This window comes from Eschrichtius robustus, chromosome 16 (genome assembly GCF_028021215.1).
Source record: "Eschrichtius robustus isolate mEscRob2 chromosome 16, mEscRob2.pri, whole genome shotgun sequence".
In the NCBI taxonomy this organism is placed as follows: Eukaryota; Metazoa; Chordata; class Mammalia; order Artiodactyla; family Eschrichtiidae; genus Eschrichtius; species Eschrichtius robustus.
Window position 1 is genome coordinate 1,474,702 of NC_090839.1, and position 69,320 is coordinate 1,544,021.

Below are 69,320 nucleotides of genomic sequence, written 5' to 3' on the forward strand. Positions count from 1 at the left end.
TGGGGCTCTGTGTGCCCTGCCTCCCTCTCGCCTCCTCCTGCATCATCCAAATCTGCCCTTGGGGAAGTAGCTGATGCTAATTCAGACTAAAGGGCAAATGACTGCTAAGGCTTCACGTACCCTCTTTTCCTTTATATCATATCACAGTAGATTTTTTTTTTTAAAGACAAAACGACAAAGATCTGACTACGGTGTGACGGCAGCTGAGGGGGCGTGTGCGGGGTCTGAGCTGCAGGGCTCAGGAGTGGGGCTTGGCTTTCAGGCCGCCGCTCTGTCCCCTCCCTGAGGCTGGTGGGTCAGGCGCCACGCCCCCACCTCCGCCCGCAGAGACGGCAGTTTTCTTCATTCTGCAGCTTCACGACGTTCAGTCACAACCTGGTTGTTAGACGAGCCCACGGTGGTCCTCGGTAACCAGAGGGCGGTGTCCGCTGCAGGGGGAGAAGGCTCGTTAAGCCAGTGCTTGGAGATGACGCGTCCTGGTGAAGAGCTGTTTGGATGTCACCTGTCACCTGAGCCTGGGAGGCTCCTCGCGGGGCCAGATTCCTACTGAGACACTCAGCGCCTTTCCCAAGAAACGGCTCGGCGGGGGAGGCCACTCCGGGGAACATGACCCCTGGGGCAGCCCACCCCCACGCAGCTCTGGTCTGAATTCAGTAGCTCTCGCTCTGGGCAGGTTCTGTCATCAGAGAACAAAGGTGGCCGGGAAGAGAAGACCCAGCTGCTGCATTGACTGGTCCCACCACGGCGGCGTGGAGGAGGGAGGGGGAAGAGGGGGAGGGGCGGGGGGGGCGGGGCTTTCCTGGAGGAAGCTTGAGCTCTGTTACTTCCGTAGAACGCAGCAGGCTTATCCGCAAGTTCGTTGTAAAGCCTTCAGCGTAAGCGATCGCACCTGGGGTTTCCCGGGACGAGAACCCCAGTTTCCTCCACGGAAGGAATTGTCTGCATCTTACTCCTCTGTCTCTGGGCATCAGAAACCAGTGCATTTCCTTCCCAAGGAGAAGGCAAGCAGGCAGTTCACCCTCCAGAGAAAAGCCGGGCGTCGGCCTGGGGATGGGACTTTCCCCGTGGCCTTGGTGAAGCCCCCGCTGGAGGCGAGCGACGCGTAAGGCCCACAATGGGTCTGGCAGCTTCCCGAGTTCACTCCTCCTTAAGACAAAGCAAGACTTCCTGCCCTGCCACGCAGACAGAGAGCAGAAAGGGCTGCGTACAAAGTGGCCCCCGTGGACCATCCCTGGGGAACCAGGCTGGGGAGGCCCCCACCCACCTGCACAGCACCCCTGTTCCCACCCCTCCCCCAGCCACCACGCCCCCCTTCCCCTCCCTCCTCCCCTCCCTCCTTTCCCCCAGCAGCTCCTCCCTCCTCCAACCATCCCATCCTTGCTAAGACAGGAGGGTGGTCACCCGAAACCTGACCTCGTGTTCCGTGCTCTGACCACCTGCTAGCCCTGTCCTGGCCGGTGCTGCAGGGCTGCAGGTGGCTTATGCATGCTGCCCTCAGAGCTTTCCTGGCGAAGGTGGGAGATAAATACTCGAGGAAATTGCCGTTCTTGTGGTGCCTGCCATGAGGACGCAGTCATTAGATGCAAACCAGACCCACGATGGGGCCTTTGGGGTGAGAAACGGAGGCCGTGGGACTAATTAGGCTCCTAAGCAGGGACTCCAGGCATGGTGATGGCCTGGGTAGCCGTGATTAATGGTGGAGGGCTCGGCACTGCTCTCGGGGAAGTGAGTGACTCCCGCGGGTGCTGACAATACGGCCTCCGGGCTTGCCTGCATGCTCGGGGGTTGTGTGGGCGGGGCTCGGGGGTGGACAGAGCAAACACCGGTGGCCTGAACTTGATGACGGCCCCCCCACTGCCTGCGGTGCTCTTTAAATGCTGGGGGCAAAGACCTTCCCCAGCGATTCTAAACCAGCGCACGTGCGGGCAGTGCTTTCTGCCTTTAAAAGTAGGTTCCCACACGGTTCTGGTGGAGGTGGGCTCCCAAAGCCCGAGAAAGGCCGGCACAGTGGACAGGTGTCCTGGGGATACCTGAGTTCCTGGAACAGGCAGCGAGTCCTGGCGGGTGTGTGTGTGATGATTTATGTCCTGTGTCAACCTGACTGGCCACGGGGCGCCCACGTCGTGTGACTGGGGCTCACACCGTCAGCTCCCCTGGTCCCCAGGCCTTCGACTCAGACTGAACTCGACCACCGGTTCTGGCCTCCAGCCTGCAGACGGCGGACGTGGGACTTCGCGGCCTCTGTGGCCGAGAGCCAGCTCCTCGGAACGCCTTCGTATTCGTGCGTTTATACGCACCCTCTGGGCTCCGTTTCTCGGGGGAACCCGGGCTGGTCGGCTCTCCCCGCCTCAGTGTCCCTGCCTGAGCAGCAAGGACGATGATTATTGTGATTATTTAAAAAACACTTTTACTGCATTTACTATAATCTGGGAACTCGAGTCCTCGTGGGCCCCGGTGAAATTGATACCGTGGTCTCATCCCCGTTTCGGAAGTGGGGAAACCGAGGCACGGAAAGGTCAAGTCAAACTCCCAGGACCAACAGAACTGAACCCACAGGTCCGCCCAGGCCCGTTAAACTCGTGCTGAGCGGCCAGCCCCGCCTCGCGGGTGTGGAGGGCGGGGTGAGGTGTGCACACGTCACATGCAGCTACTCAATTAAGTAGGAAATTGTTGACTTCATCATCACCACTCTCCGCCGGCCCCGTCCTGGCCCAGAGTCAAGCCGCCCACTGGGAGCCTCCATGGGAACCAGCGGGACATTGGAGGCCTCGCCTCTTCCCTGCATGGCCAGGGTGGAGGCCGGGCTCCTCCAGCGGCACCTCCGTCGAGCCTATGGCCCAACCCAACGTGACTTGGAATAAATGATCGAGTTCTGAATTAAACACCGCAGAATGTAATTACCGTGGCAGCCAGCTGAGAATAAAATGGATTATACATAGAACAGTCATCAAACAGTTATTGCATGTGCCCGGCTAATGTGCTGCCGATTAAAATAAATCTAAGTGCAAACTATCATTCAGAGCAATTGCTCTCCAGCTCATCGTTGTGCGCCCAGGAGCTGGCATGGGGAGGAAGTGCCTCAAAGTGCCCCCCAGCACGACTGGTCCTTCCGGGACCACCAGCCCCCAGCCTCAGTCCACAAGGGACACAAAGGGTCCTGGACCGACCAGAATGATGGCAGTCGAGCACACTGTGTCCAGGAACGTCCTCGGGGCTCTGCACAGAATTGATCCATCCTCACCTCGCCTTATGAGGTGGGTCCCCGTATGGGCCCCACTTACAGCTGAGAACACTGAGGCAGGGGTTCGCCGTAACTCTCCCAAGGTCAAACCACTTGTACGTGCCAGAGCCCGGGTGCGAACCCAACTCCAGGACCAGGTTTGGAACTCACTTCATGGGACAGCACTTTAGAAGTGAGCGAGTGTCTGTGTGTACATGGTCACGCTTGCACGCGCCCACGTGTGTGCCCGCACACTGTCATTCGATGGGGTGAGGCCCCAGGTTTCAGCAGATGCCCCAGAGCCCTGCAAACCCATGCAGCATCCCACCAGCCCCCTGAGGGGGGATCCGCCCCCAAATTGGAGGTGGGGGATTATGGGAAGGATGGGCTGGGACCTGGGTCTCAGAAGACCCCACCCCACCCCCGGGGGAGGTGTCCTGTGAAAGGTCTCCTTGCCTGGGGGCTCCGGCAACATGGCCACAACCTGCGAGAACATGGCCCCCCAGGCGCCCCCAGGCCTAACCTGGCTGCTCAGCTGGAGGAATCTCTGGGGGAGGGGGAGGGGGCTGCTCCAGCCCCTGGATCCGGGTGTTTCTGGTTCTCCTGGGGCTCGACCCCAGGATGAGACCGCACCCCAACCTGCAATTTGCTCGCTTGTATCTGGGCTAATTTCTGGGTCAATTCACACCTGTACCTTGTAGGTTCAACTGTTGTAGCGATGACTCCCCCACGGTTCCCTGTGGAAGGACACCGGGTGATGTCCACCTTTTCAATGAGTCTTGCTTCTTCCTCTGGTGGCATTTCAGGAACTGGCATCTGATATCTGTGCCGTATCCCTCCTGGGGAGCTGCCACATCTACCTCCTGCACGGGCGGGACTCAGGCCAGCTGGCCGGCCGGTGGGGTGTGCGGTGCCGCCGCCCCATTGGGAGAGCCACCAATGCCGGCCTGTCCCCCTGCAGCTGCTTCTCCAGAGTCCTGGCCATCGGGCAGCGATAGCCACTGCCTCCTGGGTCCCACTCTTTGTCCTACGGACACTGCTGAGCACCGGCTGTATGCAGGCACTGCTGCAGGGGAGCAAACGAGATCCCAGCCTTTAGGGCACTCACATCCTGGCAACAGACGGCACAGCTACTGATGACACCGTGGTTGGAAGGTGTCGGGCACCTTGGAAACTGTTATGGTCGGGGAGCAGGGGTGCCAGAGCGGGGTGTGGGCTGCCATTTCCCCGAGGCCATCAGGTTGGGCCTCATGGCGAAGGAGATGTTTGATCCAAGACTGAGGGGGAGCCGTGGGGATGGCTGGGAAGGTGGAGCTGCCCGTGCAAAGGTGCTGGGGCAGCAATGGGCCTGGCGCGTGTGGAGCTGCAAGGAGCCTGTCTGACGAGGACCAGGAGTTGGGTGTGGCCGGAGGGTGGGGCCTGGACCTCAGCGCCCCCGTCTCTTCTCGGAGGGAGTGTGTGACCTGCCTTTGTCGTAAAAGGATCCTCTGGCTACTGGTTTTCGCTCCAGATGGAGGCGCTGGAGACGTGGATCCTCCTTCCCCCCTGAAAATCCGCCTGTCCCTCCTCGGTGTTCACTTCCTCCTCCCGGCCCTGGCCCACAGGAGGAGGTGGGCTTGGAAAGCCTCCCAGCTGGGCTTCTGTCTCGGGCAGTGGTCTCCCCTTCAGAGAGGTCCCCGCGGAGAGCCGAATCTTTGTTCCCAGAGGCTCTGCGGCTCCGAGGGCCTGGCTCCCTGTCTGCCTGTGCCCCTCCCCCCATCCCCCAGGCTGCATCTCCCCCCAACCCATCCCCCAGGCTGCATCTTCCCCTCCCCACCCATCCCCCAGGCTGCATCTCCCCCCCCGCGCCCATCCCCCAGGCTGCATCTTCCCCTCCCCACCCATCCCCCAGGCTGCATCTCCCCCCCCGCCCATCCCCCAGGCTGCATCTCCCCTCCCTGCCCATCCCCCAGGCTGCATCTCCCTCCCCGCCCATCCCCCAGGCTGCATCTCCCCCCCCTGCGCATCCCCCAGGCTGCATCTCCCCCCCACCCCACCCATTCCCCAGGCTGCATCTCCCTCCCCCACCCATCCCCCAGGCTGCATCTCCCTCCCCCCCCCCCCGCCCATCCCCCAGGCTGCATCTCCCCCTGCCCATCCCCCAGGCTGCATCTCCCCCCCACCCCGCCCATCCCCCAGGCTGCATCTCCCCCCCCCCCCACCTCCCATTCCCCAGGCTGCATCTCCCCCCTCATCCCTGCTCCGCAGCCCACCAGCCTGACATGTGATGCTTAATTACTGCGGGACTCGAGTGAGAGCCCAGAGCTCCCTGGGTGTGTTTGATGTTCTGATGCTTTAATATCTGATTCCGGTTCTTCGGGGTTTCTCTGCCTTTCATTTCAAATTCTGCTTGTTTGTGTCACTTAAACATTGATGCATGCTGTCAACAAGGAGGGGCTGTTTTGTATGCTCTTTGAAACATCCCAACCTGCCCACTAAGCTGTTCACCTCAAATGGGTGAATTACACGCATGTCATTTATATTTCACTAAAGCTGTTTTTTCTTAAATGTCATTTTTAATAAGTTCCCACCCAGCTCAGTGGATGTACACACCACAGACACACCCCTTCCAGGGCAAAGACAGGAGTAAAGGAATCCAGAAGCCTTGGCTCTGCCAGGTGTCCGGGGTCCCGCCCCCCGAGGGGGTGCACCCCAGGCCTGGCTGGTGGGGCTCTCGGGCCTGGTGCAGGGTAGGTGCGTGGGGCAGATGCTCAGTTAATGCTCGCGTGTCATCTGTAAGGCCGCGAGCCTGTCTGTTCCTTGCTTCCTTGCAAATAGAGGGTCAGGATTTGAGGAAGGATTGGTGTCCAGCTCACGTCTCAGAAACGTCTCCCAGAGGAGTGGAAGGGAGAGACCCCCATTTTGTTTCGGCCTGCATTTGCGGGGCAGGGGACGCTGGCTGGGGAAGGGACTGGGGTCCACGTGGGCAGGTGGGCCGGTGGGCCTGGATTCCTGTGCCCAGGATGCGTCTGTGCTGCCCCCAGTGCCTGTGGCCACAACTGCGGATCCTCTAGGTTCCCTGGTACCCATCTGGGCGGCGCGGGGCTGGGGGCCGGCTCGGAGCTCACAGCCAGAGCTGGTGCTGGGGGACCCCCACCCAGATCCAATTAAGCAGCCCATTCCGTCCACACCCCTGGACTCGGGGGACTTCACAGACCCTCCCAGAGTGGGAGGCAGAGGCGCCTGACGCGCCCTGTGCGATGAGGCCCCAGAACGGGGGAGCCACCTTCTGATAGCAGCCACGAGCTAGATCCCTTCTCTTCTGCTTCTTCCAAGAACCGCAATCGCTATCCTCCGGCCCTCAGGAGATGAAGCAGACAGGGTCACGGCCCAGCCGGGTCACGGCTCTGTCACATTTGGACATTTAGGGAAAGAGTAACCCTGTGCCGGGTCTCACCTGCGTGCATACACGTGTTCACACACATGCATGCTGACCGCAGCGCCGGCCACCCTGACCGAATCCCAGCGCTCCATGACGGTGGCGGGAAGTGGGACACTGGCTGAGGACCCAGCCCCCCACCCCCGCCAACCTGGGCGCTGGGCCCTGAAGGGAGGAGACTCTTGGGTCACAACTGCGGAGGGGTCATTTCCAGGGGTGGGGGGTCGCCCACCGGGGGAACCCAGCCAAGTGAGTGCTCACCCCGGGCAGCCCACGGAGAAACAAACTCACAAAAGCCCACTTGGAGGATCTGCAAAACTGCCGAACTTTGCAGATTTGTAGAAATAAAACACACGGGGCAGGAACATATGCTTTAAATATTAAAATATATTTACATACCCACAGTTTTAACTGAGGACACCAACAATAAACGTTCCACGCCAGTCCCGACGCCGTCCGGGTAGAATCCACAAGTGCTTAGCACACCATCAGGTAAAAAACAAATTCTATAAATAAGTGTTTCCTTATGCAAGTTGCTGCCGTCCTGCTGCAGGGCTGTGCGGCCCCAAGGAAAGGAGGTGACAGCAGGTTTAGAACACACGCAGGAGGGGGGTCCACGCGGATGTGCCCCGGGGACGGCAGCCTACTGGCCTCCTCTGCATCAGGAGAAACACAGGAAGTCAGGGCCAGGCGGCGCGCAGGATGGGGTGGACCCGCGCAGAAGCACCGCCAGCGCCAGCTCGCCCGCGGGGGCGGGTGCTTTGTCCCTTCCGTGGAGCAGCTCCAACAGCGCCAGCATCACTGGCCTTAACGTCTCCAGAGAGAAGAGAGTAAACCGCCGGGCGGCCACCGCTCCAAACATCCGCCATTCAAAGGAGAGATGAAGGGATGCCGGAAGTGTCTCCCCAAAGTCCGCAGGTGGTTTCGCACTTCTGGTAACTAGTGACGGAGTTACGTAGGGATCACACAGGATGCTTCGGAAGCACCGCTGTTCGTGTTTCCGAGGGATCCTGAGGCCCCAGGCGATGCTATTTGGCTAAGTCCGTGGGAGAGGGCCAGAGTGTGAGCGGACCAGAGGGAGGCAGCCCTGCGTCCGGCTGGGAAATGGGCCGCTCCTTCCGAGCCAACAGCTGGTCACCCCACTCCCTCCGGCGAGGTCTGGGGGGCTGGGGCAGGGGCGTCCATTCAGACGTCTTGCATTCTTTCTCCTCGGTGCCTTTGAGGCTCAGTCCCCCCAGACCCAGTGGCAGATTTTTGCAGGGTCCTCGGTGCCGGGGATCAACGGGGGAGGGGTCACCCCTTCCGGGGAGACGTCAGATAGTGCTCCTAGGACGTGCCGTGACCCGTGCCCCTGGGCAGGCGGGTGGGCCGTCAGATGTCGCGCTGGATCTGGAGGGCTGAGGGGGCTTCCTGAAGGTCCGTGGGGCTGTCGGAGGCTGAGGACTGGCTGGGCAGAGAAGCCTCCAGGCCGTCTGAAGACCCCGACAGGGGCTTGTACAGGAAGCAGGCAGTGGCGAAGAAGACAAAGCCCAGGACCTGGGGGAGAAGGGAGCCGCTGGACCTCTCCTGAGCCACCCGCCCACAGGCCCTGGGCACTCCCACTCTGAGCCCCCCGCCCAGCCCCGGGTTTCTCACGAGGTCCTGGGGAGCCAACCCTGCTCTGGCCAGAGGGTCCATCCGTTCTGCATAGCCAGTCCCTAGCCTGGACCCCAATATTGCTAGGGGGGAATGAAAAGTATGATTTGACTTAAAAACAGAGGCACTGGATGAAGTGGAGGTGCTTGTCGTGGGCTGAACAGGGTCCCCCCAAAAGACGTGTCCAAGTCCTGAGCCCCGGAACCTGTGAATGGGACCTTGATTTGGAAATAGGGTCTTTGTAGATGTAATTAAGTTAGGGATCTTGAGCTCACTCTGGGTTAGGGTGGACTGCAGATCCAGTGACGGATGTCCAAACGGCGAAAGGGGAGGAAGGTTCAGCACAGTGACACACAGGGGGCAGCCCCGTGATGACAGAGGCAGAGACGGGGTGAAGAGTCTACAAGCCCAGGAGCCGCAAGGATGGAGGAGCCGCCAGGAGCAGGGAGGGGCACGGGACAGAGTCCCCTCAGAGCCCCAGGGGGGGGCGGGCACTGCAGACACCTTGATTTTGGACGTCTGGCTTCCAGCACGAGAAAAAGTGAATTTGTTTGGGCCACCTGGTGTGGGGTCTTTTGTCATGGCCGCCCCAGAACCTAAGTCAGAGGCGGTCACTCCACCGCAGCCGCCACCTTGAGCCCCCTGGGAATCACGGGCAGCCTGGAAGATGACAGTGTGGGCACGCATGCTGGCCTCTGTACACGGGTGTATGCGTTCAGCGTGTGAACCCTGGGTTTCCTGGGGCACCGCCCAGGCCGATGGGCCTGAAGCCACAGGAACGAGAGGCTGTTTCCACTCTGTGGCCCCGTGAGCGAGCGGGATAGCACTTAAGCGGGTGCACCCGGCTGCCCCCGCCCCCTCTAACATCAGCACTGGCTCTGGGAGCCGATCCTACCCCTGTGCCGAGGCCGCGGGGGGACTATCTGGGCAGACAGCCGTCCCGGGGTCCAGCCTGGTGCTCTGGCCGAGGGACCCTACAACACAGGGAGAAAGAAAAGCAAGGGCCGGCTCTCTGCGCGGGGCGCGTCTATTTGAACTGACCCGTTTGTCCAGAGCCGTGCAAATCCCTTCTCACACTTGGCTATTTTTAAGGTAATCTTCGGGGAGATAAACGCAAGGGTCGCTGAGAATCCTCTGTCTCTGAGGCCCCTCCCGAAAAGGCTCTGCCAGTGGGACATTCCCGAGTCCACCCTCCACCCAAAGAACAAATCCGAGACATTCTTATATACCAGCCCTAGGATTTCATTTTATTTGGGAAGTTGTGTGCCTTTTCCTCCAATGGGGGGAAACTCAAAATATAAATACTATGCTTCTCCCCACGTAGCATACGCCAAGAGATACAGCAGGAAGTTTCCATTAACAGCTTGAAAGCAGAGGGTCAGGCTAAGAAGCAGGACGTAACTCAAGACCCACTAAGGATGGAGAAGGAGAAGCGCTGCTTGTGGACCCAGCCAGGCGACCCGGCCCAGAGCAAGCAGGCCTGCCCGGGCTCTTGCAGGGGGAGCAGTTTTGATTTCTCCAAAGCCTTAGCTGACCAGAGCCCAGGGGCAAACCACCAAGCCGGGACGGTGAGGGCCCTGGAGGGCAGGGGGCCTGGAGAGTGAGCCCCTGTGACCTGGGCCTGCTGTCCCACTGTTCCCGCCACTGGCATCACATCATCACGGTCCCCAACAACAACAGCTCGAAATGGGGAAGGACCCCACTTCTGGAAACCGGGCTGTAGGATGACGCCCAGTGGGGGGTTTAAGCTGTTGGAAGATCCCAGTGGCACGCCCGGACGCCCGAGCTAGTTGGAAAAGACCCTTGGTCCTTTGGAGTAGACTCTGGGACTCCCTCCCCCCGCCAGCGCACCTGGGGGCGAGGCCACCCTGCTCACCTTGTACGCCAGCCCTGCGATAAGCAGGTACTGGCTCATGGCCGAGTTCTGGTACACGAAGCAGGAGCCCTGCTGGCCGCACTGGTTCTGCCAGAGCAGGCATGCCTTGTCGATCACCCAGCCGAAGGCGATGGGGCCCGGGATGCCCCCTGTGGAGAGAGGCACACTCAGTACCCGGACACCCCCGGGGGGGCGTCCAGAGACCCAGACCAGGCGGGCTCTAAGGAACGTGACTTCGGCCACTGGTGTTCACGGCGGGTGCAAAGGGGACTTAACGTTCCTTTCTCTGGGGGCTCGCCTCCATGCCGGGAGAGTCCCCACCGTCTTCGACTCTGGTGGAGCCTGCGTGTTAATGAGGAAATGGGGGCCTCTGGGCAAAAACATGGCCATGGGTCCCTCTAGCGGACTGTTAGGGAATGGAGCCCTTCCCCGAGGTGGGCACAGCCTCGTGCTGGGAGGCACAGCAGCCTGGCGCGTGCCCTTGTGCGGTGAACGCACACCACAGCTTTGCATGGCTTCCTCACACAGCACAGTACCTAGAGTTCTAACCACGATCCACTGGATCCCTAGTGCGAAGGATCGCTGCTGGTCACAGACACACCTGCAACGGAAAACCGGCCCATCAGCGCCCGGGAAGCGTGGCCAAGTCACACCCCACGCCAGCGGCCGGGTCCTGGCCGAGCCCCGGGCCGCATCCCCAGGTGGCCAGCACCTCACAGAGGCAGTTAGCTCTCTCCTGCCACAGCTTTCCGGGGGCCCGGCACGTACCCCGCAGGGGTCTGCAGAGCTCCGCCTTGGCTGCAAAGGGAAAGGTTCTGGGCCAGAGTGAACCCAGGCCCGGGCTTACCGTAAAGTTGCCGTTAGTGCAGGAATGCTGCTGAGGAAGGTAAAGATAATTACAACGAATATGAAAACCAGAAGGAGGGGCTTTCTCTGACAAGTTGAAGTGCATTTCCCTGCGGTAGCATGGCCAAAACCAGAGGAAAAATTCTGAGGGACACAGCTACAGTCTTGGTACACCTGGGGAGCGCAACAAGAGCGCTGATTACAGGAGGAAGGGCCGGGGGCCCCCCAGCGTCCGGGCGCCACCGACCGCCTGGGCGGCAGCCCCCCACACTCACCTTCTGGCCACCGGGGCCAGGCGAGGCCGCCTCCGGGCACCCCGCGTGGCAGGGCGAGTAGTACATGAGGCCGTCGGGGCCACACACGGGGCTGTAGTGTTCCGGCTGGCAGCCGCAGGCGGCGTTGCAGGCAGCTGTCAGCCCCAGGTGGCCTTCGGGCAGGAGGCTGCAGGGGGGAGAGAGCGACGGTGGGGTGCAGGCCAGCGTGGGGTCTGGTCCCTGAGGGCCCACGTCTGCAGGTCTCCAAACTCGCTGGGTTTGCTGCACCGAGGACCGGGGCTTCCTGCGTCGCCTTGGCTCCTAGAATCGCTGGATGTGCTCAGAGCAAAGCAAAGCAACCCTGCGCAGCGCACTGCCTGCCTGGCTTGCTTTTGGGTCGGCAGTGCGTCCACAGGGCTCGAAATGCGAAAACTGTTTGAGTGCCAGGTACGAGGCGCCCCACGGCACCGGTCCCTGCTCTGCAGCGCAGGCGGGCGGACGTTCCACAGATCATTCGTCCGCGCCCGCACAGACACACACTCTCCCCCTCTGCGCTCAAGCGGAGCACGCTGTACACGCCGTTCTGCTCCCTCCTTTTCCCGCTCGACACTACCTTGGAGGCGCCCAAGGACTAGACTCCTCCCCCTCCCACGGTACTAAGCCCTCCGCTCGGCACCAACTCTTGGCTAGTTTGGCTGTTTCCGACCCGGCTGTCCCGACAGTGGTACGATGGCATCCTTGCCCTCGGCGCTCACACTGTCATCTCTGCGGGGAATTCCCGGCCAGCAGTCGCTAGCCTGCGTCTACTTCAGTTATTCCCAAATCACCCCCAGCGGGCTGTTCCCCTCACGTCCCCAACGCGGTGACGCACGGGAGCCGAGGCTGGGCCACTTGCCAAGACAACACGCAGAGAGGAGATGGGGCCGGGACTGTCCCGTTTTACAGACAGGACTGGGGCTCAGGTGCCGCGTGTGAGTGACTGGCCATTGGTCCCCGCTGAGGACACCATCCTTACTGTTATGACCGTCTCCAATGACCTCACCCCAAGCGCCCGACCCCCTCCTCCTCCCCAGGGACCACTGGTGCCCCCAACAGGTGTGCAGAGGTCTCCCCTCGCCCAGATGCCACCTGGCCCTTACCTCCCGTTGTAGCTGGCGGTCACGCCCGCCATGGGCACGTTGGGGCAGTGCATGAAGAAGACGAAGAAGGCCAGCATGCTGACCAGGGTGCAGAGCAGGCAGAACTTGATGATGTCTGAGCCTCGGAGCTTGCACTTGTTCACAAAGAAGCCGCCCAGGAACGTGCCTCCGCCACCTGCCGGCACCACCAGGTACCCTGTGGAGAGGGAGGGGCTCGGTGCCGTCCCCGGAGCCACGGGGGTGGGGCCAGAAACCCCCTGGGCCTCGTCTCCGCTTTAGAGATGGGAGACAGAGGCCCACAGCCATCAGCCCCAATCTGCGTGGCAGCACCGGGCTCTGCACTCAATGTGAGGACCCTGACCGGTGCTCACAGGGGGCCTCGGGGCCTGGGGACGCCACCCGGCCAGCTGCTCAGAGGCCCAGGGGTGCAGGGGCGGAGCAGGAGAGGGAAGAGGAGAGGTCCCTGGGCCCTGCCCCTCCCACTGGGGAGACCCAAGGACAATCGCGCTCCCCTGGCCCACACGGCCTCTGCGGAGTCTGACCACAAGGGGGTGTTTGGAGAAGCTGGTGGCCGCCGTTTGGTAGGAAGTTGGGCTTCATCGGCACGTGGCTTCCAGGCCCGCCCTGGGATGGGGTGCTGATGGGAGGGGGGGCTCTCCAAGGGTGGAGGAGACCTCAAAGACCCTGGGTGCGGTGAGCCCGTCTCCCCAGATGGAGACCGGCTCTGGGGGCAGAGGGGGGGACCCAGAGGACACGGCTGTCCCAGGAGGGGTGTTGGCCGCTGTGGGGCAGGGAAGCAGCTGGCGGGGGTGGGGCTCTGGCAGGTGGGGTCACAGCCAAGAGGCCGGCAAGGAGGGGAGTCTGGGGCACTAGTCACTGGGGACCCCCAGTCTGACACCGTCCTCCCTCGGGGGAGGCGCCCGGCCAGGATCGACCCACACACACCTCCTGCCCGGCAGGTTCTCGGTGAGGCTGTGGCTGTCCCCCCCAAGCCCAGCGCTACCCGTGGACAGGGCCAGAAGGAGGGGTCTGAGGAGGACCTTCACTCTGGCCACAGACGCCTCCGGTCGGGCAGGCCCAGGGCTCCAGCCTCAGGGAGACCCCAGGACACCCACCGCCTGGCTCACGGGGACCGCCAGGCCTGAGGGAGCGCGGTGGGATCTGCCACCCAAACCCTCTCCGCCACAAGCCAGGGACGACGCAAAGGCCCAGGCTCTGGGTGGCAAGGGGGGCGGCAGGGAGAACGGGTCAGCAGGCTGTGTTCAGCACTTCCCAAACTGCCCTCAGGAAGGACCATCCTGCCCATCGTGGCGGCAGCCTGTGTAAGTGTGATTAGAGCTGTTGTGTAAAAGCCCAGACACCTGCTCCAGGGTCCCTGCCTGGGGGGACCACACGTCCAGGACGTGCGCCCCGTGTGGGGAGCACTTGCTGCCTGGGGTTTTCTAGAAGAGACTCTCAAAGGCCCCTCAGTCTCTGAGAACCAGTGAAAAAACGGAGGACCCCCACCACCACAAGATTCAGGGAGCGTTCTCACCAAACAAGGTGGCAGCTTCCGAGGCACTGAGGCTGAACTGGGACTCGAGGAACTTGGGGCCAAACGTGGACATGCCAGCGATGAGCGTGGCCTCTGTGGCCCCGGCCAGGCAGAGCAGGATGAACGTGGGGTTCTTCAGGAGGAGCCAGATGGAGCTGGATGTGGGAGGGGAATGGAGACCAGAGAGAAGAGACAGAGGGTCAGAGTGGGCCAGAGCTCTGGCCCTTCCCAACCGAGCACAAAGAGCCTGGTTCTGAGAGGTGGGTGGAGCGGGGTGTGGGAGGGCCGGGGCACCCCGATTTACTCCAGAGAAACCGAGAGTGCGTGTGGGGCTGGGCTGGGGCAGGGGAAGAGCTGGCGCCAGGATCTGGAGCCTGTGGCTTGTTGTGAAAGCCGCTGTCACAGAGGTCGGCTGCAGTGGGGAAAGAGACCCTGAGTGACCGTGACACTGTTGAATCTGCCCCAGGGGCAGCCGGGGGGACCAGCAGAGGGGTCTGAGCCAGGAGCGGGAGGCTGGGGGGGAGGCGGCTGTCACCAAGTCCAGGACTGGGTGGCCCCCAGGAGAGGGGAACGGGGCCTGAGGGGTGGGACCACTTCTCAATCGCCAGCTGGTGAAAAGGAGGGACAGAAATCCCTGAGGGTTTGGACCGAGAGGCCCCTCCAAGGAGACCCTGCGTGGGCTTGGCTGGCTCTCCGACTTCTCTTGGTGTGCACCTGGGGGGCAGTGGCCGGTGTAGTGATGCCAGGGGCCTGAGAAATGGCCCTTGGACCTGGCCTGAGAGTTCCCCCTCGAACCCAGTGCACACGGCTCTACACCCCGCCTGCCTTTCCCGGGCCTGGCCCCTCTCAGCCACTGGATGGCAGGTCCAGGACTCGTGAGTGATGTGGGCTGGGGACAGTTTCCCCTGGAGCCCTGGGTCCATCTCGGGCACCCAAGAGCAGGCAAAGCCTGGTGACAAACGACTGTGGTCCGACCCCTATCACAGCGGCTCCGACAACGGCTGCCTTTGCTCACATTCTCTGTGTCTGCAGCTAAGGCCTCCCACCCAGAGAACCAGCTCCCACCGACCCTAGGGGTCATCTTCCACCAGGAGGGATACGCCCACCCGGCCCAGCCTTCAATGCCGACGCCTCCCTGCGCGTGTCAAAGCAGCACAGACACCTTGACGCTCCAGTGTTCTTCGCTTTGAGGACACAGGCCAACAGTAAATTGGATTCTGCCAAGTAGGAGCATGCAGGGTGGCCCCAGTTAGCCTTTGCGCCCTGGGAGGGAACTGATGCTAATGGAGTCGCCCCCCACCCCCCGCCCCTGCGGCTTCTCAGGGTAACCGCAGAGCGGCCTCCTTCCCCATCCTGCTTCAGACAGGGACCCAAGTCCTTTGAAACTGACTTTCAAACTCAAGGACTGAAAAGGTTTCTTTCTGGTCAACAGCCCAAGTCCCACATCCATGAAGGAAACAAGATGCGGAGGAAATGCCATCCTGGTGGGGCTCTCCGGGACCAGAGAGAGAGAGAGAGAGAGAGAGAGAGAGAGAGAGAGAGAGAGAGAGAGAGAGAGTGTGTGTGTGTGTGTGTGTGTGTGTGTGTGTGTGTGTGTGTGTGTGTGTGTGTGTGTGTGTGTGTGTGTGTGTGTGTGTGTGTGTGTTGGGGGGGAAGCCCAGGGTGTGGCCAGTCCCTTCCCGGTCCTGCCCAGACGTGCCAGGCTTCGGAGATGCTCGCCTGGGCTCAGGGGCAGGTGATTCTCCGCAGAAGTATGTGAACTTCCTTATTTCTTAATCTCAGCCTGCAGGTTTCTTGGCTGAAACTCCCATGTTGAATTTGCTCAGAGCTAGTCATGACCTTGACAGAGGGCCCATGTTCCGGTATTTATTTTACTATCAGCAGCCGGTTTGGGGAACCAAGCCTGGGCATAAACCTCCTTATCTCGGGCTTTGTCCCCGGGTCCACTGGGGACCAAGCTGTTGACGCCCTCGGTGCCAGTGCGGCTCAGAGGGCGCAGGTGGCCCTGCCCCGGCTGGACGGGGCGAGCCCGCCCTTGCCTGGATGATCCCGCCTCCCCGGCCAGCGTGGCCCTGGGCCCGCTCTGCCGGCCTTGGTGGCAGCCTCCTGGGTGGGCGGCTCTTCTGGGGGGTCTAAGCAGGCAACAGGTAGCCGGGGGGGGGGTTCCCTGACCCCACGTCACCCTCCCTGTGTTGAAGACAGACGGCGGGGGCTCATTCCCGCCACTAACAGCCTCCACCTGCCACGTGGACGTTCGTGGGCTCAGGAAGCTGCGGGGCAGGCGGGCGCTCAGTGAGGCCGAGGACTCGGGCGGGTGACCATCCGAGGGCCGCCTCCCCCTACCCAGGAGAGCCCCCCGTGGAATGCCCTGATGAGGGGCGCTGGCCGGCCAGGAGCCCCAGCCCCACGCTGTCCCTCTGAGGCCCCGGCAGCCCAGGCTCTGTTTGTCCCAACAGTGTGTGAAGACAGCAAAGTAAGACCAGGTCAAGTACAAGATAAACAAGCGGTCGCTGCCCGAGAGGAGTGGCGGCCGCAGGGCAGAGGACGGGGAGCTGGATGGTCCCCTCCTTGGAGCCCTGTGGGCACGTGCAGGTGACTCCCCATGAAATGGTCAGAGAACGGGGTGGAGGGGTGACTCCTGGGGAATGATCTTGTGGGAGGCGGTCAGTTGCTTCCCTGGGGACCGTGGACAAGCTCGCTGTGGGGCAACTCGCCGAGCGTCAGGGATTCACTCCGTGACCATGAGGCGTCAGGCACAGCCCCCAGAGCCTGCCGTGTGGGAGCGCAGACGGGTCCCTGCGTGCATGTCCCTGGGTCCCCGCAGGCCCGGGAATTGGGGGGTGGGCACCATGAGGCTGAGGCCCCGGCCCTTCCGTCGGAACCGGCCCTTGGTGCCTCCAAGACAGCAGGCTCTGTCCGCTGCTCCTTAATCTCTTAGCCCAAGTTTTGGAGCTAAGCCCCGAAGATTGTTGGGTCAGAAGGAGGTTTAGGGGCTGTGGGCTCCCCATGTGGCCCTGGAGGGGTCACAGGACTCTCCTAGCTTAGGGTCAAGACCCAGCATGTGTAGGACCCTAAAGGGTCTTCGGGACACACAGACACAGACGAGAGGCCCCCCAAGGTCCTTACAGAGGCAGGTCTCTGATGGTTTTCCCGAAGTCAGGGTTGCTGGTCACCCTGTGGCTGCTGTCCTTTAACTGGTGTGTTTCAGATGCTCTCATGACCACGTAGCGCTGGGAGCCTGGAAGGATGTGAACATCTGTGAGGGGCAGAGACCAAAGGCCCCTATGCCCCTGCTCCTGGGTGTGGGACCAGCTGGTGGATGAGGGCGCCCAGACAGACATCTCGTACGGATGCACCACGGTGACGGGTGGCAGGGATGGGGAGGTGGGAGAGAGCCCACGGGCCCAATCTGGGACCAGAGGGAGACGGAAGGTATTGAAAGGAGTGCCCATCCCCCGTTGAAACAAGCCTCTTCCGTGGTCCCCCAGCGGGCAGAGGCCGCAGGGGTGGAGGCAGCACACAGGCCGGGCCGCCCTGCCGGATGGCAGCACCCACCCAGAGGATGACGATCCCGGCCCCACCGCTCCTGGCGGGGAGGAGGAGCAGGGCATGGGGTATCCTTCTGCGGGAAGCACCCACCTGGCAGCTGCCGCGGGTAGCCGAGGATGGGCACGGCGATGAGGAAGGCGGCAGCTCCAGTGCCCAGGAAGCCCACCCACCAGGCGCCGACCCACAGCGGGCTCTCGGTGGTCAGCTCCGTCCTGCGGGAAGAGGCACGTAGGGTCAGTGTTGTGCTCACAGCATCTAGGGGACACACGCTGGGCGACCTCCTGCTTGCTGGTCAGTGAGAGGCGGAGACCAAAGGCTCTGCTTGAGTCCCCCGCCCTGATGCCCCACCACCCCCGGTCTGGGACCAGCGGTGGACGGAGGGCATCGGGACGGACAGGAGGTGGGCATGCACCAGGGGACCCTGCCCAGGTCCACCCCTTCCTCTGGGGCCTGCTAGCCTGCCTCCCGACGAGGCCACAGGGGTTGGGGGCCCAGGAGGGGCAGGGCAGAGGGTGGGTGGCTGGTGCCCTGGCCTCGTGAAGCTCAGGGGGCTTGCCTGCGACCCCCATCTGCACACAAGTGCACCTTTAAATTCAAAGGTACATGGGAAAGAACCCTGGGCTGGGCAGCCAGGTGGACAGGAGACAAGGGGCTGGCAGAGGCCAGCCGGCTGCCCCCGAGTTGTATTCTGGGGAAAAAACTGGTGACTGAGCCAGTGCTGTGCTTTCCTGAGTTCTGTGAGCCATTCTAGCAAATTACTAGAAGGAGGGGTCCTGGGACCCTCCGATTTGCAGCCAAGTTGGACAGAAGCGTGGGTAACCGGGAGCCACCACCGTGGCTGGCGTCTGAAGGGTGGGTGCTCTCGCTCACCTGTGGGGTCTGAGCTGACTCCGGGAAGTCAGTGTCAGATTGAGGTGAACTGGGGACACCCAGCTGGTGTCCGGAGAGCACTGGAGAATTGTTTGGTGTAGACCACCCCCCCCCCAAAAAAAGAACCTCCCGGTGGCGGCAGGAAATCCCCTCTTGGTTCCGCAAAGGGTATTGGAGCAATTGCGGCCTGGTCCCTTCCAGCTTCGGGAGGCCGTCCATCCATGCTGTCCCCTCCCTCAGGCCACACTCTCCAAGCTGCCCAGACTCCCAGGTCCACCAGAGCAAGGTCGGCCTGGACCTCCCCCACCTGGGCCACCATCCTCCTGCACCAAGAGTGGGCGTCTTCTCTGTGGGCCCAGGTCACTCACCGGTGGCCTATTTCGGTGTAAATATTCAGCAGGGCACCTCCGACCAGGTAGCCGGCTGCGGGGCCGAGGATGGCCGCGGTGTAGAAGACGGCTGGAAGGGAAGCAGAGCCGTCGGGGACCTGATGCACCCTCTGCGCCACCCCTCCGGCCCACCTAAGACAAGCCCCCCTTGCATTTCTGCACCTCCACCCCTACCCCCAGGCATGAACTCCTTTAAACTGGGGGTTTCGTTGCACAGTCTCCACTGTGTCTGGTATCGGCTGGTGTCAACCTTTCTAGATGTTTTTAAAATATTTCCCTCAAAGCCCCTATAGACACCATTTGGACTCTTTCCCCCTCGAAAAAGCAAAGATCCTAAGACTCATTTTGCAGGATGACGGCGGCACCCATGCAGCGCTGCAGGCTCACCCGGGTCCCAAATGCCCCCCGTCCCCGGAATGGCAACCGCTACGTGACTCGGATGAGCAGAGCCCAAGGTGGACGTAATGAAGCAGAGCAGCGAGCAAACCTGGCTGGGCCGGGGCGTCGGCCGCGGGCTCTCCACTGACCCCGACCCCTTCCCTGGGAGAGCTGACCTCGCAGGAGGGACTCGGAGAGGCGGCTGGCCTGAGGCTGGGAACGCGGAAATCTCACCCCAGATGAACGAGAGGGTCTCGGGGGCAGCTCGAGCCTCGGGCCCGGCCCCCGGGGGCGGCGTGGCAGCACCCAGCTCTGCAGCCCAGCCACCATCCGAGCCCGGCTCACGGGATCTGAGTTCCCCGACCAGGGATCAAACCTGGGCCCCCTGCAGCGGAAGCGCAGAGTCCTAACCACGGGACCACGAGGGTCCGCGCGCTCCAGACCCTGTGGGACGTGCCAGGGATCGGGCTGAGGCCGGCGAGCACCACCTCCATCACCTGCGGTGTCAGGTGAGACGCAGGCCCGTGCTGACCTGCCACCTCACCTAGGAGCACCTGGGGCCATTTGGAGCCACGTGTGGCCAACAGGGACATGCATGTAGGGGGCTTGGACGGGGCAGGGCTCCGAGCAGACGGCCGGCTGGCGTCACCACCATCACACCCGCCCCACTCACCGATGTAGACAGGCGAGTAGCTGGACTTGACATTCTCGTCCAGGTAGGTGACGCCCAGCGTGTAGAGCGGGGTGGCGCCCATGCCGTGCAGGAACTGGCCCAGCATGAAGACCAGCTGGTAGCTGGACAGGCCAGAGGCGCGGCCCCCGCAGGTCGCGCTGCGGTTGGCCCGGCATGTTCCGACGGCCTCGTCCACCTGCACCTCGTAGGGGCCGGTGGTGAAGTGGGGCAGTGAGAAGACCAGCGAGCCGGCGCCCATGACCAGCACGCCCCAGCCCAGCCAGCGAGGCTTGTGGCCGTGGCCTCCGAAGTAGCTAACGAAGGTGAGGCAGAGGCAGGCGGCCACGTCGTAGGAGCTGGCGATGAGGCCACTCTGGTAGCTGTGCAGGTCGTAGCGCCGCTCGATGGATGTGACGACAGTGTTGATGAAGCCGTTCACCGTCATGCCCTGCAGGAAGGAGGCCGCGCACAGGAACAGCAGGAAGCCCCGGGGCGTGTTGAAGGCCTGCAGGCACGTGGGCGCGAAGGCCCGCCAGCCGCAGGCCTGGTCCGGCCGCCCCGTGGCCACGTAGCGCACCTCCCGGGCCGCCCGGGGCCCGCGCTTCTCAGGCAGCGGCTGGCACAGCGGCTGGCTCAGGGGCGAGCCCAGGGACGCCCGCCTGCTGGGGGGCGTGCAGTCACACTCGCTGTTGGTGGCCCGCGGGGGGCCGGGGAAGACCAGCTGCGGCATCGAGACGAAGTGCTTGTCCCCCATCGAGTGCTGCGGCATCTCCGAGGGCGTGACAGCGACGGCAGCGGGAGTGGGTGCGGAATTCCAGCGGCGGTCCGATCTGTGGGAAGAATCCATCTCCAGGAGAACCCTCCCCCCGCCTGTCCCCGGGGGCACCGACGGCTCTGCCTGTCTGCTACCCAGCCTGGTGAGGGCAGCCTTTCTGACCAGCCCCCTCCCCGAATCCAGACCCGCACCCTCAGGGCAGCCCCCGGCCTGAATGAGGCCACAGAGCTGAGAGTGGAGCTGAGACACAGCAGGACTGAGTCAGACGCCATGTGAGCCCCTGGACCACCCCGACCCGCACCTGCCCCACGGCCTTGGCTCGCCGGCCTGAGCTGTGCGCTCCGCCAGGGGCAGCTGACCGCTCCCGCCCTCAACTCCAAGCCCAGCCTCCATTCTTCCCTGAGCTCACACCCGGCCGGCCTTGTGCTCTTTAGCATGAAAGGGAAATCCAACTTCGTCCAGCGTGTGGAGAGTGTGGGAAATGAGGAAGGGGGTACAGGCAGGCCCACCCGGGTCCCCGGGATGGCACCGGGCGGGAGGGTCGGCTGGTGCTGGGCCTCGCCCGTGGCTGGTCTCTCGAGATGCTGAAACCGCTGCAGGTCGCAGCCCCGCAGACAGGTTCAAGGGCCACTGTGCCAGCACTCTACCTTTCTGCAAACTCCCAGCCTGGCCTGTTCCCGTTGCCCTCTCTGGGCCCTCACTTTGACTCCCAGCCCACGGACCAAACGGAGCTCAGTCGGGCCTGAGAAATGGCTGCATCTCGAGGTTCCCGGGGCTCCCACACACCCCCAACACCCCCAAGCTTTGAGAAAAGGCGGGACCTATTGCCAGGTAAACAGATCCTTCTGGACCCCCCAGGCGGCGACAACCACTCTGCATCTTAAGAGGAAAAATGCTGATTTTCCCAACAGAAGTAAACCGGTCAGCACAGGTACAGTCGCTGTGATAGGAAACACCTGATCTTGGTTGTACCCACAGCCCCTGGGCCCCTGTGCGAGGGTCTTCTGCCGAACTCAACACACTTCCATCGGGTTACCTCTCGCTACGGGCTGAACCGTGTCCCCAAAAGCAGATACGCTGGAACCCTAAGCCCCAGCTCCCTGGAATGTGAGTGATTTGGAGGGGGGGGCCCCTAAGGAGGTGACAGGTAAAATGAGATCATGGGGGCGGGGGGAACCTGGTCCACTACGACTACTGTCCTTTAAAGGAAGGACTCTGGACCCAGATAGGCACACAGGGAGAACCCGCTGTCGGCCACTCAGGGCCCCGAGGCGGCCTCAGACCCCCCGCTGCGCACGGTGTCAGTGATGTCGGGAGAGGCCGCTGCCCAGAGGGCTGACGCTTCCCCCAGACGTGTCTCAGATTAGACTTGGTGGACCGAGTCCTTCAGGCAGCTAGTCACAGAGCCCCACTCTGCTGGGTCCCGAGCTGGGGACGCGGAGGGGCAGGATGGTGGTTCCCCACCCCCGGCCCGAAAAGATACATCCTCCCGACCCTGAGCATGACCTTATTTGGAAAAAGTGTCTTTGCAGATGTGATCGGTGATTTGAGATGAGGTCCTCCCGGCTTGGGGAGGCCCCAAATCCAGCGACAGTGTCCTTATTAGAGAAGCCACGCGATGGCGGAAGCAGAAACTACAGTGATGAGGCCACAAGCCAAGGACGCCTGGGGGAAGCTGGAAGGGGTGGGAAGGACCCTCCCCCGGAGCCTCCAGAGGGAGGGCAGCCCTGCCCCCACCCTGACTTCAGACTCTTGGCCTCCAGAACTGGGCGGGGAATAGAGTTCTGTTCTTTTAAGCCCCCGGTTTGTGGTCCTTCGTTACAGGACACTCACGCAGCCCCCGAGGAGGCCCGGTTTTCAGGAGACCGCAGGCCTGGAGGGAGGTGGAGTCTCACAGACACTCAGAACAGGACGTGAGCCCAGCGGTGAGCGCAGAGGGCGGTACCACCGAGTCTCCTGGGCGGCGGGGCGGGGCGGGGCGGGAACATCGGGAGTGCCTCTGGGGGAGCTGCGCCTGGCATGGGCCCTGCTGGCAGAGAGCAAAGAGGACTTTTCAGCCATCCTGGCCACAGACAGAGCCTTCAGCCCTTGCGACGGCAGGTTTTTGGCTTCTGAGGGCTGGTTTTCATTTGTTTGCTTGTTTTGTTTTGTCTTGTTTTTTGTTTTTTGGCCGCGCCACGTGGCATGCGGGATCTTAGTTCCTGACCAAGGATCGAACCTGTGCCCCCTGCAAGGGAGCTCAGAGTCCTAACCACTGGACCGCCAGGTTAGGACTGTTTTTAAACAAAAGATTGGCTTTATCTTGTGTTAACCTTGCAAACTGGGAAGCAGTCCAGGGTGAGGGGAGTGGGCCGTGGTGGGACCACACCTGGGTCTGGGAGGCAGTTTTGCGTTGGGGGGTCTGGGAGCACCGCCTCTCCCGGTCCCCTCGCACTCTGTGCGTTGAGGCTGGGGCGCCAGGTCTTTCTGCCAGACCTCTGCCTGCTCCTCAGCCGTGCCGTCTTACCTAATTGTAGCCTCACCCCGCCTCCTCTCCGGCCTTCCCTGGGGCCAGGCCGTGGGCGCAAATGCCGTAAGACACTGCAGCATCCCACTTCCCGGCGGAGTCTGAGCTCCACGCACAGCCCATCTTACAGGAAAGGGAAGTGGGCCCAGAGGAGTCAGCAGTTTCCCCAAGGTCACACAGCCAACCAGGGCCAGTTAGGACGAGACCACGTGGCCCGGCTTCAGAGCCCACGAGTGCGTTGGCTGTCCTCGCCAACGTCTTATTCAAAGAACCACGACCAACTGTGTGGCATTGACACACGGGGCCAGCTCTTTGCTCTGGAAATTGGCACTGCCAGGTGATCAGCAGCCAGATCTCGAGGCCGAGTGTGGGCAGGAGTCACTCCCCAGGGCCCGCGACCACGCCCAGGGCTGTACCTACAGAGCCACCGCCTCCTCCGTGCACCCTGGCACGCCAGGCTCGCTCACGCGGGCTAGGAGGGTGCCCACGGAAGGAGCAAAGTTCCCGCCACGTGAAGGATCGCCAAGCCTCCTGGAGGGACAGAAAGCCACGCACCTGCTCCCAAAGCAGGTACTGTAGGCACTTGGGCCGCCGTGGAACAGCGTAGACGGTGACAAGCGTGAGCCCCGAGACGGCACAGCGCTGCTTCCCACCAGCCCCGCGGCTCAGACGGGCTCCCGAAACAGAAACGCGGAAAAAGCTCGGCCTTGCCCAGAGGCGGCTGCGTGTTTGTGCTGTGGGGGTGCATTCCTCCACAATGTGCACACACACACACACCCATCTGTGCACACACCTTCCACACGGAAACACATGAACGCACGCACATAACCAGCAGGGCCCTGGACCCCTTCCCAGCTGGGATGGACCCGAAGGGAAGGCGTCCAAGCGGGCCGAGGGGCAGCGGCTGCTCTGAGAGGTCGGTCCGGCGGCCTGTGGGGGTGGACGGTCAGCACTGGGCTGGGGAATTATTATTGGTGGGTGGGCCTTCCTAGGAGGGACCTGCAGAACCGCCTCCCCCCAGCTCTGAGCTTGTTCAACCGTCCCGCCGATCCCCCGCAGGGAGGAATGCAGGGGCCTGAACGGGAAGGATCGGGCCCCCAGCAGGGCTCAGGAGGCGGCCAGATCGCGGAGCTATCGCGACTAGGAACGGTCATGAAGAAACAGAGTCCTTTCTATTTGAAAATAAAGCCCTTAACAAGACTCCAATGCCAGTGGTGTGTGGCCCAGACAGCTCCACGTCAGCGTAAAGTTTCCCTGAGCTAAGAGCTCTGATCTCTGACATAAACACGTAAAGTCAACCTGCAATCATGCACATCGCTAGCTTGTTGAGTCACAGACTGAAAATTCCATTTTAGACATCAGCCAGGCGACCGGCGGTGGTCACCACCCGCACGGGATGGGAAGTAAACAGCGCCACTCGGGTGGGCAGCCCCGGGGTCTCCTCCCCGGGTCCGTCAAGAGCGGCTGTGGTGGCCAGGACACAGCAGGCTGAGTGCAGACCGCGCGCCCCCGCCCCCCTTCGAGGCAGCGCGATGACGGCGTCTACCCAATCTCTGACTAAGCCCAGACTCTGCTCCCCCTGAAGGCGTTCACCCTTATCAGCAGCGTCTTGATCAGAAAGGAGGCCGGGCCCTCCCATGACGCAGGCGTTGAGGTGTGAGGTGCGGGGGCGGGGAGGGCAGACAGAAACACCTGCGACGTGGAGCCAGCGCGTCTGGAATGTCCCCTCCGTCGGCAGGCAGCGCCGGATCCTGGGTCCGGGGCTGTGTGACACCTGGAATCTCACAGCCACGAGGACGGTCCCACGTTCTCGGGTCTTCAGGGGGAGATTCCTGAGTTCGTACCCAGATCTCATGCGGCTGTGTCCGGGCGACACATGCTGGGCGTGCACGGCGTCAGGAGACAGCTCCAGAAATGGACACAGACGGTCATGTTGACGCCTGCCCCGGACTTAAAGGACACTTTGCTGTGTGTGCAGCTCGAGGACTGAATCTCACGGCAAAGGTCTGCTGCATAAACGGGCCTGCAGGAGCCGCCAGCTCCAGCACGAGGGCGTCTCAGCCAGCGTGGTTGAGCCCAGGACGCAGACTCAGCTGTGGGCTGTGTGGGCACGGCCAGCTGCTCCGTCTCGGTCTCCCGCTCATCAGCGCCCTCACGACAGCGCTGCTGGGGCCTGGGGGTGCGACCCAGGCCACTCAGGGTGATTTCTTTCCTGGACATGCTTGTGAGATGGCCAGAGTTGACCCCCCGCGGGGCTCAGCCAGGAGAAGGTGACTTCACGGCTGGTGACTCCCTGCAGGTGGCCAACCCCCATTAAGGCCAGGCTGGTGGCCCCGAGGCCGTTGCCTTTTGTTTCTCTGTCTCAGGTCCCTGTGGTCAAGCTGGTGGGAGGGTGACAGGGGCTGCAGAGTCCAGTGGCAGCACCACTTACAGGCCAGCTGGCTCCCCCAAGGAGTGGACACCACAGCTGGGCTTGGGGAGGAAGTCAGGCCTCCCCACCGATTCCTCTTCTGGGCACTGTGAGTGTGTGCACGTGGCCTACGGTTTCTCTCCGCTTGGATATCGTCTTAGCAAAAAAGTGTATCTGCTTCCCACCTGCTGCTGAGGCCTGATCCAAGGTGTGGCGCCTCTTCCGGGACCTGAATTCTCAGGCTTGGCTGATGGTTGAGCGGGGCCCTGGTGACTGCAGCCAAGCTGGGTGGAGACTGCACCACAGGAAGGACGGGCCAGCTCCCACCAGCACCCCAGGTCCAGTGCACAGGTATCCTCACCTGAGAGACCCCGACGCCACCTAAATGCCGGCCTCTCCTCCCTCCCCTCCGCGGAGCCCATGCCTCAGAGTCTGGAGCCCGGTCCATGATCTCAGAGCCAAGAACAGAATGATTGTAGATTCTACCTGTCAGTTTGGTGGGTCCCAGGGTGCCCAGACATTGGGTAAACATTCCAGGTGCAGCTGTGAGGGCATTTCTGGAATCAATTAGCATTTTTTTAAAAAATTAATTTTATTTATTTTTGTCTGCGTTGCATCTTCGTTGCTGCGCGCGGGATTTTCTCTAGTTGTGAGCGGGGGCTACTCTTGGTTACGGTGCGCAGGCTTCTCATTGCCGTGGCTTCTCTCGTTGCGGAGCACGGGCTCTAGGTGCACAGGCTTCAGTAGTTGTGGCACGTGGGCTCAGTAGTTGTGGCTCACGGGCTCTGAGCGCAGGCTCAGTAGTTGTGGGCTTAGTTGCTCCGCGGCATGTGGGATCTTCCCAGACCAGGGCTCAAACCAGTGTCCCCTGCATTGGCAGGCGGATTCTTAACCACTGCGCCACCAGGGAAGCCCTCAATTAGCATTTGAATCGGTATATTTAGAGCCCGTGGGCCTCATCCAATCAGTTGAAGGACTGAATAGAACGGAAAGGCTGATCCTTCCCTGAATTGCCCTGCAGGGCTGCCTTTGAACTGGGACACGGCTTTTCCCTGCCTTCACTCACACGGAAACATCAATGGCTCTTTCCGGGTCTTGAGGCTGCTGACTTTCAGACGCCAAACACGACTTCATCTCTGCTGGGTCTGCAGCTTGCCGACCACGTATCTTACAAAGTCACGTGGGCTGAGTTCCTATAATTAGTCTCTTTTTATAGCGACCTATCTGCTATTGGCTGGGTTTCTCCGGAGACCCCTGACTCATGCAGCAGGTAGTCCTGTGCCGACACCTGCTTGTGCGAGGCCTGTGCTGGGCGGCGGGTTTGGGGACCGCGGGACACCGTCCTGTCCACAGGAGCTCACAGCCACCACACCCAAGGCTGTCCCGAGCCAGCAGCAAACTGTCCCAGCTGCAAATCCAAACAGCACAAGCTGCCGAGAGCCGGTGGCAGCAAGACACACACAGCTTGGAGCCGACAAAGGCCCAGGAGCCGGGCTGCAGGGCAGGGCATCTGACAGGACGCTGCCACCATCACATCGACACCCGTCCCATGGGCCTGGCTCAGCTGAGCCCCCTCCTGCGCACGGCAGACCCGTGAAATCCCCCACCACGGGCGCACCCACGTTAGGGATGTAACTTTCACCCCCAAGCCGGGCACCCTCCCCCCGGCCCTGTGCTGGACCGCTGCCCTAGGACAAAGTCTCCGGGGTGCTCCAGCCATGTGACCCCCAAACTGGGGCAGCAGGGGGCTGGCGGCCCTGGAGCACCCGCTCAACCCTGAGGCAGGCCCTCCCTGCTGTTCTGCTGCCTTCACTCTCATGGAAAGACGTCTGAGGCCGGGAACAGCTCTGATGAAGCCTTTGACAGCTCTCCTGGCCTTGGAGACTCCCCTCCTTTTACAGGGAAGAGGCTGTCCTCCTCGGCTACGCAGGAGGCGCGCAGCTCTCCCCAGGGAGCCCCCTCTCAAGGGGGAATCTTGTCCCACCCTCCCGGCCTGTCCCTGGCCAGGCGGCAGCAGGCCAGATGCAGGTGGAGGGGACCGTGGGAGTATGCCCCACTGCCAGAGGCCTTCCTTCCCTGTCCCCTGGGGCGAGTCAGAGCCTGCGGGATTAGGCAGGCTGATCGGCAGGGAGAATAATGTGTACCCGGGGGCCTCAGGCCAGCAGCTCTGCACCTGGGGCTTCAGCTGGGAGAGTGAGGGTGTGTACGCGTGTGCACACATGTGAGCGTACTTTTGTGTGTGTGCACGGCGATCTTAGCAGGAAACCACAGGTTTCTTCCGACTCCCAAGCTGGCCTGGCCCATCAGCTGAGCCCAGAGGTGTCTGTGCCGAGGAACTCCAGGCCCCCTCCCCCACTTTGCCTCCCCCTCCTCCTCGCAGCCTCACGAGCCCCCCCGACAGCTGTACTGTAGGAGGTCAGTGGCGCCCACTTGGGTGGCTCGCCGTAGCTCCATCTGTGAGAACTGAGATCCTGGTGTCAGTCAAGGACTGAGATGGTTTTCATATTCACATGCTTGGCTCTGCCTGCTTCTTTCCTCGGGTCTGATGCAGCCATTTACTTCTCTCCTAGTCGAAGGCTGTCCGCAAAGCGTAGCGGGTGGGAAGGGCGCAGGATTACCCAGAGTAACATGTTAAGCCTCAGGTGGCGGCCCCTGGGCCCCTGGGCCTCCTCGGCCTGGGTTCTCGCGGGACAGTCTGGCTGCAGCTGGAGCAAATGCCCCAGGGGGGCCTGAGGCTGAGGGTGAGCCAGGTGGGGCCCGTCCCCACGCCAGGGGTGCTCCCGGGCTCTGTCCTGGCCACGCTGGGAGCTTGGCAGCCAGGGAAGAGCCACAGGTTTCATTTCTCCTCTGCCTCGCGCTCCAGCCAGCAGATGCCTCGACCTGATCGCCCCGAGGCCGTCAGCCGCAGTCACACGGCCCCCTCGGCCGTGCTCCTGCCTCCCCGCCTCCCATCCCTGCACCTTCAGTACCCCACGACCCCTGGGACCCTGCAGGCAGCTGTCTCCCTCGCCTCCCAAACTCAACCTGCTCTCTCGTCCTCCGAGTGGGTGAGTGGAGGGGGTCTTCAATTCCTGAAGATGAGACTCAAAGCTATTTATGGAGCAAGCACCGGGTGGCAGGACCTGGGCGGCCACCGCAGGGCTGGCGCACCCTAATTTGCATACCTGATGGCCACACACAGGTGAGTGGGCAGGAAGCTGGCTGCTTTGCATGGAGGCCACAATGCAGGACTGTCTGAGGGAGACCAGGAAAGACCCGTCCCTCAGGGAGTGTCCTGCTGTCTCAGCGTGGGTGTCCCTACTTCCACCCTGCCTCCACGGCCTGAGCCCGGCGTGTGGGAGCGTGGGGTGAGCAGACCTGCAGAGGCCCTCACGGGTTTGGGGGTGCCGGGGAAGGTTCCGTCCACATGAGGGGCCTGCCCTGGCGCAGGCTGGACTCTGCCACTCCCAGGTGGCCTCTTAGGCCCTTGGGTCCAAGTACCAGGCCCACGGCATCTGCCAAGAGGCAGGGCCCCGAGCAAGCTGGGGTGGGAAGGGGGCGTTGCCCTCAGCCCAGCGATCCTGAGCCTTCTGTGTTTTGGGTGGAGGGGCAATGCCTCCGGTACTCCCAAGGCTTGCTGGATAAAAAAGCCACGGAGGAAAGGCGGCCCCCGTGGTGAGGGTGCTTGTGTGGTGCCCGGCAGCGTGGGCGGAGAGGGCCTGCTGCAAACCCCCAGCCTGGGAGCCCGCGACTCTGAACCCAGATAAGCGGACCCAGCCGGCCTGGTGCTTGGACCTCAGTGGCCGCACCGGCCGCACCGTGAGTGAGCAGCTCTCGTAAGGGACACGTGGTTTGTGAATGCACCTCCCCACCCCTGGAAATGTGGTCCAAGAGGCTAATTCTGGGTAATGCTGCGGGAAGGGGGCTGCGCCGTGGCCAAGGGCAACAGGGATGTCTGAGGACAGCGGGCTGAAGGCTGAGCCGGGGCAGCGGCAGGAAGAGTCCCCATAAGCAGCCGCAGGAGACACAGCCCGGGCCCCGCGGGCGGCACTCAGGCTGGTCTCCGTCCCCCGCGGCAGGGCCTGGCTAGCCCTGAGGCCTGAGCTGGGGCCCCCCTCCCGCTGCTAGGGCAGGATCCCGGCAGGCCTGTCCGATTACCTGCCGTGGTGAAGACGGGGGTCCTGCCCTGATGTGGACGCCCATGCCCACCACGACCACACCGAGGCCACACAGCAGCTGAATGTCCAGGAACAAAAGCGGCCAAGAGTCCTGAGGATTATTGCATATGTCCCCCCATAAGCGGGCAGTGGGCTCTTTGCCACGCCCGAGGACGGGAGGCTCGGGAGGGAATATCGGCGTGGTCTCTGTCCACTCCCCAGTTGGAGGAGACAACGGAGGAAGCGGGAGTGTGGCCAGGGTGAGCCCTCCGGGTCCCCTGCCGGGCCCTCTGCATCGGCACAGCTCCATCCAGACCGAGAGTACCAGGCTCTGTCCCACTACCTGCTGGCTCTCCAAGTCGAGGTGCTCGGAATCGGGCACTCAAACAGGACCAGATGCCAGCCCCAAGACCTCATTCACGCGGCCCTCATCCTCGTTCACACGGCCCTCATCCTCGTTCACACGGCCCTCATCCTGACCTCCAGGCTCCCAGCCACCTCACCACGGCTGCGGGAAGGGCGTGGTTGGGATCTGCCCAGCACCTGCTGCAGGGACTACACCCAAGGAACCAGGATTAGGTCATAGCCACCCGGGAGGGAAGCAGCCCTGCGAAGAATTTCCAGGCAATATCTGCCAGCCCTGCCCAGCAGGACGGGTCCTGATTCAGGGCAGTCAGGGGTGCGGGGGTCCAACCAAGAGGCCTCTCCCTTCCCTCCCTCCAGCAGCACGTGGGAAAGCTGGGCTGTGGAGGCCCAGAGGCATCCTCCCTGCATCCCACAGGCCTGGACTATCCTGGCCAAATGCTCTTGTCCCCTTAGGTGCCGTCCATCTTTTGGTGGGCAGCAAAAGACACCCTGCTCTGTGTCAGGACCGGCCCTCCTGGGCTTCCTTCTCCCCCAGGAACAGAGCTGTAAAACCTCTGGAATCACACAAATGTGATTCAAACCTCTCCACCACGTTCTGCCTGTGTGACTTTGGACAAGTGCCTCAGTTTACTCATCTGTGGAATGGGAGCGATAGTAGCTCCCTCGTGGGTGGTGGTAAGGATTCAATGAGCTGATGCTCAAAGCACGCAGCACAGGGCCTGCACATTCTAAGTGACCAACAAAGACGCCTGAGGTCATTGTGATTACTGCCGGTGTTAGAGTCACCCTCCAACCCGGCTAAAACCAAGTGCTTTCTCTCCTCTGAAGTCCATCTGCCCCAGGCTGCACAGAGAAAACCTCACAGCACCACCATGCTCACGGTTCACCGCCCCACCAGCTCCCTGGAGCCAGTTTCTGATTAGACAGAGGAAACCCAAGTTCCCCAAAGCACCGCGAAAAGCGGCCACTAGGAAGCTGGTTCCTTCACTGTGGAAAACTACTGCAGCTCCTAGCGGCTCCAGACAGAAACAGGCCCCATCACCAAGTCTGACCTTGGCAGCAGGAGCCTCCAGGCACCCACATGGGGGATGGGGCCTGGACCCCACTGCCTGATGGGCTTCTCCCCACCGGATTCCACACCGCCCAGGCTTGCTCCTCCGGTTTGGAAATCTCAGCATCTGCCTAGGTTTTCCCGTCCGGAGCCAAGCGTGCCCACTGGGTGCGGAGGGTGGGCCCCTCGTTTCCATCCTCCCTCAGCCTCGGCCTGCACCCAGGGGCGCCCGGTCTTCCAGTGCCGGCTCTGCGCCGGACGCGGGGACCTCGCGTAGCGGGGCGGGGACAGGGGCGTGGCCCGTATCGCCCAGGCTGGGACCAGTCCCTCGCGCCCACCCAGTAGCTCGGCCCGCGGGGCCGGCTCCGCCCGCGCTCCCCTCCCCGAGGTGTCTGGAGCGCGGCTGGCGCGAACAAAGCCCTGCCGCCCGCGAGAAACTTCTGTTCAAGACGATTTCCTCCTTGACTCAGCGGCAGCGGCACCCGCCGCAGGTGGGGGCCCCGCCGCAAGCCTGCAGCTCCGGGAGGCTCATCTGTCCCTGGTGCGACTCTCGTGGCCTGCGCCCGCGTGCGCGCCCGGCCACCTGCCCCGGCCACTAGCCCTGGCCGCTCCCTCCATCCCCGCCTGACCCCAACCACCATCCATCCCCTCCCCCTCGGCCCGCCTCCTCGGAAGCTGCCCGCCTGGGGAGCCGGCAGCTAGAGGGGGCGCATTGTGCAGCCGATTCCCTGGAGGCAGGCGGGCTGTGGGGTGCGGGTCCGCGCTCGGTCCCGCCCTCCCGGCCGCGGAGGGGCTTGGGGCGCACTGCCGGCGCCCCGAGTCCCGCCCCGCGCGGCCTCCCCGATCCCCTGGTCCCCACCCAACGTCTGAGGGCACCTGCCGCGCTCCTGACATCAGCAGGTCTGGGCCCGGCGCACCTGGGCGGCGCGCCCACGAAGGTGCCCTGACCCTCCGCGGCCCACGCTGCCGCAAGCACTCACCGTCCCGAGGGCCCAGCCGCCGCGCTGCGAACCAAGCTCTGGCTGCCGCTCAGCGCCCACTCCGGCTTCATTCATCCCCTCCCGGGCCCGCCCCGCCGCGGGGAGGAGGCTGCCCGGCCTCACCTACTCCGGCCAATGGCTGTGCCGAGCGGGCTGGGGCCGCCCCCACCCCCGCACCGCGCCCCCGGGCCCGCCCACCGAGAGGTGACAGAGGCCTGAGTGCGCGGCTGGGGAGGGAGCTGGCGAGGGGCGGGGCCCGGCCCGGGGCTGGAGCAGGGAGGAGGGGACGCGAGACCCGACGGGGCGAAGGGAGGAGGGGCGGGCGCTGGGACGCCCCTCCATCCCCCAGGTCGCCGCCGCACGGGCGCCGGCGCGCGCCTTCGCTGACTAATCCCTCCCAACCCCAAGAGACCCCGATCTCCGAGCTACAGGCTGGGAAACCGAGAGCCGAGCGGTGAAGTGTGCTCCCCAGGCCGCGCGACTACTCAGTTTCGAACTGACTCGGAATTGAAGCAGGGCGTGTAGGGCCGAGACCTTGGGAGAGGACGTGGGAGGGAGAGAGTTTCCCGCACTACCCCTTCGGCAAGGCCGCCTGTGGCCAGGTGGGGGCCGGGGCAGAGGCGCAGGAGTGGTCTGGACCCAGGTCCGGGCTGGGACGCCCACCTGGGAGCGGCCCCTCTGGTGGGCCCCGGCGCCCGTGGGGGTTGGGAATGCGGGTTTGGGGACGTGCCCTGGGCGCATGGTGAGGCCAGCACGTTTCCCCGGGGAATCCACTGTTTTCCGTCTGTTGCCTTTTCAGTAAAACGATCCTCTTTTGACGTCAGCGCTGATGTCAGGAGAGGGGGAGGCACCAGACACACTGCCCTCAACAGGGGGGCCTGTTTGAATCCTCCCAATATTCCTGCTGTGTGACCTTGAACACAGTGCTTAATTCCTCTGAGCCTCAGTTTCCTCATCTGTGAAAGAGGAGTGATGATGGGAGCTTCCTTAAAGGGCTGTTGAAAACATTGAATGAAATAAAACAGGGCCAGAGGTTGGCCCATGTAAGGGCTCATAAGAACTGCCAAGAAGTGAAATATTAATAGCTGACCACAATAACACTCCACAATTTTTCCTTTTTATTTTCCTTAAAATCAATTTATTTTAAAAAGCCTACAAAAGTCAACCGTGTGTGTGTGTGTGTGTGTGTGTGTGTGTGTATTTGAATCCTGAGATAAGTTGGGTAAGGGAGTAATGACCAGTGTGACCTTAGCCTGGTTAAAGCCCATGGAACCACAAAGGAGATGCAAGAGGCTGGCCTCTTCCTGTGCGGGGGTGGGGAGCCAGAGCCAGAGAAGGAGGTGCTGGGGCTTATGGGAGAATGTCCCGTTCACACAGTTATTTGTGAAATGCTCTTCCTTCGGTGCTGGGCTTTTGCCCACTCACATCTGGTCCTGGGAGTCCCTGGTGATGTCTGCAGGGCTCCCGGCCGCCTCCATGCCTCCACTCCTGGAAGCTGGGGCGAGGTCCAGTTACTCCTAGAAGACTGGTCTCCGCTCCTGGCACTACCCTTTAAGAGTAGAAAACCAGCAACTGTTGTTCCTGGTTGGAGAAGTTCCCTCCAAGAGGATGAGGAACTGCTGGGGAGTCGGCCGTTCTGCCTGGCAGAGGAGGCTGCTGGGAGTGGACGGGTGCCCGCTCCATGAAGATTTCCCCATGAGGACAGGGAATTGAGCTGCCCTGCAGACCTGGGCTCAGTGTGGAAACTGCTGGGAGCAGCATTTCCCAGGAGAGCCGAATGGAGATGCCTTTTGTAGGTAGTGAGCTCCCCATCACGGGAGGTGTGTGAGCAGAACTAGCCGATCTTCTGATGGTGATGCTGTGAAAGCATTTCAAATGTCAGAAGCAGGATCAGACTTGGTGTTTCCAAACTTCATTTTGGATTTTATTCCTTGAAATCATTATTTACAGATTTTGTTCCTCTGAACAATTTATGTATTTTACTAAAAGAGTGAGTTTAGTTTTTAAAAGGTAAATCTGTGTCATTACCATGGAGAGGTTACCATAAAAAATAGGTAAAAGAGAAAGTGGTATTTGATTTTAGCCAAATACTGCTGCCTGCGAAGGGCCCCTGAGCCTTAGACCTGCTCTTTCCTTGTTTGTAAAGGGACACTGGCAAGTGTCAGACAGGTGCTGGAGATGGGCTGTCACTAAGAAGACGTTTTCTTGGATGTGACCGGCACAGAGGAACGAGAGGGTGGAAGGAGCCAGCTCCCTTTGGGGCATTGCCTCCATTGCCCACAGGCCACAGAGGCCCTCATCCGCCGTGGGGGGAAACACCGGCCCCGAGGCCCCCAAGGAATCTTGTCTTGTTGGACCGTGTCTGCACCAGGGATCCTCCCACAGGACTCTGCTACAGGCACAATCTGAAAGGTAAATCGGGAACAAACATTTCAGGTGTATTAATGCAAAACGCAGATCTCTGGTGCTCAAGGCTAACCCTGAGCTCAGGCACCTTGAGGGGCGCCGGCAACACCTGTGCGCCCTGGGACCACGTGCTGTGCAGCCTGCCACGGGGGCAGCCCCGGATGTCAAGGGGTCCAAGATCTAGCTCAGACCCTGGCCACCAGCACTGTGGGGTCGGGAGACTCTCTCCTCGCCTTGGAGGAGCTAGGAGGCGTGGGAGGAGGCCCAAGAGGTCACCCGCAGAGCGCAGCAGCCTTTGAGAACCAGGGCAGCCTGATAAAGTGTCCTGGAACATTCTGAACTCGGTAAGTTCTATCCCGGTGGGGTTTTGTCTGCAGAGGAAGTCATTAAAAGGGAAGGAAAGCACGAACCCAGGTCCCTCTGGCTCCCCTCTGCTGCCTGTCCCGGTAGCTCGAGGGGGCTCAGAACAGGTGCTTCACGTTTTTATGGTCAATCGTTGTCGCCTGGCATAGTGTTTGGCGCCCCTCCCGCCAAGAACTGAAATGGAGGAGCTGGTGCAGACACACCCCCGCTCTCCATGGACTTCAGCAGGCTCTGTGGACATCTCACTTTGGGGAAAGTGTGTCTCCTCCTGAGATCAGAAGAGAAGTGAAGAGAGAGAGACAGAATCTTTCTCCATGTCGTTGGAAACAGGAAGCTCCCCCGCTGCCACACGAGACTTGACACCCCAGTCTGGTGGTCTGGCCTGGAAAAGGGACCATCAGACATGGTATCCGAAAACAACATAGCTTAGCTAGCGTGCTTTATTTGAAGAACACTTAAAATCCTACGTTCACTTCTATTTTGGTGAATTTTGCATATGTATCAGTTGTATCATTTGAAACTGCCAATGTTCTTCCTTTTTGACTTCCCAAGATGTCCATTTCCACCTAATGACAATAGACACCACATCTCAGAAATGATGAAAACATGTTGCAACAAAGTAGGCTGATTTCACTGTTTCGCATGAGAAAGAGGATTTTGCTGAAGGTTAAGGAGGTCAGGCTTGGTTACAGACAGTGGCTGTGTGAGCTGTTGTGACCTGTTAGACGCTATGGCCAGGTGAGGATGATTATTCAGTGTGGTCCAGGTGTGGGCTGACAGCTGGCTTACCAAAGAAGAGAATCCTGACGTCAGAGTGGTCCCAGGAAGAGACTCAGCCCAGAGACGTCCAAACTTCCTGGAAGGCAGGGCTTCATGGGGGATTAAGCTTGTCAAGTGAGAGGAGGGCATGGGCCACTGGGAGGGTCTTTGGTAGCAAGAATCTACGGACGGTCAAACCGTTTTCTGTCCTCAAGGTTGTAATTCCACCCTAGGCGGGGAGAGCCCCTTTGGAGCAGAGCTGATGGCTCTGGACTCTGCATGGCTGCCTGCTGACCTTTCCCTGGGTCACTTTGTCAGCCTCCCGCCCCTCTCACAGTGCTCAGTGCCGCGTTGGGGGCGTGCAGGCCCTCCACTCAAGCTGCCACCGTCATGGCAGGATCTCCGTGTTCCAACCGCACTGCTTTGCTAACCTCTGATGTGAACTGAGATGTCGGCCTCGCTGGGCCGGGACACCGTCCAGCTCGGTGCAAACGCCTGCTGGCTGGTCCAGGCAAACGGTGAAGGGCTGACTCGGGGCCATGAACCTCCCCACTGTTCCTCACTCTTTGTGTCTCCCCAGCAAGGTGACTCTCGGGAGTTTCAGTTCCATCTTTGCCTTTTTTAGAGTGTCTGCGGCCTTTGAAGGCAGCTGCTGGGGAATCTGATTCCCCTGCACAGGTCCCGGGCATTCTCCCAAAATGCTGGTGGACGGGGAAGGCTCTCCCTGGGGTTACAGATTCACAGATAAATCACATGGAGTAACACGCGTTTACCGTCCCAGCCCAGGCTGCCCTTCTGGCAGAGGTGATGGGAGCTTTGGGCCCAGGAGAACAGAGGCCCTCGTTCACAAGCACTTACTTGGATGTGGCTTATTCTGCCGGTGATAACTCAGCGTCTGGGCAGGCAGATGTGGGTGGTGTCATGTTCTCTGTAGAAGCCACCAGCTGGAAATTGCTCAGAGAGCCTGGAGTTAGACATTAGGTTTTGAGTAGAAAAAGATGGAGTCTGGACTTCCCTGCCCTCCCTTAGAGCCCTGAGCCCTAAGGACACCATCTGAGGACACCCGGGGCACCCTAAGTTCCAGGAAAGGCAGACAGCAGAGTGGGGAGAAGCCCCCCTCCGTGCTGGGGGCACCACGGCACACGCGTTGCCGAAACTGCGGGAAGGGATGTGCCAGGCCCCCCGGCGCCCGCAGAGCCCAACACTGTCCAGACCCAGGGCCTTGGCTGCCTAGCATTTCCCTATAAAAATCATTTGAATTTCACTGTGGACCCACTTGTGCGGTCTTTCTGCATCCGCTTCCATAAAGAGGCAAGTGTCTTTGCCAGGCGGAGGGCATGGGAACTACCCAGGCCTTCCCAGCGCCCGCCCTGCCAGTATGAGGGTGGAGGTGGGGTCAGAAGGTCCACCTGGTGGAGAGTTCACATTCCGGAAGGACCCCACTTCAGGTGAGTTGCTACATTAGCTTCAAACACAGCTATATATGCATCGCGGGGTCCATCATGGCAGAGAGACGCCCACCAAGCCTCCCACCTGTAATGCACAATGTTATTCATCAATCCTATAATTGCCTTGTGACTAGGAAGATTATATTGCATCGAGGGTGTTTTTGTGTTAAAGACAATAAACGCAGACCTTCAAATTATCAACAACTATTTGCAGCGCTGCTTGGGCCTTTCTTCATGTTTTATCTGGGTGGGAATCTCAGCAAACCGTGCTACTGAGACCCCGCCCTTGGCATCTTCACCCCCAAGCTGCTACCTCCCCAGGAGCAAATGCCCTGCTACTCATGACAACCAGCAGAAAAGAACGTCAGACCGTGGAAGGGAGGGACAGACCCAGGCCGCCGAGAGGCAGGGGCCTCTGCTTCTCCAGTGGAGCCGGGGTGGACCGTCCTGCTCTCGGCCTCCGGATTCCCCTGCGCCCCTCCTGCCCCATCCTTCCCTCGTTCAGTGGCCTTGTCCCGTGTCCCCCACTGGCCTGGTGCTGGAGCTCACACCCCCCTGCCTGGCTCCTGGCTCCCTGCCCGGCCTGCCCCACCGCCCCCCCCTAACCCTGACCCTAACCCTAACCCTAACCCTGACCCTAACCCTGACCCTAACCCTAACCCTGACCCTAACCCTCACCCTCCCAGTGCTCCGCTTGCCGTGTCCATTCCAGCTAGGATCTTCCTCTCGCCACGGCACCCTGCAGGTCGTCCCCCACCCCCGTGCCTTGGCACTTACAGTGTTCTTGAAAGCTTCCTCCTTTGTTGACTATGCAAATCTCTACCCCGCCTCCTCCAGGAAGTCCTCCAGAACCACTTGTCCTCTCTTCCCTCTTCTTCGCTCCTGGAAGCCAATGTATTGCTGGGCTCTGTAGTTCTGTATAGAGGCCCCCAGTGTCCCCTCTGCTCAGGATGGCTTTATCAGGGTCCCAGAACTGTGACCTGGGATGGCCCCTTCCTGCCGACCACACTCACTGAGTCACCAGGACTGGCCGAGCCAGGGCGGAGTGGCCTGAGCCCTTGACCCACCTTCCTCCCCCACCCAGGACCTTTCTGACCTCCAGAGGGGCAGCCACGGCCAGATATCCTGGTCGGCCCTGCCCCATCCGGCTGACAGGTGCCCAGGCCTGAGAGCCCCTCCCTGGAAAATGAGAGACAAATTCCCATCTGAGAAGCCGAGCTCCAGGGGCTGCAACGACGAGGCTGTAGCTGCTGCTGCCCTGGGGCAGTTCCCGGGGTGAGGTGGGGGGCTGGGAGTTTGCTGGGAGGGAGATGCCACCTCTGGGGGCGCTGCCACCCAGGTCCTGACAAGTGCGTGTGTTGTGGCCTTGATGCTGGTGTTGACATGGCTCTGGGGCAGCTGGAAAGGAGGGCCAAGTGTGGCTCCAGGCCGGCAGGGGTGGCAAGGCTGCAGGCGGAGCTGGGAGAGCCAGGCGGGCGCTGTGGACGCAGGCAGGGGCGCTGCCAGCCCCGGGCGGGAGGGGTCTGACTCCTCAGAGGGCCCCGGGGTATGCGAGGAGACAGAGCCGCTGCGTCTGGACGAGAGATGGGGCTGGTCAGGCCTGCGGCCGGGAGAAGATCCTCGGGCCGGGCTGACCCTCCTGGGGACCAGCTGAGGCTCTGGGGCTTTGCCTGAGGGTGTGTGGGTCCCCGACTGGCCCTCTCCAAGCCCCTGGGGCCTGGCCAAGGCCACTGGAAGGGCTACCGGGGGCGTCAGGAGAGAGCGCCCAGGGGCATAAAAGACGGGTGGCTCCTGGTCCCCGAGATTCCTTCCGGGGAGGTGTCTGCTGTCTTTGGGGCCCCGGAAGCCTGGCGGCCACCCGGACCCCATCCAGTTTGTACCGGCTTGCTCTGACCTGAACAGGCCAGTCAGTGGGCGAGGCGGGTTCAAGTGAGTTCTCAGCGAGGGTGAACGACATCTAAACCCACTTAGTGGTGAGGAAATCTTTCCAAAACTCTCCATGATTGTGTGGCCCGTGGCCAGCGCCCTGCAGAGGAACTGGGCCCTTTCCCACTTGGGAGAATTCTCATTTTCTCATTCCAGGGTAGAAATGCGATTTTCTGGCTCACTGAGAGGCCTGAATGTTCTATTAAACCCCAGGAACACACAGACCCAGAGGGGATTTGAAGAGCCGGCTCAATTTCCGGATCGCAGATGACTTGATCACCGCAGGAAGTGGGGTGGCTCGTGGCTCTGCAGGGCCCGAGGGTGCCCGTGTGTGCAGGCCCCGCCAGGCGCCTCTGGGGCTCTGCGAGGCCTGCACAGGCACCCCTGCGTCCCGTCCGTCTTCCCCGCCCTGTGGCTCCTCCCTCGCCCGGGCTGGGGCCGGGCCTGTCGGATGCCCTCTGCAGCCACACCTCTCATTCCCCCGGAAATGCTTCCCACAGACCCTTCCAGACGCCCCTGGCTGGGCCAGCAGCCCCCCTGAGGTCACCTCTGAACCTGGGCACCTTGGTGACCGTGGCCGGGTCCCCACGTCCTCCTCCTGTGCAGACCCCACCCCCATGCTGCCCCTGCTGCCCTCGGCTCCGTCCAGCCCCGAAGCCCCCGACAGGCCCCGCCCATCAGCCGCCATCCCCCAAACCACTCAGGTAGTTTCCCCTGGAGGCCCCCCTCCAGCGGCACCTCCTGGGAACTCATCCCCCCGCCCTCCAAGGCCTCACAAGCCTGGTGTCCTTTGTCACTGCCTCTCTGTGCCCTTGGCCTCAGAGCTGGCGCTGCTGTGGCTCAGGCCAGCGTTTTTCCTCTGTCCATGTGCCCCAAACCCGTGTCCCCACCAGGTGGCCTCCCACTTCTCCTTGCGGAGGCCTGTGGTCCTGGGAGGTGTCCACATGGGTCTCTTCAGTGGTCCCCCAGACGTGGTCATGGCCCAGGACACCCCTCCTCGGACCCCGACTGGCTCAGTGAATCTGCTCAAGAGAGAGCCCGAGTCCCCTCTGCCCACACCCAGGCTTCGTTCGCTTTTCTTGTTCCCCATTCTGCACCTGGCCCATCACCTCTGCTTGCCGCTGTCCCCGTGGGTCCCCTGGCCAGATCTGTGTGCCTTTGTGCGGCGCTTGCATCCGGGATTCCAGCTCAGGGGCTGTGCTGGCCACCAGTGCAGACAGGTCCCTGCATTTCATCAAGAATATCGACCAGCCTCTCTTCTGCCCGCTGTCTGCACCCCGTGCATTGTCCCAGCCCTGCCCTCCCCAGTGTCCAACTGCCAAGGCTCCCCAGAGACCCCAGACCCCTGGGCCAGGACGTCCCACACCCCTCATCAGGCCAGTTCCATTTGCTCCCTCCCCGGCCCTGCTGATCTTCCGCCCCCACCAGGCTTTATTCTCCCCTTGGCTCTCTGTGTGTCTCTCTGTCTCTATCCCTCTTATTTGTCTCGCTCTCTGCCTCCTGTTTGTCCCAGGCATCTTATTTATTGCAAGATCGACATTATAACAATGTTAAAGGATATTTTTAAAGGAGAACAATTCGCTCATGGTTCCGCACGCACACAGCGGCTGCGTTCCTGTGTCCACGTTCTCTCCAGTCCTGGCTGGTGACGGCCACTTTCGCATCACACAGCTTGAGAGACACCCTCTCCTAACACTGTGTCCACATTTCCCCACTGCTCCATCCCTGTCACCAGTGTGGTCCCGTCCTCGTGCTGATGGCCACGCCCTGGCGTGGACACGGGGCTGGGGCCCTTCTCCCTGCTTGGCCGCCATGGGGGCCACTTGTGCTCTGTGTTTTGCTTTGTTCCTCGTCTCGGGGACATCTCTGAGGTCCCTGAGGAGCTGGCACAGGTGACTCCAGAGAGGACTGGTGGTTGTGGTTACCTGACTCCACCTTGGGGGGAATGACCCGGCAGAGCTGCTAAAACACAGACTGCATGTGACGCCGCCAAGCTCGTGCAGACAGCCCAGTGCCCGTCGGCAGGGGCGCACAGGGTGCGTGATGGGAGAGCAAGGTCCTTGCTACTGCAGGACATCCGTGCTGCACTGATGCCTCAGAGCGAGGTACCCGGGAGCTGCACCCCTGCGGCCTGGCACCTGTTTTAGCAAAAGGTGGGGGAGGGCAGCCACTCTCCACCCTGGGGGTGTGGGCGGGGGTGCTGACTTCCTAGACACCCCTAACCTGGTCCACTGGGGGTGCAGGGCTGGGTCCTCAGTGGGCTCCAGGCACCCCCAGCCCAGCGCACGGGAAGCAGCGAGAGAAGGGACCTTGGTGGAGAGCCGGGCCCAGGACACCACATTCTCGAGGCCAGGGCTATTTCCCCACCGCAGCACCGGCTTCCTGGGTGGCCTCCTGCACCCAGCAGTTACCACTCAGCACCTCCCACTGAGCCGGTCCTGCAGCAGGCGGCTGGGCATCTCCCAGCGGGTCCCCCGTCCACACACCACCCACCGAGGGAGGGGGCTGGGCTCCCACCTTCGAGCCCTTGGTCCTCAAACCTGCAGCTCCTCTCCCCCTCCTCCCTCCTCCCTCCCTTGCCCAGCGGTGTCACCGTCCAGCACATCACTAGGCTCTGCCCAGGTGTGATCTTGCCCCTTTGCTTCCCTCTTTCCCACCCCTACCTTGTTCCTGTTGCGGCCGCTGCATCTCCTGCAGCCAGTACGCGTCCTGCCGTCTCTCCGGCTGCGATCCAGGCTCCACTGGTGCCCCTTTAAATCCCCTTCCAGAATCCCAGGCCTGGAATCTGCAGAGAAGGTGCCCCCAGCCCACTCTACCCCCTGTGGGGGACCCTCACTGCTTTTGGGTGGGTGGCGGTGCAACTCCCAGGAGAGGGGGCTGTCCCGGCAGCCTGGCAGCCCAGACCAAGTAACCCAGAGAATGGTTTTGGGGAGAAGATCAAGCTGATGGGCTGGGAGCTGCAGCTTTCAGGGTCAAAGACCAGAAAGGCTGGCCGCCTGCCCCCAGGTGTGCTGGGCCCGGGCTGGACACCCTCCTGGGCTCAGCCGTTCATGGGGAAGGTCCCTCCTCCTGGCTGCTCCCCATGTGCTGGGCTGGGGGTGCCTGGCCCCACTGAGGACCCAGCCCTGAGGAGGACCCGCCCCTCCCTGGCCAAGCCATTCTCTTCCCCTGGAAGCCCCCTCTGCCGCCCGCACCAGCCTTGCACCTCCTCAGAGTTGTAGCTGCTCTGATTCAATCTTTGTTTCCTGCTCTCATCCCTTCCGTGTTTGCAAGTGACACGGGAGTCCGGCTCCTGCGTGGGCTGGGGCCACTGGGGGAGGCCAGGGGTAGCTAGGACCTCAATTTCCAGGGAATTTATGTCAGCATTTCTCAAGAGCACACCCACCCCATCCTCTACCCACTGGGGGCTTTTCAAAAAGTCCGCCTGCATGCATTGCTGGTGGGAACGTAAAATGGTGCAGCCGCTGTGGAAAACAGTCTGGCAATTCTGCAAAAAAAACCCCTAAAAACAGAATTACCGTATGATCCTGCAATTCTACGTCTGGGTATATTATCCCCAAGAGAACTGAAAGCAGGGACTTGAAAAGATGTTTGCACACCCATGTTCAAAGCAGCATTATTCACAACTGCCAAGAGATGGAAGCGAACTAAGTGCCCATTGATGGGTGAAGGATAAACAAAATGTGCCTATCCGCACAATGGAATAGAATTCAGGCTTCAGGAGCCTGTGTGGGGCAGTGGTGCTGGGTGGGGTTCCAGATGGCACGCTCCACACTTGGCTGAGTGAGGTGGGGGCTGCCCAGCCTGCTTAACTCAGCTGCGAGTGACAAGTGACTCATAGCCGGTTGCCTCAGGTCAGGGAAGTGGAAAAACCCAGAGTGTTTAATAAATATTTTCCTCATCACCTTCATTAATTATGTCTCTACATGGCCTGGGAGGTGTTAATTTCCTTCTGTCCAGGCCTCGCTCACAGTGACAGAAGCACTGTCTGGGGGTGTCCTTGCCTCCTGGGTTCCACTTCTAGGGAGAGTCTCCCTTGCTTTGTAGGCAAACTATGGTGATGACAATGGTGGTGATGATGATGGTGATGATGGTGGTGATGATGATGATGGTGATGATGAAGATGGTGATGATGGTGATGGTGGTGGTGATGGTGGTGATGGTGATGATGATGGTGATGGTGATGGTGATGATGATGGTGATGATGGTGATGATGAAGATGGTGATGATGGTGATGATGGTGGTGGTGAGGACAGTGATGTATGGAGGTCCTCCTATGCCAGCCCTCCCCCCAGCACATGGTAAAGAGCTTGGACTTTATCTGGAGAATGATGGTGAGCCATTGAGATGTTTTCACTGCTTTGTGACATGATTCTAAGTGTGTTCTTGGGGGATGTCACGGTATGGAGTCAGACTAGTGGGTGCAGGGGACCAGAAGGAACACAAGGAGGTCAGGCAAGAGGTGAGGGGGCAGGAGGGGCGACGAGAAGGCAGCAGATTCGAGAGATGTATTGGAGGTAGAGCCCAGGACTAGCTCTTGGAGCAGATGTGACGGGTAAGGGAGAGAGTCAACCATGAGATGTGGAGGTGGGGAGAGCAGATCTGGACCAAAGTTTCTGAATTCAGCCGCTCAGAGATGCCTGTTGGACACCCAGGGTCAGCAGCTGGACACACTGCTCTGGGTTTCAGGGACAGTCAGGCCTGGATGCAAGAAATGGGACGTCATCTGCGGAAATTAGGTGGTACTTATGTGGGGCTTGGGGCCCCCGGGGTGGAGGTTGGCAGGGAGGAGCCTGGGGAGGAGCCTGGGAAGGAGCCGCCAACAGAGGAGAGGGGCCTGGAGAGGAGGAGGGGGCATCAGCGCCTCCCCCGTGACCCTGACAGCTGCCAGCAGCGCCCAAGAAGCCCAAGTGAAGGCTGCTGACCTCTCCCCAGGTGTCCTTCTACCCGGAGATCCCTGCTCCCCGGTCTGAGGTCTCGGTGAGCCCGAGTTATCTGGAGCAAGGAGGGGAGGGCACACAGCAAAGGCCAGGCTGCAGGGAGGAGGGCGGCCTCCTGCTCACAGAGTCACCTGTCACCCCATCCTCCCCTGGGCTCCTCTCCCTGGGCCCCTTGCCCTGGACTCAGGTCTGAGCAGCCCCCCCACCCCGGCACATCCCAAACTGGGCTCAGCTGTTTCATTGTGCAAAGCCCTGGGGGCATGGGGCATGGGGACCGGGCCTGGGGGCAGCAAGGGTCCTGTCCGCAAAGCTCCGCCCACCTCCCGCAGGTGAGTTCGTGCTGGGGCCTGTGGTCGCTCCCATTTCATGGAGACCCACCTGTCTGCCTTCTGATTTCTGGGGTCTCCTGCCTGGATAGCCCACGGCTGCGCCCTTCCCGTCCTTGGCACTGCTTTCCCGGGCCGACCACACCCTTGGCAGGATAGGCCCAACAAGGAAATTGATCCTGGCAGCTGTCGTCCTGGCGCCGCGGGGGCAGGAAGGCGGCCACAGGGAGGGCTTTTCCGCGTGCTGCTTTGTTCTGTCTTATTCGGAGCAACATTAAGTTACAAACCAAAGGGTGGAAAATAGTGGGAATTTCACTGTGCTTGGCAGCGGAGCGGACTTCTTATGAGGGTGACGGTCAAGGAGAGTGCTCTCGGGGCCCAGTTGTTGCCACAGACGAGGCTCTCAGTGGCCACCCTGATGGTGCCCCACTCTGCCTGCTGCATGGGGCTGCGGGTTCCAACCCTTACAGTGCTTTCTCGGCTTCTGTTCTACTTCACAGGCAGTTGCCTGGAAGTGGGGAGACGGTTTATAATGAAAAGCGAACTCATAAAACGGGGATTTGCATTTAAGTTTTCTTTGCCCTCATTTCTGGGGAGGAAAGCAAAGGCGGGGGTTCTCCACACAGGTGATTCCGGAAGCACGTGCCAGGGCTCCAGCAACCTGTGTGGACTCCATGGGATTCTATTCAGACCGACCTGTAACTTTCAGTGGCCAACAGGGACTCGGGGACGTGGGGACACAGTCTGTGCCATCCCCACTTGTCCCTGGCAGACACTCGAGGGTGGAGAGAGTGTGGCCCCTCTGGAAGCAAGAGGATGTGATGCCCGCTTCCTCTGTCTGGATGAAGGCCTCGCTCTGTCCCTTCATGCAAGTTCCGGCTTTATCTGGTCTTTCTGGTGAAACTGGCAGAAGTGCGGTTTGGACAGGCATGTCCCTTTGTTTTTTCTCCCCCCCTTTCTTGATAGTGACATATTTAGAGAATAATAAATAACTTCCCTTAAAGATATCCAAGTACAGAATTGCAGAAGTTGCTTAGTAGAGGGGGCTCTGTTAGTGGCACTTCTGGGGCTGAGCCCGGTTCAGAGGTGCATCAGTCAACAGACCCTGTTCTGCCGCCGTAACGAGCAGGCCCAAGGTCCAGGGGCTCCGTCCCAGGTGGCCCCAGAGGGGCCAGTGCAGGGACCCAGGTTGTCAGGGGAGGAGGGGCAGGTGAGCCTCACACCTGCTGAGTCCTGAGGGCTCCCACCTGAACCTCACTTTCCACGGGGGCCTCCACCCCTGGTGCGGGGAGGTGACCTCCTGCCACGTGCCCTGAGGCCAGAGAAGGACTTCTGGACAGAGGCGCGGCCTGACACTTGACTTCTTTTCTGTTTGGGTCTGATCCAGGGGTCATCTCGGGGGAGCTGGCAGAGCTCAGGCACACGGGCCCACCATCTGCACCGTGAGGGGGAGGAACCTGAGTCCGCGGACCCTCCCTTCTCCCCCAGGTGCTCCCACCAAACGGGAACAGGAGCCAGGTACTTCCGTGGCCTCTCTCCCACCTTCGGCCCAGTCCTGAAGCTCCTCCCCCGGACCGATCTGTACCCATCAAGGCTGCTCACGTGAGGCCAGAGATGCACGTGATTTGAAAAGCGGGGGGGTGGCCAGACCATCCCGCCCGCACCCCACACGGCAGTCCCCAGGCTGCCTCCGCCACCCACCCTGCCCCGCCCCTTTCCCTGCTGAGTCACGTCCCGCTCCCGCTCAGGGCGGTTGTGACTTCTGGTCGGTCAGAAATGTTTCTGGTTGAGCTGTCAGTGGCTGAATGTCCTTCCTGCCCCTTGAGAGGAAAGTTTCAGCTCTGGAAAATTACCAGGCCAGGAAGCTAGGGAGGTTTCTGCCCTGGGGCAGTTTGAGAGAGAAATTTCCCGACTGGTCTCAGACTGCGAGAAGAGACACTGGCTCCTGGCAACCTTTATTAGAACCACTTTCCTGATCCTCTGGCAGCAGGAAAGCTGTGTCCCAGACTGTCCTCGTGGACACAAGCCAGTTTGTGTCAGAGAAGCGGCTCAGCCGTTTGGAACAGGTGCAAACCCTAAGTTGTGAGTTCAGACACATGGACTCCTTCTGGAAAGCATGGCAAACCACAGCGACTGCCTGAAATGATTCCTATGTGCAAAGGAGTCCGGGCCCTCCCCCACCCTCCCTGGGCAAACTCCTTTTCAAAGCACCTAGAGGTCAGGTAAATATGGAAAGTGGGTTAAGTACCAGCTAAATCATTAGAGCAGAAAACATAATTGCCAACCAGCCTACTTAAGGCTGGAAGTCCTGGGGTGGGGGGCAGGTCTAGAGCCCACAGAGCTCCCCAACCTGCACAGGTGATGCCGTTCAGGTCTGTAGATGCCACTGATCTGAATATTTGTGTCACCCCTCTCCCTCCTCTCTGATCGAGGAGGGAACGTGACCCCCTCTGATCTCCCTCTGTCCCTGGTTGGGGCACCTGTCCCCCCTGTGTGGGTGTCACACCAGCACACACAGGTAAACCCCGTCAGTCCCAGGGAAGGTTCCTAAACGCTCCAGGGGAGAAGCCACTGGGAAGTTACACACAGCTCCGCTCGGGTCCATCTGGGGCCACATAAAACTTGACGGATGGAAACAAGGGCAAACCTGAGCAGCCGACCCTAACCCTAGGCACATGATATGCCCGCAAGACGACATCAACCCTTCCGGGTTCCTCCGCGATCCTGTGCCCACGAGGCCGGCGCACAGGCGGCATTGCAGGCCTCAGTCTGTCCGTCTGTGCAGTGGGGGAGCCAGCAGGGCTGTAGGAGCTCCGGAGACAAGGCCACAAGCTGCCCAGAGCGGTGTGAGCATCGATCGGGCTGGCCCTGGGGTGGCCAACCCATCACGAGCCCATATTTCAGAAGCACAGAGTAGACTGTCCCTTTCCTGCCTAAAGCGTCCACGGCTCCCGGCACCCAGCTCCTCCCCGGGAGGTGGTGAGTCTCGGCTGCTGTGACAGATCACCGAGCTGGACTGGAGCAGCACGCAGACAGCACCTTGCAGCTCTGGGGCCAGAGTCCCGGGTCCCCCGGGTGCGGTGTCCGCGGGATGGAGCTCCTGGAGGCTTTCTCTCCCGTTCCAGCCCTCAGAGGCGCCATGCCCTGTGGCTCGTGGCCCTTTCCTCGCATCACCCCAACCTCTGCTTCTATCGCTGCGTCTCCTCTGGCTCTGACCCTCCGGCCTCCCTCCTCTTGGGACGCTGGAGACCAGTGGGCCACCCAGACCACCAGGCTCATCTTCCATCTCACGGTTCATACCCCTTTGCCAGGTAAGGTAACATATTCGCAGATTCGGGGGTTAGGACGCGGGTGCTGTTGGGGCCAAGAGGCACCCTCCCTCCACTGGTCACCTTGCTGTCCTTCCTCCCTCTTTGAGCCTGCTCCCAGGGGCTTTCAAGCCCTCAGCCTGGCCGTCCTTCTCACTCCGGGGTCTCGGCTGGTGTCCCTTCTGCCAGGGTGGGGCTGGCCCCCCAGGGTCACCCTGCTAGTGCCTGGTCCCTGTGCTTTTTCTGCTGTCGGTGCTGTGCTGGCAGGGGACGCGTCTGCTACCATGCCACCTTGTTCGTTCCTCAGAACACCGATAACATCATCTCACGGCTGCTAACCCAGGTGGGCTGCCTGAAGGTGGGGGCTGGAGACACGGTCTCTGAAACACACGCAGCAGCCACGGAGCACTTTATTCTGATTTTAAGTTAAATTTAAAAATTTAAACTGATACCCATGCAGTTTCTGAAAACTTTTATGTTTGAAACAACTTAAGTAAATGAGTGTCCTTTTCTAACCATAAATTTTATGAAATTTAAGTATAAGCAACGATTTCTGATAAAGATTTAGGTTCTGAATTTAGATGTACTGTAAACATAAAACATACACGGGATTTTGAAGACTCACCAGAAAAAAGGGAAAGTAAAATATCTCATTAATAATTCCTTATGTTGATTATATGTTGAAATGATAATTTGGGGGCTATTTAGGGTTAAATTAAAAGATATTATTAAAATTAATTTTACCTGTTTCCTGGAAAATTACATATATGGCTCTATTATATTTTTATTGAACTGTGATGGTCTAGATGCACAAAAGTTTAAAAAACAAAACCTGAAAGTTTAATGCACCACCTAGTGGCAACTTTGAAAGGGCAGCTGGGGGCTGTGAGCATCTCTGCAGGGTGGTGGGAACGTGTGTTTGTGTGTGTGTGTGTGCCTCCGTGTGTGCCTGTGTCTCTGTGTGTCTGTGTCTGTGTCTCTGTGTGTCTGTGTGGTGCAGGGCACAGTGCCGGCCACACAGGGATGTGAAGCCTGTGGTCTCTGCCTCCAGAGGGCCAGTCTGGGCCACAGTCCCCAGCACAGTGGGCAGAGTGGACGCCCCACTGACCCCTCCTTTGCGGAGCGTGGCCCAGCTCACCGGCTGGGGCCCAGGGGAGCGGTTGGTCTCCCTCCAGAAACAGGGCTCAGCACTGGACTCCCGGGAGGGTGGTCCAGGCTGGAAGCTTCCTCTTCTGAGAGCCGCACAGCTGGATCACACAGAGGCTCCTGGGGCCCGAGGGGCGTCCCAGCCCCCAGCCCCTGCGTGTCAGGGGAGGCAGGTCCCTGGGGGGGGGGTTGTCAGGAGGGCAAATCTGGGTGACAGGTGGTTCCCCTGCAAGGTGGCAGACCTCGCATGGGGTGTTTCCAGGGAGGGGCTGGGCTTTGCTGGTTGCTAGCTGCTCCAGGGCTGCGGTCTTGTCACCCTCCCATCAAGGCCACTTCCTGGGGCTCTGCGGTCCCAGAATTGCTCAGCGCCTGCTCCCCTGCACCCCCACCCCCATGCTCAGGAAGTGGAGGTCACTTGCAATCGGCAGCCGCAGTGGAGACGTTGACAAGTCGGAACTCTTTCTGTGGGAAACTCTCCAGTCTCCCGCAGGACCACGAGTTCCCCGGGCGGGCCTGGGGGAGGTGTCAGTGGGGAGCTGACCTGAGCCCGGACCGGGAAGGGGGCCACCAACCCCTCGGGCTCCAGGGTGGCTCCAGGCTGGACCCCAGGTCGGGGGAGGGGCCTGGCAGCCCTGGCCGTGAAGGGGGTGGGGGTCGGATGGGGAGGGGGGCGCGGTGGCCTGACCCATCGGGCTCCAGCAGGGAGTCTGCCTAGCCCAGGCCCTGTTTTCTCAGTGTCCCCGCCAGGGCTGGTGGCAAAGCCAGGCTGAGGCAAGAAGCAGAGGAGCTCGGTGGCGAGCGGGCTGGGGCCGTGGGACCCCCCCCTAGAGCCGGGCCGTGGTGAGGGCGGGGCCACACCCACTGCGGGACGTCCATCCTCCTGGCCTGGGTCTGCCGGGGTGGCCGTGGCCTTTTTCCTGGGATGCTCAGCCCGCTGTCCTGTGTCCCCCTCGAGGTCACCTGCCTTGCAAAAGTCGGGAGGTGCCTGTCGGCCTTTCCCACGGCCACTGAGGGTGAGTGGTGGTGCCAGGAGGCAGATAAGAAGGAAGGCTCTCTGACACCCGCTTCTCCTGGTGCCTCCCTGGGGTGGCAGGCACGATGAAAGCCCGGTGGGCCTGGACGGTAGCTGCTTACGAGGCCGCAGATAGCTGGACGCCGCCCAGCTGGCCCCCCGCACCTGTGTTTCCTACCTGTGTCCTTCCTTCGTGTTTCGATCTTGTCCCTCAGGCAGTGCCTCCCTGGGACGCGGGTCTGAGAAGGCCGATGGTGCAGGAAGGTGATAAGTCAGCCGGCTGCCGTCGGGGGACCCTGGAGCCACCGAGAACACAGGCAGGCCAGCCGGGCATGTCTTGTCACCACCCCCTCCTCCCCTCCTTCCTGGCCCTGAGAGGGGTACAGCCACGAGGAAGCCTGCCCTTGGAGGAAGGGGCTCTGTGAGGAAGGAACAGGTGAACGTGAGGGATGGCAGCCGGCTTCTCCGCACTCACGGCTCAGAGCACACCGGCCGCCCCGGGCCTCGGAGCCAGGTGAGAAAGACCGCCCAGGCCCCCCGGTCCCGCCCCGGCCTCCCTGGCTGCGGCAGCCACAGGACAGGGGGTGTCTTTGCTGGTGTCTGTGGGCTGGAGGGGAGGGGCGGCCGCTGGTCCTGCTGAGTGAGAACCTGGGGCTGCCGTCCCAGGAGGGGAGCAAATCGGCATCACCTGGGAAGGTGACCTTGCTGGGTGACCTTGGGAGCACCGGTGCCTGAGCCGGATTCCCGCCCGTGGCCGTGTGTCCAGCAGGCATGGCTCTTCCGTGCCCAACGGTCCCTGTCTTTGCTGCAGCAGGAAAGGAAGCTACAAAATCCCCCAGGAGGCTTCGTTCTCCCGTTCCCACATCTGCCCGGCACCCGCAGGGCCTCCGGTGTCCACTTGGATCCCCTCAGGAGGGGGCATCCTTGACCGGGTCCTCTGGACTCAGATACTGAGTGAACTGATCTGAGCCTCGTCTTGAATCATCAAGGCCACGGCTCCTCCAGGGCAGGCCTGGGCTCGACGTTCCCCCAAACAGGAGAAGCAGGGTGACAGGAAGGTGGGTGTGGGGGGCCTAGGGGACTCCACCTCTTCCAGAGCCCTCCCTGGTGCTCACACCTGGCTGCCATCGGACGCGACGCGCAGGGGGCTGTCTGGAGGTGGGGTCTGTCGAGGAAGGCCCTGTGCACGGGTGAGGGGAGGGCGCACCGTGCACAGGTGGGGATTCACCTGCAGGAAGTGCTTGTGTCTGGTCCTCAGCTGGGCGATGGGGGGCAGGGTGTCTGCTGGTCCTTTGGCCTCTGCCTCTTTGTTCTGTCTGCCCAGGTGATGAGAGCCCAGCGGGCTCTGCTTGAATGGAGTCCACTTTCAACTCTTCTTTTGCGAGCGGCTTCTCCTTGGCATTTTCCCTGAGATTTGAATCCACAGAGAGTAGATTCAGGAAAACAAAACCTCCACACTCTTACCAGCTGGCCAGGAGGGAGGCCACCCCACCCAGAGCCCTGCCTGTCTAGGCGTTGGGCAGGACCATGGAAAATAACAGTAACAGCCATACGTGGGAGCCACGGGCCAGGCACTGAGCATGGCCTTTCACATCAAGCCTATGGAACACAGACTGTCTTATCCCCACTTTATAGATGGGATAACTGAGTCTCCCAGGTAAGAAATTTGGTCCAGAGCCCACCACCAGCTAGTGGCAGAGAGAGCTGGCTTTGAACCAGGCCCTGTAGGCTCCAGGGCTCAGGTCCTGAGCCCCTTCCAGCCTGGGGGAAGGCATCTTCAGGATACGCTCTGCCCTTGGGTCCACGACCAGGGGCTGGACTATCCTCACCTCCAGCTCCGTGTGTCCTGCAGGTCCCTCTAACCCTTGGGCCCAGCTCTGGGGTTCTGCTTCTCGACCTTGACCTGTGGCTGTGGTGTCCTTCACATCCCCAGATTGGTCTCCCCTTTGTCTGTAACCCGTGCAATCGCATTTTCTGATTCTTCCAGAAGGGGCAGCCCTGGTAGGAGCCTCCCTTTTCCCTCCAGCGGGCTTCCCTGCCGTCTGTGTCTGCATCACAAAGCATCCCACTGAGGGACCTGTCCAGCCAGCACGGGAGCTGCATGCCTTGGTGTCAGCCCTGGGCCTGGCATCCCTGGGGGCTCTGCCCTCCCTCCCTCAGCTCCGCCCTCCCTCCCTCCTCTCCACCTCTCCATGGCTGCTTCCCAGAGTTTTCTTCACCTTTGGTTTTTGGCAGTTTGATTATGATGTGTCTGGGCGTGGTGTTGTTTGAATTGATCCTGGTTGGGGTCCACTGAACTTCTTGAATCTGCAAAGTTATGTCTTTCACCAAATTGGGGGAGTTTTCAGCCACTACTTCTTTAAATGTTTTTTCCTCTCGACACTCTTTCTCCTCTCCTCTGGGGTCTCCAAGGATGTGACTGTCAGGACTGTTCCTCCCTCCCCCCACTTCTCTGCCTCCCTCCCTGAAGGATTCCTGAATGTTCTCTCCTCTGCGCTGGTCTCCCGGCCACACAGCAGAGATGGAGGCGGAGCTTGGCTTTCTGCACTTGGGGGCTGCTCTTTGGGGAGGGCAGAGGCCGGTCTCCCAAATCCTTGTGCTGGATCAGACGTCAGGGTGCTGGGTGCAAAGCAGAGATTGCTTTCCTTCCTTCCGGCCTGGAGAAAAGGAGAAATGCCCTCTGGTGCTGTGGAGCCAGCCAGCCCGGCCTCTGCGTTGCTGGGATGGAGACTGACTACACGCTAAACACCAACCCCTCCCTCCCCCCTGCCCCAGCCCCTGGCACCCATCATTGTACTTTCTGTCTATGGATTCGACTCCTCTGGGGACCTCCTATAAGTGGCTTATTTCACTTAGCATCATGCCCTCAAGGTTCATCCGTGTTGAAGCTGGTGTCAGAATTCCCTTCCTTTTTAAGGATGAATAATATTCCATTGCATGGACCACATTTTGTTTGTCCATTCATCCATCAATGGACATCCAGGTTGTTTCTGTCTTTTGGTGATTGTGAATAATGCTGTTACGAAGATGGGTGTGCAAATATCTTTTCAAGACCCTGCTTTCATTCCTTCAGGTAAATACCCAGAAGCAGAGTTGCTGGATAAGATGGTAATTCTTTTTTGTTTATTTGTTTGTTCGGTTGGTTGGTTGGTTGCGCCAGCTCCTTAGTTGCAGCTCGCCGGCTCCCCAGTTGTGGAATGTGAACTCTTAGCATGCATGTGGGATCTAGTTCCCTGACCAGGGATCGAACCCGGGCCCCCTGCACTGGGAGCTCGGAGTCCTAACCACTGCGCCACCAGGGAAGTCCCATCAGACAGTAATTCTATGCTTACTTTTTTGAGGAACTACCATCCTGTTTTCCAGCTTTCCTGTCTTTTACCTTAAGACCTTAAGTGGAATCGTTCAGTACATGTGTGTGTATAGCTTCTTTCATGTGACATTATATTCATAAGATTCATCCTGGTTGTCACATACAGTGGCAGACTGTTTCTTTGCACTGCTTTATTGTGTGCCATTGTACAAACACACAACAATTTATCCATTAAATGGCTCATGGACACTAGGCTGTCTCCAGTTTGGGGCTGTTATGAATGGCACCGCCTGCACATCATAGCGCGTGCATGGGGAGACCTGTGCAGAGCTGATGGGTCCAGGGTATGCATGTGCCTTAACTGGATTTTTTTTAAATAAATTTATTTATTTTATTTATTTATTTTTGGCTGCGTGGGATCTTTGTTGCTGCGCGCGGGCTTTTCTCTAGTTGCGGCGAGCGGGGGCTACTCTTCGTCGCGGTGCGTGGGCTTCTCATTGCAGTGGCTTCCCTTGTTGGGGAGCACGGGCTCTAGGCATGTGGGCTTCAGTAGTTGCAGCATGTGGGCTCAGTAGTTGCAGTACTTGGGCCCTAAAGCGTGCGGGCTTCTGTAGTTGCAGTGCGTGGGCTCAATAGTTGCGGCGCACGGGCTTCAGTAGTTGTGGCACGGGGGCTCAGCAGTTGTGGCGCACGGGCTCAGCTGCTCCGCGGCACGTGGGATCTTCCCGGGCCGGGGCTCGAACCCGTGTCCCCTGCATTGGCAGGCGGATTCTCAACCCCTGAGCCACCAGGGAAGCCCTTAACTGGCTTTTCACAAGCCTTATCCATGCAAAATTCCCTGGAAAGGAGTTGTGTCGTGCTTAAATACAGTAACATACCAAGGTTGACAGTCGCCACACGTAATTCTCAAATGCTTCCGAAGAGGATTCTAATCCTGTGACAGCCCCTCTGTGGGGCAGACGCGATGGTTCCCCAGTGTCTCGGGTCAGGATAAACCCTGAGGTGAGGTGGCTTGCCCAGATCCCCCTGCGGGTGAGCGGGGAGCTGGAACGCAGATCCGGCGGCACCGGTCCCCACGGCTCACACGGCCTTTATTCACCTCTGAAAGGCAGGCGCTCCTTTTCCTCTCCACCACTCACGTTACCTTTTAGAAATTCAGTTTTAATTGCAAGGGAAATATTATGACAGTAGGCCTGCCCCGGCCGCCTGCTGCTTCCCCCTCTGTTATTACAGTAATTGACTTGCTGGATCCGGCTGACCGGAAGGTGCCCGTCTTCCTTGTCTGTGTTTGCCGGTCTCGGGCAAGTGCGTGCCTCTTGGCATTATGATTCCAGATAACTCAATTGGAAGTGATTTCTAGAACAAAATCACTGGGAACAGAAAGATGATTAGTCAGCAGGGTAGCTAGGAAACTAATCCACTTGTCTTGTAATTTCTTCTGATTTGTAGCAAGAAAGTTTATGAAGGTCCCGTGGTCACGTGAGAGCAATGACCAGTATCCACATGCCCTTGACCATCTATTTATTTACTCACTCCTTTCTTATAAAATAGCACACACGTGATGGCTGCCGTTTTTTGTAATCCTCTTTACTCCACTTAGCAGTATATAATGGATAACATTCTGTGCCCATAAATATTCTTCTACAGCTTTCTCGGGGGCTACATCCTGTTCTACCGTAATTTATCTAACTTATGTAGATTGTTTCCAGCTTTGGGGATTATGTGTAATGACTATTCTTGCCTGCGAATCTTCAGGCAGGAACTTATTTCCTTAGGACATAGTTCCACGAATTTTACTGGGATTTTAGTCCATCTCTGCACCCTCCAAAAACGACATGCCAGTTTATACTTCTACTGGCAGGGCATGAGGATGTCCTTCCTCTGTTCTTTGGCCAGCGTCAGTTTTAAAATTTAAACCATTATTTGCCAGTTTGACAGAAGGCAAATAGACTATCATCAGTGCTTTCATTGCATTTCTTTGATTCAGGCAAAGTCAAGTATTTGCCATGAGCTGATCAGAGCAGTTTGTGAGATGCCTGTTCAGGTCTTTTGCCCATTTTCTGTGCATGTGCTTGTCCTTCGGAAACGTACTGCTTTTTCAGAACATTATTAACCATTTGTCTGTAACATGGATTGAAACGCTTACTCCTGGTTTGCCATTTGCTTTTAATTTTGGTTTATGGTATCTTTAACCATACAGACATTTTAAATTTTCACGTAGTCAAATATATCACTCTTTTCCTTTGTGGTGCTTGGAAGGGCCTCACCACCCCAGAATAATAAAATGATTCATCTCTATGCCCACTCTTTTATCTGTCTGGTGGGCTGGGGTATGTGGTGACGTAAAGCTTCTAAACTATGCTTCAGATGCTTTACTTAAAAATTAGCTGAGGATCTTGCATTAGTGACCGGAGATTGCAGATGGAATATGATTATACAGTTTTTAAATGGGTAGAAGCTGATATTGTCTATAGATCTTCATCAACCCCTCTGAATACAAAGTTTTCCCAGGTCAGTGGACTTGGAGAGAATTGTTTTCCCTTAATCGGTCATCTTCCATCTTCCATCTACTGGACCCTGAAGTCAGGGTCAGTTTCAGAGCCACTGCTGACCCCAGCGAGCACACACAAATTCTCAGAGAGGAGAGCCCATGAACGCCACAAAAGCACAGAAACAGGGTCCCCCAGATACGGCCAGCGTGGGTGTGGCCGGGTTCCCGCGGGAGACGTGAACGCTTGGGTTGCTTCCGCTGTGTTTGGAGTCAGCATGCAAGGCACTGGGCCCGGTGGGAGCCCGGGAGGGCCATGGATGTGCCTGTCTGAGGCCCCCCCCCAACCCCTGCGCCCGATGGGGCTGCCTGGGAGGGCGTCCCTGCTTCTAACGCCGGGCGATGCAGAAAAGAACCGACTTGTGGAACTTCATAAATCAGGACTAGTTTTGTTCCAAGGATTGAAAATTGATTACGGGTCGTGCGGATCCAGGGGGCCTGACGGCCTCAAGCTCTCTCTTTGCCAGAGTCCTTCGCGTCAGCAGTTTTCCCGGAAAGCAATCCTTTTATGTTTAGCATCCTTGCGACCGATGACTGTACCGCTGCTGCCTGGCCAGACGGGGGATGCAGAAGGCGGGCGCGCTGCTCCCAAAACTCCTGGTCCTTTGCTGACCCCTCGGGGGGAGAGCTGAGACCTCTGGGCTGGACGCCGCTCAGCCTTCCTGCTCCTCCACGTGAACAGCCTGGGAGGGTGGCCCCCCCCGCTCCGCATTTCTTTGTTCATTTGACCCAGGTTTGCATCGGACATACCCCGGGGGAGTGGCCTTTCAAAACAGTTTACGCGCCTAGTGAACATTGCCCCGTAAAATGACTTGATGCCAGTACCTCCCCCTTTGTGAAGCTTTTCCTCTGACCTGCGATGAAGGTTGCTGGTCACTGCCCCTTGAGTCCTCTGAGATGACCAGGGACGGGAGCGCTGTCCGGGCCAGAGGCCCTTGTTCCCAGGGGCAGTCCTGGGACCCCACACCCCGTAGGAACCCTGTGTACGACCAGCAAAGCCTTGCTCTGCGCATTGGTGGGTGGGCTGTGCTCTGCTTCGGTGTCTCCATGGGAAGGACTGGCCCTGGCAGCCTGCTGCTTCCAGAAGAACAAGAAACACAGTGGGTAGAGCTTGTGGTTCCACAGCCGCGACCCAGCTGGGTCAGGCCACCCCCAACCAACCCACAGACCCGGGAGTGAGGGGGACATGCCTGGCGCACCTGCCAAGGGATGCTGGTTACACGGTGACAGCTGACCGATGTGGGAAGGGCCTTGGCTGAGCGTGGCTGGGACTCATCCCTCTGACTTTGCCCCTGAGTGTCCTTGGTGTCTGTGGGCGTCTCTCCTCCCCCCACCCCCCACCCCGTACAAACCGTCATCTTCTGTCACCTGACACATAACACATCCCCCCGCCACCCCGTCATCCCTCACCCTGCCCCCTCCAATCCAGTCACAAGAGCAGTGATCTTTGAAAGACACAAGCTGCTGAATCATATCACGCCCCCCTCCCCATCGCCCCAGTTTAAAAGCCCATTAGTGGTGCTCTATTGCGTTAGAAACAGACCAAACCCCTCCCAGTGGCCTGGCCCAGCTTCCCTTCAGCCTCTGACCACACTGACTCCCTGGACTGGGCCGTGCTCCTCCCTCCCAGTTAATCACCACCCATCCTGCCATTCGCAACTAAAATGCTCCCAGGCCCGCCGGCACGGGCCCCTCGCCCACGTGGACCTGTCCTCAGGGGCTCGGGGACACGCCCACCTGGGGTGTGCGCGCTGGCCCAGCTCCCACATGCCTGCAGGGGGCTCCCAGTGTCACCTGGCCCAGGCGGTGGGGGGCAGGGCCCTCCCCCCGGTGTTCCAGGGGCCCCCTGGGCGTTTCCAGTGACCTCTTCCCTCTCCTCCCCACTCCACACGCTCCTCTGGGTCCCCTGACAGGGCGGCCACCAGCCGGGACATGGCTTTGGGGGGTGGGGGTCACCCGCCACTGCGGGGAGCCCCTCGGCCCTCGGTGTCTTCTCCCACCCTCCCTGTCCCTGCCGCCCCAGTCTGGCCAACGGTGGGGGGACCCCGACTTCACCCTTTTCCTCCCAGGCTGTTCTCTGCACAGCACCTGATTCATTTAAACATTTCACCTTTATCATGGCCAACAGGGCCTTAAATCAGTGATTCTCGGGCCCCACTGCACATTCATGAACACGAGATCCACCGTACCCACACTGCTCTGCCCTTGCAGGCCCATCTTGCCAAAATGGAAGCAGCCCCAGAAAAGACAGAGGCTGCTCCCCTCATCACTCCTCGTAGAACTGAGTCTCCTTGACATCACCAAGGTCACGGGCCAGCCCTGGACCATGGCCAGCCAGCCAGACCTGGGACCCGTGGGCTGGGATGGGGCAGGGATGGATCCCCCAGGAGAAACCAGGTCCCCCCACCTCAAGAACGGGGTCCTCCTGCAAATGTCCTCTGCAGCGGGAAAGGAAGTCCCAGACGACCCCATCTCCCTGTGGCCTCGGAGCTGCAGAACTCCGCTGTAAGTGGCCACAGAGCAGGGGGTCAGGGGAGCGTTGTTTTTAGGTTTACGAGACATTTTATTGGCCCATCTCAGATCACCACAGAGTGTGAGATGCTGTGTTTGCACCCCTGCAATAATTTCCAGGCAACAGACAATAAAGCAGAGTGGATTTTAAAATGTGGGCATTGTCGCCTTGGTTTGAAGGTAGGCCCTATATATACATATAAAATTATATATATATATATATATATATATATATATATATATATATAAAATTATATATATATAATATTTTTAATTGAAGTGTAGTTGATTTACAATGTTGTATTAATTACTGCTGTACAGCAAAATGATTCAATTATACATATATATAGCGTCTCATTTATTTAAATACTCTTTTCCATTATGGTTTATCACAGGATATTGAATACAGTTCCCTGTGCTCTACAGTAGGACCTTGTTGTTTATCCACTCTCTATATAAAAGCTCACAGCTGCTGGCGCCAACCTTCCACTCCATCCCTCCCGCACTCCCCCTCCCCCTGGCAACCACCAGTCTGTTCTCTATGTCCATGATTCTGTCTCTGTTTCATAGATATGTTCATTTGTGCCGTATTTTAGATTCCACATATGAGTGATGTCATATGGTGTTTGTCTTTCTCTGTCTGACGTACTTCACTTAGTATGATCATCTCTAGTCACATCCACGTTGCTGCAAACGGCATTATGTCGTTCCTTTTTAGGCCTGAGTCATGCTGAGCACAGGAAGGGTTTAGCTGCAGTCCGGGCGAGCATCGTTTGGGAGCATGCCGCATACGACGCCCTTTAATCCGTCGGGAACTTGGTTGGGGGGTGAGTTTGCTAGTCCCCTTGAATGCTATTTAAAGAGGAAACCAAATTACCTAAAATGAGCGCGCCCACAGCGGACACACAGCGGGCCCTCGTACTCCTCAGCGGGTGAATATTGAGCTGAAATGAGCTGGAATTCTGGCTGGACCACAGCTCGGAGGATCCGCTCGTGACAGGCATGCAGTCGAGGGGTTCCCCAGGCCAGGGCCTCAGTCACCCACAGAAAGTGAGAGCTGGCAGCCAGCTTCCTTGGGCAGGGCCTGGGGACGGGTGGTGAGCTCTGGGGGTACGGGTCTTCCGGGACACACCCCCAGAACGTCGGGAGGAGGGTGCTGTGGTTGGGGGGTGCACCCTGCCTGGCCCCGGGGGAAGTTCGCCCGGAATCCCGCATCCCTCCAGCGGTGGAGGCAGCTGGGGCCGTGCTGGGGCCCTGCCAGCCAGCTGAGTAAAACGGCTAATGAATAACACCAGTTAAAACTGGGCCGCTCTCAGCGCTGAGTGCTTCACTGGCCCCCAGCCCAGCACTTCCCAGCTCAGGGTCAACCTGCGGGTCCTCGGAGAGCTGGGGGCCGGAAGAGCCGGCATCGCTCGCCAGGAGTGTGGTCCATTTAGCTGGGCTGCTATTTTTACCCTTTGTTCTCCAGCAAGGGATTTTTCTTGACGGCAGGGACTTCATCAGCCCCTGGCCCTCCCCGCTTTCCCCCCTCTCTGACCAGCAGTGTCTTTCTCTCCTTTTGGAATTTCAGATGATGCCACCCACTTGCATGAAAGCCAAGTAGGTTAGTCGTTGCATTTAGAGGAAGGTGTCGTCCATAAGTGCTCTATTCGTTATTAATGAGATGGTGGCCAAAAGGCGGGAGTGGCAATTTGGATTTTATAAAGTTGCCCGGACAGTTGTGAGGGAGAACGTTCCGGAGATGCGTGCTCCCCTGCAATTCCCGAGTGGGAAAAAGTTTAAACATTCTGGGGCCGCCCAGCTCAACTATTCATCAGGTCATAGAGTGACATCAGAGAAGAGTTAATGACAGGACTTCCCTGGTGGCGCAGTGGTTAAGAACCTGCCTGCCAGTGCAGGGGACACGGGTTCGAGCCCTGGTCTGGGAAGATCCCACATGCTGTGGAGCAACTAAGCCCGTGCGCCACAACTACCGAGGCTGCGAGCCACAACTACTGAAGCCCGTGTGCCCAGAGCCCGTGCTCTGCAACAAGAGAAGCCACTGCAATGAGAAGCCCATGCACCGCAAGGAAGAGCAGCCCCCTCTCGCCGCAACTAGAGAAAACCCGCGCGCAGCAAGGAAGACCCAATGCAGCCAAAAAAAACTATAAAAAAAAAGAGTTAATGACAAATAACAGTTCACATGATTCCCAACAGCCAGACTGTCTCCACCAGGGGCTCATTCACCTGGAAGAGTGGCCACCAACGAGGGGCCACCTGCAGGCCTGCTGGGTCCTGAAGCTCCTGTGAGCTGTCCCTCGGCCCCACGAGGATGGGCCTGCAGGGCACCGCTCCTCCCACTGTCCCTGCGCGTGGGCCAGCCCTGGCGGAGAACGGCCGGCCATTGCTGAGGGCTGCAGGAGTGCTGCAGGGTCAGGGGAAGGTGGCATCGGGCCCCAAAGGGGCCCCAGGTGGGGCTCGACCGTAGCTGCCAGAGGTCTGGGGCTTAGGGCTGGTCCAGGTGGCCCCATCTTCCCACTCAGGGCCCCGCCCGCTCAGCCTCTCCCCCTCCCACCCGGCCGCTCCCTTGCTGCCCCGCACAGCTCGAGGGGAGTGGGTACAGTTTCCTTGGAGGGGGTGTAGGGACCACGTCCTCAGACCCCAGCCAGGCTGAGACCCCCACCTGTCATCACACCCCCCACCCCCTGTCACTGATGCAACAGAAAAGCAGACATCCCAAGGGAGGCCAGTGGATCACCGGGCCGGGCTGGGACGAGACGTCTGTGACCGGTGGAGCCCAGCTGGGTGGTGAAGGGCAGGGGAGGGGACCCACGCTCACAGAGGGTTGAGCACAGCAGGCTGGTGGGCGCCAGGCCACCAGTGTGGTTCCAGTGGCTCCAGACAGGCAAGGAGGCTGGGGCTGGGCCTCTCACCTGGGAGCACGGCTGGGAGGGCAGCCGGGAGTGGGTGTGCTTTCTCCCCCAGGTTCTGAGCAGGGAGGCCCTGACCTGAGTCCTGTCCTGGGCGAGCCCTGGGAGTGTTTAGGTGTGTGTGGGGTGCACCCCTCCCCCCCGGGGTCACAGTAATCAGAGAAGCAACTCCCGCTGTACCCAGGGCTCTAAGGAAGGAGGGCTGCCTGGCGGAGCAGGACAGTCCGCGGGGTCTGGCAGCAGGGCCTGTGGGTGGCTGCACGTAGCTCTGGGCCTTGCCGGCAGCCACTCAAGAGGCGGATGGACTTTTCCAAAGACAGGTCTCTCCCAGCCCCAGGCTCTTCTCCAGCGTTACTCTGACACCCTTCCGTGGAGGGGTGGGGGTCTCTGTCCCCTCTTCTGGAATCCGGTGGCCTTGTAACCATGGTGGAAATGGCGCCATTCCACTCCAGAGTCTTGGCCATAGAAGGTGACCCAGCCTGCACTGGTCTCTGCTGGCCGCCAGGTGCAGAAGCTGGCGCCATGTTCAGGGCCCCGGGAGGCGTCCCAGCCAAGGTTCCTGCTGACAGAGGCCACGACTGCAGGAGACGCCCCCAGGTGACTGGACCCCCAGGCTCAAGTCTTCCCAGACCTTGAGGAACAAAATCAGGCCATCCCACGGGGCCTGTCCGAATCCTGCCACACAGACTCCGAAAGCAATGGACGGGGTCATCTTGCAGCCCAAGTCTGGGCGCCCGTGATGCAGCAGTGACAGGAACCCATGTAGTCAGGCCCTCACTACCCCGGCCTCCCAGCCTCTGCTGGCGGGTCCCGGGAGGGCCCCCAGGGGAGGCAGGCGTCACGGTGAACAGGCAGGGTGGGCCCAGGTCCGGCCCAGATGCGTCCCCATCTAGGTGTGGCCGGGTGGTGCGGGTCCCCAAGATGCAGCCTCTTCCCCACCCTCCCGCCGCCCCCCTGAGGTCAGCAGGAGGTGCCACCACCCCCTCCCAGCCCGGCCAATGGAGTGGTCTCAGCTCGGAGCCTCCCCAAGCTAGCACATTCAGGGGCTGCTCTAGCCAAAGGCCATTAAGCTGTCACGGCCCATGTGTCTCACGTCCCCCTTCCTGCCCGTTACCGCTGGGCCGGTGTGTGTGAGATGCGTTTCTTCCCGTCTCCTCCTCCTTACTGAGTCACCGCAGTCCAGCCAGACCATCCCCGCCCCCCCCCCCCCACCCACACACCAGCTCTGAGCTCATCGGCTCTGCCTTCCATTGTTCACCCCCAGAGCTGGGGTGTGGGGCGAGAAACTTGGGTCTGACAAGGGCTTTGGGTCCCAGGCAGCTTGAGTGGCTCGGAGAACGGTGGGCGGGGGCCAGTGTGGGCTCCAGCCCCTCTGCTCCTAACCCCACGTGTGGCCGGGTGGCTCCCAGGTCCCAGCTCAGACTCGGAGTCCGGCCCTGCCCCCCTTTCCCCACGGCCGAGGCGGGAGGAGGGGCAGCTGCTGCCCAAGTCCAAGAATGTTGGTCGACTTTGACGCAGAAAAAGAAGATGTTGCATCAACGTGCTGACACCACACCCCACCCGACCGGCTGCTGGCCACTCAGCCTCCCCTGCCAGATGCAGGACAGCTGGGCTGGCTGCCCGTGGAGTCCTCACTACCTCCCTGAGCTAATGGCACCGCCCAGGTGTTGTGACTGGAATATCGAGTGTTGAGCCAGCCAGGCATTCAGAGATGACTCCGCTTAGTTACGACAGACTCGTTATTTTTGCTGGATTCCATTTCCTAGTATCTGTTGAGGATTTTTGCACATTATGGACTGAACCTTTGGGTGCCCCTAAAACTCCCCTGAAACCCATGTGTTGAAGCCTTATCTCCCATGTGATGGTATTTGGAGAGGGGGCTCTGGGAGGTAATTAGGGTTAGGTTAGGTCATGAGGATGTGGCCCTCACGGTAGGATTAGTGGCCCCATGAGCAGAGCCACTCTATCTGCGTGCACACCGAGGATAGGCCCCGTGAGGATGTAGCAAGAAGGCTGCTGACTGCTGGCACAAAGGAGAGCCCTCACCAAAACCAGATTGTGCCGGCACACTGATCTCAGACTTGCAGCCTCCAGACCTGTGAGAAAATGAGTTTCTGGTGTTCAAACAACCCAGGCTGTGGTATTTTGTTGAGGCAACCTAGCTGGCTAAGGCAGTATTGATGTTCATGTGGCCCAGCCTCCCCTCAGGCTGTCCAGGTGAGGCCAAGCATACACTCCAGCACCCAGGCCTGACCTTCACCAAGGCCTGACGTGCACCCGGGCCTGACCTGCACCGGGCCTGACCAGCACCCAGCCTGACCAGCACCGGGCCTGACCTGCACCTGGACCGACATGGCCAGAGGCCCCAGAGGCCCCGAGCTGACCTGGGCTGAGCACCCCCACAGCCAGCCCTTCCCCCCGCAGGCCACACGGGGGCTCATGGGGAGCGGTGCTCCCGGGCAGACGCAGCTGGCCTCTGTCCCAGGCTGACCACCTGGTCTGGCGCCGTCTCCCCTCCCGGCTGCTGGAGGGTCACTGTCATTGCCCTATGGAGGTGACTCCAGGGGGCTCATCTCCACCGATTCAGGTGTTAGGAGCCCGCAGGGCGGGGGTTTTGTCCTACTATGTGCTGGGCCTCCACCTGGCTGGTGCCCTCCTGCCTGTGGGAGCCTCAGTCACCTCACCTGGATGATGGGCTTGAACACCTGCCCTGCAGTCACAGTGAGCGTGGCCCGGGGCGGAGGTCCACGGGAGGCCCTTCCCCCGGCCTCGACGGGAGAGCACACGGGAGGTGTGCAACGGCCCACATGGGTCCTGGTGCAGCCCTCACACTCCACAGCTTGTGTGACCCCGAGCCTCGCTTTCCCTCCGTGGGAACCACGTGGGCGCCCTGCCACGGCAACGGCACCACCTCCGACAGCCAACACTGTCCATCTGGACTCAGACAGCTAAGTCCCACTGTCTCTTGACCAGGGAACTTCGTGCCAATAACTTGCTGACTTTGCATTTATTGAGCACTTACTGTGTGCCCGCCCTGACCACACACACTGTCCTCCAACTTCCCCTCCCACTCCCCCCATCCAGGCTCCTCCTCTTCTCTCTGCCTCCCAGGGCCGCAGGGCTCAGGCCTCCTCTCCCCACTGTCCACACCCCTCATGACCTCAGCCAGTCCCAGGGCTTCGTACGTTTCCCCTGAGCTGTCTTAGCCCTCGAAGGCCTGCCTGTCCACGTGGAGTCCAGCGGGGGCCTCAGGCCCGGCGTGCAGGCAGCACCATCCTGCTGCCCCGTCAGGCCCAGGCCATCCCAAGGCCCCGCCACCAGTTCCGCCCCCTCGTCCCATCCCTTCTGTGCTTTGTGGCTCCTCCTTCACCATAAGCTCAAGTTTCCCTCTGCCCGCAGGCTTCACCCCTCCATCTCCCTCCCCCAAGCAGCCAAAGGGACCTTGTGAAAATACAGATTAGATCCCGCTGTCTCTGCCCCCACCTCGTTCAGAACAAAACCTGCTCCTTACTGGGGTCCACAACGCCCCCCAAGACCTGCCGCAGTCCCTCTCTGCCTGGGCTCCAGCCACATGGGTCTCCCCTCTTGGCGCGGACCGCCCTCCGGCCCGTCTGCCTCAGGGCCATTGCACCTGCTGTCTGCAATGTTCTCCCACAAGGCTGCGCGGCGGCTCAGGCCTGAATCAGACATTTCTTCTGGGAGGGGTCCTTCTTGGCCTTCCATGCCCCCATCTGCTTATCTCCTATAAAAACCTGACGCTGTCTCAGCTGCTCTTTTCCAGGCACTGCCCCCCGATACCTCCCACTAGAATGTGAGCCCCTGTGGGCAGCAACCTCCTCTGTCTGGGTCAGAGGTTTCCTGGATCAGTGCTGCCCATTGTGTGGATGAAGAAATGGAGACACACAGCAGTGAGCAGAGGAGTGGGGCTTGAACCCACCTCGGGGGAACCTCGGCCTCGTCCTGTCTTGGGACGTGCTCACATGGGCGCTCTTCCATGCTCCATCCACACCACAGGCAGGTTCTGGAGGGAGGCTGCGGCCGTGGGGTCCGTGCCCACAGCCCAGAGAGGTTCCAGGCAGCTGCCAGGGGTCCGACAGTGCTCCTGCCAGGCTGGGCAGGGCCTCCCCGGGAAAGGGGGCTGGAGAAGGGAGGCGATGTCCCCACCTGGGACACCTGAGGAACCCCAGGGCAGACCCCAGGAGGCAGCCCTCCCAGCCCCGCCGATCCGTCTGCGGGGCCACAGCAGAAATCGCTGCTTGCCTGGTCCCGGCGAGTGGCTGGGTGGTCTCCAGATCTCGGGGGCTCAGGACGCCCTCGCTAAGCCAGGGGCCGGTCAGAGGAGCTGGGGCCAGGGCAGAAGGAAGCAGCCGTTGTCTCCTGGCCGGGAAGCCCTGCTGCTCCTCCCGGGAGGTGCGTTCTGCTCCTGGAGGCCCTGGGGCCCTGATGTCACCTCTGCAGCGGAGGCTTCGCTCGGCTTGGCGGGAGCGGGCCTGCTGTGCCGGGGAGCCAGCCCTCCAGGCCTCAGCTTCCCCAGCTCTGAAATAGTCAGCGCTCGCTCTCTCCAGGGGCGTGGGGATGACACGGAACCCACGGAGCACATGCGCCCCCCAACCCTCGTCCTGCCTGCCCTTCACTGGCTGCCAGGAGCCTCCCTGCCCGCCTGTCTCAGCCGGCCTGCTGAATTATTCACTCGGCACAGGGCTGGCCCTGGCAGGACGAGGCCGGTGAGGGGGGCCGGGGGCGCTCTCCTGGACCACGTCCCTTCCCTCTGGCGCTCTCTTAAGTCATCTCTGGCTGCAGCTTGGAGCCTCCGCCCACGCTGTTAATGGACCCGCAGCGGAGGCTGCCGCAGCCAGGCCGGCCCCACGCTGGCCCAAGCCCTCCCTCCGCTGCCTGCGGGGGCCACATTCACTGTGCCAGGCCCAGCGCTGCCAACGGGCTCCAGCCAGTGACCGAGCTGACCTCCACCCTCCACCGCCAGCCAGGCAAGGACTCGGGATGGAAACGGGCTCCACGACTCCCCAGGCTGGGACTGCGCGTGGTTTGCCTTGTTTTCTCAAAAAGTGCTTCCCAGGGCCATGGAAAGGGCACGCTTTGGGCTGTGCCTGTGTGTGCACATATGCGTGTGCGTGTGCATGTGTATGAAAAGGTTCCTGCATGTGTCACATGTGCAACACTTTGCACTCAGCACAGCTTCCATTGCCCTCTGACTCCCCTGTGTACACGTGTGGGCACTTGCACACATGCACACACGTGCAAAGGTCCTGGCCAAGCAGGATGTGGAGTCTGGGCCCTGCGTGCCGCGGGCCTGGTCAGGCTTAGCTTCCCCAGATTTGGTTTCGGGGCTTATCACTGCCATTTCCTGCTGGTTTATCCAGAACCCCCCCCGAACATGTGGGCCCCTGTAAACCTTTCGCACCAGCTCTGCTGAGAAGGGCGCCATGAATCTCCAGGCCTGTGCCAGCCCTGTCCTGCCCCCAATAAGCAAGGAGATATATAGATGGATGGATGGATGGATGGATGGATGGATGGATGGATAGATAAAGAAATCCCAAGACATGGAAACAATCTAAGGGTCCATCAGTGGATGAATGGATAAAGAAGATGTGGTATATACACCATGGAATACTACTCAGCCATAAAAAAAAAGAGTGAAATCCTGCCATTTGTGACAACATGGATGGACCTTGAAGGTATTATGCTAAGTGAAATAAGGCAGAGAAAGACAAATATCATATGATTTCACTCACATATGGTAACTAAAAATACAAAACAAACAACAAACAAAATGAAACAAAAACAAACTCATAGATACAGAGAATGGATTAGTAGTTACCAGAGGGGAGGGGTTTGGGGGTGGGCTACAGCTGGACTTGTGTTGGTGACCACTTTGTAGTGTATACAGATGTCGAATTATAGTGCTATACAACTGAAACTCACGTAATATTGATAATAAAAGCGCTGGCAGATTAGTAGGAAGTTGGTTATTCATGCCCCAAATGAAAGAGTAATCTCGCCCCCAGGTGAATCGCTGCTTGAGAAGATGTTACCCTCAGCAGCTGCAGCGCTTTCTGCCTCGGCCGGCGGGGACATAAAGCCCAGGCCCAGAGGCCACTCTCCTCGGTGCTGAAAGCGAGCCTCAGAGCGGGAGGTGGGGGGCCATGGACATTCTCGAGGCCACCTTGGACAGTTCCGGCCTCTCCCACCCACCCTGGAACATCTCTGGCCTGAGTGGACGGCGTGCGGGGCAGGTGGAGAGCCTCCAGGAGAGAGAGACCCCAACCAAAAGGGGCGGGAGTTGGTGGTAGCCACTCAGCATCCCCCACTTGGGGGTCCCCCACTCGGGACCGCATCAGAGAGGCCTCGGCGTTCGCGTCTCACCAGCTCCCGCTCACTGCCTTTCCTCCCCTCCTGGTCTCTCCTCCCGGCTCCTCGCGGCATTTGCTGGCATCACCTCCAAACAAACTGTGTGCCCCAAACCTTTGTCCAGGGCCTGCGTCAGGGACCCAGACGAAGACCCCAGCGCTCCCCACTTGTGGCAACCCTGGGGAATGTGTCACACCGAGTTTTTCTTGACAGAGGGTCCCCACGTCTGCCCTCCAGCTTCAACAGTGCCAGCGGGGGCCCAGCCTCACAGTCCCGGGGTGAAGTCGGCTGGAAGCAGCTCTTCCCACAGTGGGTACCCAGGACCCTTGGTCGCATGGACGCTCCACGAGCTGTGGGGCCAGAGCCTCAGCACACGGCTTCCCAGAGGTGGCCCACAGGCCAGCAGGGGGGGCTCTGTGACCTTGGTGCCAGGGGCTCCCCCAGTGAACTCGTCCAGGAAACTCTCCTTTCTGCTGACGGCTGTCAACCCCTGTCCCAGACCCCGTGCTTCCTGGTGGCTCGCAGCTCATGGAGGGACTGATCAGACATGCTCTCAGAGTGGCTTTCCTCAGCGCGTTTAAATAGCGTGAAGCCACCAAATTAGATTTGCACACTCGGCCTCAGGCACACGTAGTTCACGCGTCTGTGAGATCCCGGAGCGGCGGTGACACATCATCCCTGTTCGTGTTTCCAGAGCCACAGGGCGGAGCCCCAGGCAACCCACTAAGTGTTGGTGGCAAGGATGAGCCACGTGTAATGCCAGGTCCTGCTTGGGTGGCAGCCTCAGGGTAGGGGGGGGACCTGAGGCACCTCCAGCCTCGGGCATCTCTCCACCCGGGTCTGGACCTGAATGCCGCCCCCTCCAATGTGCTGCTTCTCTGTCATCGTACTTTACAGATGAGGAAACCGAGGCCCGGACAGAGGCAGCAGCTTGCCCAGGTCACACAGGCCCCAGCCTCCCGACCCACTCTGCCTCGGAGAGACCAGCTGAGCTGCGCTGAGGGGCGTGGCCAGCGGGAGACACAACTCCGTGCAGAGCCACCTGCTGCCACCTTGGGCTGGCAACATTCCAGATCCCCGCCGGCCGTGGTCACGTGTGCACTGCACTAGACGCCAGCCGCCACCTTGTCTGCGCGGCGACCCGTCACCTACAGGGGACATGTGTGAACGGCATGTGTGTTTCAGCGTGTGTGGTGTGTGTTTGTGCGGCCATGTCACACCTGACCCGTGGCACAGGTGGGCCTCACACTGCAAGTTGGGTCTGAGGGGGGTTCCGCCCACACATCGTGTGTTCAGCTCTGCTGTGAGTGTCCACGTGAGGCCGGGGAAGGCGGGGCGAGTCCACCGTCATCGCAGAACAAGCCCTCTAGTTGGTGTGGCCAAGACCCGCAGGGGCGTGTTGCTGGTTCTCAGAACATGTTGTACATACCTGTCCCCGGGCTCAGGGGACACCTCAAATCCGAGGTAGCCAGCAGGTGTGGGGACAACCGGGGAGAATTCACCTGCTCAGAACTCCTACCCGTCATCTGGGTCTCATTCTACACATCCCTTCCTCCAGGAAGTCCTCCCTGACCACTCACCCAAAGCAGGTAATGAGTACCTGCCATGAGCCCCACACCCCACGTGCCCTGCCCCTCACTGGACTCTGCGATGCCTGGCACAGAACCTCCTCAGGTATTTCCTGGGTACATTAAGGTGTGGATGAACGCAGAGCTCGGCAGTACCCGGGCCTGCAGATTCCCTTGGACCAGAACCACAAACCCGTCTGTGACTCGTGCCACTGGATCACTGGCCTCCTTGGGAAAGTGGGCGGAAGATCTGACCTAATTCCCAGGAACACTGGACTTCCGCTCCTCTTGGCAGTGGGGTTCAGAAGACCCCCCCATCACCCTGGGGAAGGCAAAGGTGATTTTATGCGTTGATTGGCTGGGCCTCGGGGCCCAGTTCTTTGGTCAAACACCAGTTCAGATGTTGCATGAAGGCATTTTCAGATGGGATCAACACTTAAACCAGCCGACTTCAAGGAAAGTGGGTGAC

General features: G+C 60.3%; 1 protein-coding gene across 1 annotated transcript; it reads right to left on the reverse strand.

Moving 5' to 3' along the window:
• Positions 1-7,860: 7,860 nt before the first annotated feature.
• On the reverse strand, positions 7,861-32,071 carry SLCO4A1 (solute carrier organic anion transporter family member 4A1). Its single transcript, XM_068566116.1, has 12 exons — positions 32,006-32,071; positions 19,782-20,611; positions 18,710-18,800; positions 17,562-17,683; positions 17,049-17,160; positions 13,923-14,077; positions 12,389-12,584; positions 11,271-11,436; positions 10,997-11,169; positions 10,686-10,750; positions 10,150-10,298; positions 7,861-8,174 (listed from the first exon to the last, which is right to left on the reverse strand). Exons 2-12 carry the CDS (start codon positions 20,548-20,550, stop codon positions 8,010-8,012), a joined length of 2,163 nt encoding a protein of 720 aa, XP_068422217.1. The 5' UTR covers positions 20,551-20,611; positions 32,006-32,071; the 3' UTR covers positions 7,861-8,009.
• Between the last annotated feature and the right edge of the window lie 37,249 nt (positions 32,072-69,320).

Excerpts from the sequence above, each read along its gene's own strand:
- SLCO4A1 (XM_068566116.1), bottom strand. The coding sequence starts at position 20,550 with ATGCCGCAGCACTCGATGGGGGACAAGCACTTCGTCTCGATGCCGCAG. Across the intron at positions 18,801-19,781 it reads CTACTCGCCTGTCTACATCG|CCGTCTTCTACACCGCGGCC; the intron begins GTGAGTGGGGCG and ends CTTCCCTTCCAG. Across the intron at positions 11,437-12,388 it reads ACCGCCAGCTACAACGGGAG|CCTCCTGCCCGAAGGCCACC; the intron begins GTAAGGGCCAGG and ends TCCCCCCTGCAG.